Below are 72,089 nucleotides of genomic sequence, written 5' to 3' on the forward strand. Positions count from 1 at the left end.
TAATAAATTTCACATACACTGACCAAATTAAAGTATGGAACTATCACACAAGCATTTACGCACATCATAAACACAGAATATAACCTTTAATTATTATAAGACTCGGTTTCGTGGTCCCGAAACCACTTTTCGACTAGGGTCAATTTAGGGCTGTCACAACTCTCCCCCACTTAAGAAATTTTCGTCCCCAAAAATCTTATCGGTAAATAGGTTTGGGTATCATTCCTTCATAGAGTTCTCGGTTTCCCAAGTAGCTTCTTCGATTCCGTGTTTGAGCCATAACACTTTTACTAACGGAACCCTTTGTTTCGCAACTCTTTCACTTCACGAGCTAGGATACGAATTGGTTCTTCTTCATAACTCATATCGGATTGAATTTCAACCTCTGATGGATTAATTATGTGTGACAGATCAGATCTATAACGTCGAAGCATCGAAACATGAAAGACGTCGTGAATCTTTTCAAGTTCAGGGGGCAAAATCAATCTATACGCAACTGGACCAACTCGTTCGGAGATTTCGTACGGCCCAATGAATCTCGGACTCAACTTGCCTTTATGGCCAAATCTGAGTATCTTTTCCAAGGCAAAACTTTAAGAAACACTTTATCTCCCACCTGATATTCAATGTCTTTTCATTTCAAGTCCGCATACGATTCTGACGATCTGTGGCTGCCTTTAGACTTTCACGGATTACTTTTACTTTCTGTTCAGCATCTTTAATCAAATCAACTTCGAAAATTTACTTTCACCGAGCTCGGTCCAAAACAATGGTGTACGGCATTTTCGACCGTACAAAGCCTCGTAAGGCACCATCTTAATGCTTGACTGAAAACTATTGTTGTAAGCGAATTCAATCAAAGGTAAATACCGCTCCCATGAACCACTAAACTCGAGGATGCAACATCTCAACATATCCTCAAGTATCTGAATTATCCGCTCGGTTTGACCATCGGTTTGTGGATGAAAAGCGGTGCTAAAATGCAGCTTGGTACCTAAAGCTTCTTGCATTTCTTCCAAAATCGCGAGGTGAATCTCGGATCTCTATCCGACACAATAGAAATCGGTACCCGTGTAATCTCACAATCTGAGAAACATACAACTCAGCTAGTTTTCCAATGAAAAATCCGTGCGTACAGGGATAAAGTGAGCCGACTTAGTCAGTCTATCCACAACAACCCAAATCGCATCTTTCTTACTTGCCGATACTGGCAACCCAGATACGAAATCCATCGTGACACGATCCCATTTCCATTCAGGTATCATGATCGGCTGGAGTAAACCCGTAGGCACTTGATGTTCCGCCTTCACTTGTTGACATATTAAACACTTCGATACGAAATAGGAAATGTCTCGTTCCATACCACGCCACCAAAACTAGCATCTCAGATCGTTGTACATTTTCGTACTCCCCGGGTGAATTGATATTCGGCTACAATGAGCTTCGTTCAGAATCATCGAAATGAGTTCTGAATTTCTTGGAACACACAAACGACTTCTGAACCTCAAACAATCATCATCATCAATTTGAAACTCTGATTCTATATTCGGAACACATTCAGCCCGTTTTGCAACCAATTCATCATCGACTTTCTGAGCTTCACGAATTTGATGAATCAACAATGGTTTGGCCTTTAATTCCGCCACTAACACATTGTCGGATAGAACAGACAAGTGTACATTCATCGCTCGTAAAGAAAACAGTGATTTACGACTTAAGGCATCCGTAACCACATTAGCCTTTCCCGGGTGATAGTCAATGACAAGTTCATAATCTTTCAACAACTCAAGCCAACGCCTTTGTCGCAGATTCAAGTCTCTTTGAGTCATCAAATATTTGAGACTTTTGTGATCCGAATATACATGGCACTTCTCCCCAAATAAGTACTGTCGCCATATTTTCAAAGCGAATACGATGGCAGCTAGTTCGAGATCATGGGTCGGATAATTTTTCTCATGTGGCTTCAGTTGTCTCGACGCATAGGCCACAACTCGACCTTCTTGCATCAATACGCAACCCAACCCAAGTAGGGAGGCATCACTATAAATGACAAACTCTTTGCCTGATTCGGCCTGCACTAGAATTAGAGCTTCAGTCAAATAAGTTTTCAGTTGATCAAAACTTTTCAGACATTTTTCCGTCCATTCGAACTTAACATCTTTTTGAAGTAGCTTCGTCATTGGTGTGGCTATCATCGAGAAACCTTTTACAAACCGTCGGTAGTAACCGACAAGTCCCAAAAAGCTTCGAACCTCAGTAATATTTCTCGGAGGCTTCCAGTTAAGTATGGCTAAAATTTTGCTCGGGTCAACTCGAATACCAGATGCGGATACCACATGACCCAAGAAGCTAACCTCTCTTAACCAGAACTCACACTTACTGAACTTAGCATATACCTGCTTATCCCGTAAAATTTTCAACACTAATCTCAGGTGCTCAGCATGTTCGGTCTCATCTCTTGAATAGACCAAGATGTCATCAATGAACACAACTACGAGCCGATCCAAATACTGTCTGAAGATACGATTCATCAAATCCATAAATACCGCCGAGGCATTAGTGAGCCCAAACGGCATCACTAAGAACTCGTAGTGGCCGTATCTCGTTCTGAACGTAGTTTTGGGTATATCTGAATCTCGAATTCGCAACTGGTAATAACCCAATCTCAAATCTATCTTTGAAAACACTGAGGCTCCTTTTAGTTGATCAAACAAATCATCAATACGCGGTAACGGATATTTATTCTTTATCGTCACTTTATTCAGCTGACGATAGTCAATGCACAACCTCATGGTTCCGTCCTTCTTTTTCACAAACAATACTGGTGCACCCCAAGGTGAGAAACTTGGTCGAGCGAAACCTCTACCGTCAATTCTTGCAACTGAGCTTTCAACTCTTTTAACTCGGTTGGTTCCATACGATACGGAGCTATCGAAATCGGCGTAGTCCCAGGTACAAGCTCAATACCAAACTCTACCTCCCGAACAGGTGGTAAACCCGGTAATTCTACGGGAAAAACATCCGGGTATTCACAAACCACCGGCACAGATTCGGGTTTCTTTTCTAACACTTTGTCATCAAGTACATACGCAAGGTATGCTTCGCACCCCTTTCTTACATATTTCTGGGCCAACATTGATGATATTACAGCTGGCAACCCCTTTAAGTCCGTAGACTCAACTCGGATTATCTCGTTATTTGTGCACCTCAAATCAATAGTCTTGCTTTTGCAATTCACAACTGCATCATGCACGGTTAACCAATCTAAACCGAGGATAACATCAAATTCATCAAACGACAAAAGCATCAAGTCCGCCGAAAATAGGAACCTCGAATTACTAGGGGACATTTCTTACACACTTTGTCGACAAGCACGTAACGACCCAAGGGATTTGGCACCCGAATTACGAACTCAGTAGACTCAATAGGTAAAGTCTTACTAAATGCTAAGGTTTCACATATATAAGAATGAGTAGAACCAGGGTCAATCAAAGCAATCACATTAGTATCAAAGAGAGTAAAAGTACCGGTAATAACATCTGGCGAGGAAGCATCCTCGCGTGCGCGTATCGCATAAGCCCTAGCAGGAGCACGAGCCTCAGATCTGGTCGTAGCATCCCTAGATCCTCTCTGACCACCACTAGCATTGCCCGTATTTCTAGATGGTCTACCTCGAGCAGTAGTAGTACCCAGTTTCCCACTCTGATTTGCATTCTATTCAGACAACCTCGGGCAATCTTTAATGAAGTGGTCAACTGACCCGCACTTGTAACAGGAGCGGTCATGGAATCTACAACTCCCCGAGTGCCATTTACCACAATACTGACACTCCATTTGTCTCGACGATCATTTCCAACACTGGCGACCGAAGTGACTCGTGCACTCACAGGGGGTCGATCGCGATCTCGTCTAGATAAGCCCGAAGTGTCTCTAGATCAGCCTAAGCCATCTCTAAATTTCTTCGATGACTGTGGGAAGGGCTTCCCCGAAGACCTCTTACGAAACTCCTTTGCTTCCACCTCAGCTTTTCTTTTCTCCATACTGAGCTCCTCGGCTTTGCAAGCCCGCTCGACAAGTGACAAAAATCCTCGGATTTCCAAAATGCCAACATACAACTTTATATCATCATTCAGCCCATCCTCGAAACGTTTACACATCACGGCTTCTGAAGAAATGCATTTCCGCGCGTACCGTCTAAGCCTTACAAATTTTCGTTCATAGTCGGTAACCGACATGGAACCTTGTTTAAGTTCAAGAAATTCCTTTCGTTTTTGATCAATGAATCTCTGACTGATATACTTCTTTCGAAACTCGGTTTGGAAAAACTCCCAAGTTACTTGCTCTCTGGGCACAACAGAAGTCAACGTATTTCACCAATAGTAGGCAAAATCACGTAGCAAGGAGATAGTACACTTTAGGCACTCATCGGGTGTGCAAGATAGCTCATGGAGTACCCGGATAGTGTTGTCCAACTAAAATTCCGCTTGCTCGGCATCATCGCTGTCCGTAGCATTAAATTCAGTAGCCCCGTGTTTTTAGATTCTGTCAATTGGGGGCTTATTCGACCTTATTTGGTCAGTTACCGGAGGTATTGTAGGTGCGGGGGTGGTATTAGTCGGGAATGGAGGTTGTGGAACAGTCGTATTAGTTCTAATGTATTGGTTGAACCAATCATTCATCACGCTATAAAAAGCTTGTCTAGCTTCATCATTCGGATTACTAGCATTAGGTTGAGAGTCAGCTGGCGCTGTCCCTTGTGCGGGAGCAGGCGTTACACTCTCAAGATCATCAGCTACCACTCGGTTGGGATCGGGATCCATTACTATAAATAAACAAATTTGCAATGTCAGAAATCACCACACTGTCAAATAATCACATAAAATGGCATGTATAGCTAGACCCAAACGCATTACAGTAGTCCTAGAATCAACTAAACCGTAGCTCTAATACCAATAAAATTGTAACACCCCGTACCCGAGACCGTTACCGGAGTCGAACACGAGGGGTTCACAGACTAAATTCACTTATTCTCACAGTCCATTTTGAAAATTTCCAGACAGCTGACTAACTGCGTCACTGTCACCCTAAAAAAATCATATCTTGAGTTCCAAAACTCAAAAATCAGTTTCGCAAATTTTTCCTGAAACTAGACTATATATCCATCTACAAATTTTTTTCTAGAATTTTTGGTGGGGCCAATTAGTATAGTTTATTAGTTAAAGTCTCCCCTGTTTCAGGGTTTGACTACTCTGACCTACACGCACTACAACTTGGATATCTCCCTATACAGGGATTCAATACTGATGCCGTTTGTTTCTAATGAAACTATGCTCAAAAGGAATCTATACATATAAGGCATGACTTCTAATTATCTCTGGTTAATTTATAATGAATTTCCAAAGTCGGAACAGGGAATCCAGAAACCGTTCTGCCCCTATTTTACGAAAACCTAAATATCTCTTAACATACTGTTCATATGATCATTTCGTTACTTTCCTATGAAAATAGATTCATCAAGGTTCGATTACATAATTTATTAACTATTTAATTCCATTCCTACTATTTTTAGTGATTTTTCACATTCACGTCGCTGCTGCTATCAGCATCTATTTTTAAGGTAGACTTTACCTATTACATAGTTTCCATGATTCAACTAGCCCTTTTGCATAAATAGCACAAAATATGATCATGATTAACCATTCCAATGGCTAATCGTTCCCAAACATTTCCATACCTCTTAATGAACATAATACAAGACGATTATAAAATTAAGCTCAAAGTGTATATAAGCCATTTTCGCATGGCTATCCAAATTTATACAAAACCAAAGGGTCCATGACCAACAACAAAAAGGGTAGTCCTATACATGCCATTTCAAAGCTTAACCAAAAGTGTACCAAAAGGGGCTTTGATAGTGTGGGCGACTTCGACTTCGACACTCCCGAGTCTGATAGCTGACGAACCAAAATCTATAAAACAGAGATTCAAAGAAACGGAGTAAGCATTTAATGCTTAGTAAGTTTTGAGCAATGGAATTAGGCTCAACTGAAGTATAGCATTCATATAACTAAACAGATAATTTCATATACACATATATTCTCAAAAAATCAGCCCTACTGCACATTTCCAACCCTTATATTCATACATAAGGGATCAACTTAACCAAAAACCGGAAGCTCCTTAATCGACTGAGCGAATGCTATTTAAGAGGAATCAATTAATCCAATGCATGTACAACACATACCTCGTTGTTGAGATTTTACGAGCGTATTAATTGAAATTATTACAGCAGATCGCTCATTCCCAAACTCAAGTAATCTTCAGGATTTAGCCGGATATAACTACTTGCGCAAGGCCTTCGGGTCTTAGCCCGGATGTGGTCACTAGCATAAATGCCTTCAGGACTTAGCCCGGATATAGTCGCTAGCACAAATGCCTTCGGGTTTTAGCCCGGATATAATCGCTAGCACAAATGCCTTCGGGTCTTAGCCCGGATATAGCAACTCGCACGAATGCCTTCGGATCTTAGTCCGGTTATAGTCACCTAGCACAAAAGCCTTCGGGACTTAGCCCGGATATCATTCGAATAACCATGCACATATATCAATAAATCATGACACATCCATATTTTATTTTCATTACCAAAGCTCAAACACAAAACACTTATCACACTTACAAATTTCGGCTCAATAGCCACATACAAAGAGCATGATTTTGATTTACTCAAGACATAATCTAATTGAATCATAATCTAAGCTCCATTACTCGAAAACTTACCTCGGATGTTGTCGAAAGATTTCGGCGGCTATTCGATCACTTTTTCCTTTCCCTTATCCAACTTTGGTCCTCTAAGCTCTTGAGCTAATTCAAACAAATTTAACTTATTAAAGTCTCATTATGCTAGCTTATGGCCGAACATGACAATGAATTTGATGGGTCATATGGCCACCTTTAGCTCAAATACAAAATGGTCATACGCATTTTTAATCACATTAAGCAATTTAATACAATTCATTCGAACATCAAAAGAGAAGCTCAAGGTACTTAGCCCATATATACATTAGACATTAGAGTCACATATGTACGAAATCACGAATCGAATTCAACATATTAGCTAATATTTCCCCTTAGCCGAATTTCTAAGTCAAGGTAAAGCCATCAATATGCTTACCTATGGCCGAACATACACATCAACTTATGTACTCATTCATGTGGCCGAACATACATGTCTATGCTGAGGCCGATTGCAACACTTAATACATTCTACAAGTATGGTCACTTGTATTGACTAAACCCCATTTTGTTTCAAGTTCAAAACTTGGCTAATACACATATATACACTATTAAAGCATCCTCTCCCTTTCCATCAATTCAACACATGCATTACTCATTAATATACAAAATTATATTCGGCCTTAGCACACAACTTGCTAGCCGATTCTTCTCCATCTAGCATCTAATGCACATATGTGCTCATTTGTTAGACCCTACTTCATCCAACAACAACCATATTTCCCCTCTACTTACTTCCATGGCCGAATGCTCAAGATACCTCAATACCGAAACTTTTAGCTTGGATTGCTTAAAGAACTTGGTGATGAGTTCAAATTTACCTAACACCTCAAGCATCATAACACATCCATATAGCTAACATGCTAATAGTCTCAAGGCTTCAACTAAAACTTTTGAAGCCTCTTAGTCGAATACTAACTCTCTAATAATCCCAAATCCATCCATGAGATAGTTAGAATTTAGACCAATCATCCAAGGGATGTATGAACTTTCAAAGCAACATTAAACATACCTTAATCTAGTGAGCCTCCATAGCCGATTTTCTCCAAGCTCATTCCCTTCCTTTCTTTCTTCTATTAGGCCAAAGATGTTCAAGGATGAACACTTTTTTTTTGTTTTCTTTCTTCCATTCAAGGCAAAAGGGGGGGGAAACAATCACACACATTCTTTCTTTTTTTTTTCATCATATTCCCTTTCATTATTTTATTACCATGCTCCTTATTTTATTTTTCCTAACATACATCACTAACATAACATGTTTGTGACATGTTTCCACCCATAGCATGGCCGGCCACTATGCTTTAATTTGGCTAATTTGACATGCAAGGACAAGCACTTTCCCACATATATTAATACGCCACTTGAACACTTGCCTAGCATATTTCTAAATTGTCTCACATAAGTCCCTGCTAATAAATTTCACATACACTAACCAAATTAAAGTATGGAACTATAACACAAGCATTTACGCACATCATAAACACAGAATATAACCTTTAATTATTTATAAGACTCGATTTTGTGGTCCCGAAACCACTTTCCGACTAGGGTCAATTTAGGGCTGTCACAGGTTCACCCAGTAATGCAGTGCGAAGTAAGTGGAGGTGGAACAAGCCATTCGGAGTACCAACCTTTTGGCTACAACATGGATAACGAGTAATTAAACTACATGGGTAATAATCCTCGACCTCAAAACAATCCATATAGTAACACTTACAATGCAGGTTGGAAGAACCACCCCAATTTCTCGTGGAGCGGTCAAGGAAATCAAATACCACAACCACCTCTAGGCTACCAACAACCACCCTACCAACAAGAAGAAAAGCCGAACCTTGAAGAGATGCTCTCAAAGTTTATTTCGGTGTCAGAAATGCGTTTCCAGAACACCGAGACAACACTTAAAAATCAACAAGCGTCGATCCGAGGGCTCGAAACTCAGATAGGCTAGCTTTCCAAACTAATTTCCGAATGACCTCAAAGTAGCTTGCCAAGTAATACTAAACCCAACCCAAGGGAACAACTAAACGCAATTAATATTCAAGATGAAGAATGAGTTGTTGAGCCTGAACTAGAACCGAGGGAAGAAACTGTGGTAAGCAAAGATCAAGGTAAGGTAGATAACAATAAAAATAAAATGGTGAATGTCGAATATAAACCTTGTGTGCTATACCCCAACGCGACAAGGAAAGATCGCTCAAATGAACAATTTGGTAAATTCCTTAAACTCTTAAAAAAATTACATATTAACTTACCATTTATTGAAGCCCTATCGCAAATGCCAAATGTAATGAATTTTTTAAAGGAACTTTTAGCAAATAAGCGGAAGTTGGAAGAGGCATCGCACGTGGAGCTAAATGCAGTTTGCTTAGCTATTCTCCAAAATAGACTACCGAACAAACTAAAAGATCCAGGGAGTTTTACGATTCCTTGCTTAATTGGTAGTTTAGATGTTAATAATGCATTAGCTGATTTAGGGGCTAGTATTAACGTCATACCCTATAAATTTTTAAGCAATTAGGTCTCGGGAAACCCAAACAAACTAGGATGAGATTCAATTAGCAGATAAAACTATAAGGTTCCCTAGGGGTATTATTGAAGATGTACTAGTTAAAATCGATACATTTATATTTCCCATTGACTTTATTATTCTAGATATAGAGGAGGATAGCAACACTCCTTCAATTCTGGGAAGGCCCTTTTTAGCAACTGCTAAAACAATTATTGATGTTGGCACAGGTGAACTCACACTACGTGTAGGAGACGAAACAATCACCCTTCAAGTTCACAATTCTGGCAACACATCGAGAATTGAAGGTGATCGTTTAACCCATTCTCCTAGAACTGACAATATGGTACAACCTACTCTACAGGAAATGAGTTTGAAGGAAGCACACGAGTCATTATCAAGCAATAGTAGAGGACCTGTTCATGAAGATCAGAGATTACATATCGAGGAACTCGATGAATGGCGGACGCATAAACCAAGAACAGCCGACAAACCGAATCTACGACAGAACGAGCTCAATACCTTTCCAAATCAACTTAAGATTGGAGATAGGGTCTTATTAGATGTCGCAGATCCCCACATTATTGCTACCACACCAAATGAAGAAATCCCTCTTACGGTACTTAGTATCTTCTAATTAGGTACGGTCGAGGTAAGGCACCCCAAGTTCAGCACTTTTAAGGTAAACAACACCCGTTTAAAACCTTATTTTAATGAGATTGATGACAGGAATGAGGAGTATAAACTCCTCAAAACCACCATGATTATTCAACGGAAAGGTAAGTCAAACTTAGACTATAAGTAAGTGCTTCTCGGGAGGCAACCCGAGCACTAACTATATTAACTTCTTTAAAAATTTAGTCTTCAACATCTAAATGAAGCTCTCGAATACAGGTTTTCCACAGAGACACGGCCAAGCACACGGGCGTGCTTATGGTCGTCTGAATACAGGGTAAGGATTTGCCCAAACACGGGCTACGATAAAACGTCATAGCCGTGTGACATGGCTGTGGTTGACCCTGCCAAAATAACACGGGCATACGACACGCCCGTGTGGAAGACCCATGGTTGAAACTAAGAAACTAGCACGGGCGTGCGACATGCCCATGTCTAACACCAGTGGTCGAACCTAATAGATTGACACGGGCGTGGGAGAAGTGAACAACACCAGACACGACCATGCGACATAGCCATGTGCACCTACACGCCCAATGAAAACGGGCGTGTACTAAATGTCAGACGTGCCCAAATTTGAAATTCGCGAATCACACGGGCTAAAATTGGGGAACACGGGCGTGTGCCCTAGCCGTGTGGCCTAAAGTCTATAATTACCCTGCACTATTCACTTTCTTCCCCATTCAAAAACCCTAACCATAGCCCCTGCAACTCCACAGGACCTCCCTGCCACACCCGTGTGCCGCTTCCCACTTCATTTTTGACGCTCAATCTCTTTCTCTTAGCGTTTATTTACTCATTTCACTTCTATTTTACTTATTTCTAATGCTTATTATCAACATAATCTTCATATCTTTTGAACTATTTTTCATTTTTCTATCATTTAATTTGCATTCTTAGGTTAGTTATCATACATTTCGTGTTAAATCAAGTTATTAGGAACACCTCATACCCATGACATTACTGTGCTTATTCTCATGCTATTACCATGCTAATATCTATCATTTAATTTGCATTCCTAGGTTAGTTATCATACATTACGTGTTAAATTGAGATTAAGAAAACCTCATACCCATTACATTTCTATTCTCATTCTCATTGTTATTGTGGTTGAGTTTGCTTCATATTAGTAGTCTTGGCTGAAATAATTAGTTCAAATTCATGCCTTTTACTTCTTCGGATTCATTTACCTATTATTATTCTTTATATTACAGGATTTTAATGTCGTCTTCACGAGGAAAGAAAACCATCGTACCTTCCTCGAAGAAGAGGAAGGGAGCGTCATCTTCTGCGGGTCCAACCACGGAAATTCGTCACCCTCTCCTGCAGTTCCCCTGAGGGCCTCAAGAATAGCTTTTCCAAATACTTCAGGCCTGACCCTTAATTGCGGGCCGCTGCATCGACTGGGCTACTGTAGAACAAGTTCAGATGGCTGATGCGATTCAGGCCCTCCTAACCACTGACCCTTGGGAGCTGTTCTTTGGGATCATTGAACCAACATACCTCAAGCTCACGATGGAACTATGCTCAACGTTCCATCTTCAGACTGTAATGACGAATTACGATAATCCCGGCACGGTCCAGTTTTGCCTAGGCGGGTTAGTCCGCCAGCTAAGCGTCCCAGAGTTTGGTGCTACACTAGGCTTATATACGGAGGAGTTCAAGGAGGAAAATGAACTACATGCTCTCACTCGCCAGATACATTTTCACCCTCGAAGTGCTGGCACACTTTGGCCCCTGGCGTAGCCTCCTAAAATCCTAGTCGCTCCAAGGCATCAGTTCTCCCACCATCCCTGAGGTACCTACATGTCATTTTAGCTCACACGATTATAGGGAGGCAAGAGAGCACTCACGTCGTCAACACTCACGATGCCTACTTCTTATGGTGTATGTCGTACGGGCACGTCATCGACCTTTCCTATTTCATCGTCCTCGCGATTCAGCACCAGACGGAGCGGCATAGGAAGGTGGTCATCTCCATTGGCCCCGATAAGACTCAAATGGAGTGACACTTCGGGCTCCTCAACACCGCGGCCCAAGAATCATCCCTCACCCTCATCGACCAGATGTCTCCACAAGGTATCTCGAGCATGCTTAGCATGAAGATGATCGAGAGGCGCCGAAGAACCTACCCTCCCCAATTCGTCTCACCCAATCTACCGAAGAGGAGGCCTACGAGGACATTCATGATGATGTTCCCCCACAGCATGAGGACCCACTGACTCAGCCACCACCACCCTCTCGTCCAGTTCATGCGGTGGCTTCATATGCTGACATCTCTGAGCGTCTCACTCGATTCGAGCAGCAGTGTTTTCAATGATTTGACAACATTGATGCTACTCTATAGCAGTTTTGTCAGCACCTCCACATCTCATCGCCAGTCCCACCTCACGAACCATCCAGCGATGAAGATGTTTAAAAACATTTATTTATTATTTTATGTTTTTAATTTTTATTAAAACTACTTTTAATTTTTATTAGATTTTAGAAATTATATTTTTAATTAATAATTTTGGTTATTTCTTTTTGAGTAATTATTCTTCCTAATATCCCCTAAAAAGTTCCTGATTTTATCACAATTATATAGAGCTCTTAAGCTCATCATCACATAGGAACTAAAACTCCACCGGGAAAGGTTCTCCACGACTGCCGTGTCCTGCTCGCCCATGACCATAGCTACCACTAGAGATAATATCCTTCTGGCGCAAGACTTATGGCCTAATGAACCTCTATGACCGCCGGAGTATCCTCATCCATTCTCGAACCGATTACTCTCCAGAACTCCAGTTCGAGGAATTCATCATACAGGAAGTTTCACTTCTCTCCCTATCTTAATTTTATACTCTAATATCTATCTTTGTACATTGAGGGCAATGTATATCTTAAGTGTGGGGGGTATTTATTTCATTATCAGAAAATCCCTGAATGACTGCCTTGTTCTCTTAAAAAGCTCTCATATCATATTTAGGATAAATTTTGATTCATTTATGATTTTGATTGATATATCTTGAATTAAAACATAGACATTTATGCATTGATTGTTTAAACTTTAAGACATAAGAGAATCAAGCATGATAAATTGATTTTTAAGAATTTAAAATTTTAGGTTGTTTCCTCAAAATTTAGGTATTACTTTGAGTTGGGATTCACAAGTTTTAAACATCAAAAAGCCATAATTTTTGTGAGATTTTTGAGCCTTTTGAGCATCATTAATTCTTTCGTGCTCACTTTTATTATTGCTTTGAGTGCGTCAAGAGTGAACTATTATTCTAGAACTTGCTTGATTATTCATATTGAGACCGCACCATTTGATTTGATATGTCAAAATGATTAAGGCACTTAGGATTAACCCACTCATGCCATGAAAAGCCTACCTCCACAATTAACCCCTAGTGAACCCCCTTGAGCCTAACAAGCCATTTCTTGTATTACCCTTGATATTAACCTTTAACCCATTATTTTTGAAATCCCCTAAATTAATTTAAGCCCCATTTTTGTCAAGATTTAAATTGAAATAGTTACTTAGCTATGTTTTATTCTACTCTGTAATTTAATGTGTTCTTAAAAAAACATGTATACATATTATTAGTGATCTTCTGTTTGTAAGCTTCAGAAGTTAAATTCCTTAGTCTGAGAAGAAGCTCTATTGTACGCAAGTGATGATTAACTCTTTTTCTAGTTAGGTAATTTTTCAATTCAATCTCGATTCTAACCCTTTCTTTCAGCTTGTGACCACACCCCCTAACCAAACCTCATTACAACCCTCTAAAGACCTTTTTGATTGATGTATCATCTTAAATTATAGTGGTGGAGATCTAATTTTCATGCAAGCCTATGGTAATGACTTTTCATTATTGACTATTGAGTGCTTCATTTATTGTCCTTAAACACCTCGAGTGATTTGAGTGAATCTGTAGTGAGGATGTGAAACTCTGTGATATTCTAAATCAAAGGTAATTACTTAAATGAGGAGAGACACCTATGTTTGCATGATTAAATACTCAACTTGGAATGTTTGAAACTTTTATATTCTTTTAGTTGAATTCTCAATGTATGATTACCTATGGATTATTCTGAGATATTATCGATAGAAATTATAAGTTGAGAAGAATTTATTTTGATTATGAGTTGAGAATTTTGCTTGAGGACAAGCAAATTCTTAAGTGTGGGGGTATTTGATAAACTGTAAATTATACATATTTTTACCCCATGTTTAACGCATTTTATGGATGATTATCCTTTAGAACTGGTGAATTCGATGCTCCTAATGCTTTAATTTCATGTTTTACACTTAGGAGAGCATAGGAGAGCGAAAGGAACGAGAAACGGGCCAAAAACGAAGAAAATGGGCCAAAGTACGAAATCAACACGGCCTGGACCTCCTCACATGGGTAGACCACACGACCGTGTCAATTTGGCTAGAAGTAATCACACAAGGGTGTGTTCCTGCCAAGCCCAAGTTGAGTCCAATTCGAAAAAGGCTAATTTTGAGGGCTTTTAGGCATTCCAAAGCCTATAAATACACCCTAGAGGAGGAAGAAAAGACACACAGAGTAGGGGTAAGGAATTACTCCAAGAAAGCCGACTGATTCATCTCAGAAGCTTGATTCATCATCAAGACTGAAGATCTCTCCTCAATTCCCCTTCAAGAGATTTGGGTTTTCTTTATGTTTTGTATTCTTTATTATTCTGAGATGTTTTCTTATTTAGTTATGAACTAAATCCCCTAAATACCTAAGGAGAATGAAACCTAAAATGAATCTTGTTATTATTTTCTAAATTGTATGATAAATATTTGACTTGTTCTTAATTATGTGTTCTTAATTCTTGTTTTGATATCCCAGGATATCGATTCAAGATAAGCTCTTATTCAGAGGAGGAATAGACCCTGTTTAAGAGTACATTTGTCATAATTAAACGGAGTTGATTGCGCGCCTAGACATAGGGTGACAAGATTTTGCCAGAATAGGGTGAAACCTAATACGGGGATCCATAGATCGAGTTAATGCAACCCTAGAGTGTTAATTAGAGAAAAGTCTCGGTTATTCAATCTAGAGATTAGACGTTATTAGTCTTGAATAGGGATAATAACATAACTTAGGGATCTCTACGAAACAAGTTAAATGAATAAATCGTCCGATTCAGAGCCAGAATAACAAGTACAGTCTAGGTGGATTTTTCTTTCGGTATTGTCTTCATTCAATCGATTTTTCCAAAAGCAATTCCCTAATTCCATTCTCTGTGCGTTCTTGGTTTAGACAATTAGTTAGTTGAAACAAAAACCTCTTTATTCTTAGGCTAGATAATAAAAAGATAGTCATTACTAGTACTTTTAGTTCCTTTGGGTTCGACAATCTGGTCTTGCTAAAACTATACTACTATTCGATAGGTACACTTGTCTACATCGTGATAATAGTTAGTTCAAGAACGAGTAATTATAAATATTTAAAACCTATCACGAAATCATGCGATCAACAGGCTTGCAATGAAATTTTACTTTTCAGTCTTGAATTCGGCTAAGACCGATCTTGTCAACAAACAAATTCAACCGTGTAACCATCTTTCTCAAAGTAAACGGGGTTTTCTTAACCAAACACTTGTAACTACTTTTAACCTTTCTCAAAGATCAACAATGACTAACTTGAAATCTTTCAATAGCTCAAGTCACTTATGCTACCTCAGACTCAGATCTCTATACATGACATTGGATATTTTAATCTATCACATTGTCTTATAGTCTCAAAACACATTATAATCTACTTAATGAAACATCATTGAAAAATTGAGAACTCTCTGCCTGAGTTAAGCTGAACTAAATTTAATACCTCGGTTAACAACACTTCCAACCATTTAAAACTATGCTATCATATAATAGACCTTTTTAATTTCTGATGAAAGCGATAAATTTTCAATTCAAACAATTTTAACTCATGTCATGGTCTTCTAAAATATGCATTTTTTTATTCAGACTACCCGTCTTTTTACCATGAAGAAAAGAAATTTTGTTTCCAAACCTGAAAATAGACTCGGACATAAATATCTCATTTAACCTTTCAAGCAAGTAATCCACACAGATTGAATAATCGAATCACCCTCAATCAGAAATCACTAATAGTTCGAGAAATCCCTTCATGCTAATAACAGAATAAGTCGAACATACAGCCCATTTATGATTCTTTTATAGCACAAATCAAAATTCACTATGAACTGGTTTCGTTTAACCAGACCATATGGTCTCTTGCTAATCCCAATAGAAATCAAGATTACCAGTAAATGAAATTCATTACACAATCTGGACTTAAGCTACCACAATCTATACGCTGGCAAATTTCAACCCTTTCTTTGTATTTTTTCTTTAAAAAACTATAAAATGTCACATCAATATCATCTTATTTTCGTGATCAGGCTAAAGACATAATCATAATAAACACTTTTAACTCTGACCCAAGAATATCCCATACAATGAACCATGTTCGACACATATTAACGATAGACATTTACTTCCAAGATATGAAGACATACATAATTTATGAAATCATAGTCCAAATGAAATAAATGACAAAGATCTTAACGATCCCCTAGAGAAAAGAAATCCAAAAGAGGATACTACACCAACTCACTGGAATCAAATGCAACAAGGACCACATCCTATTCATACATATGTACCAAAACAGAGTACCATCCAGAAGAAACAGGATCATAGCTTCACGTACATTTCCCTCATTAACTATTTCTGTCATCAAAAATCTCATATTATTCTTTTCACTAAAGAAGATTAGTTCTGAAAAGATCTCAATCATTACATTTTCTCGACCTTATACCTGAGTAATTCGATTTACCAAAGTAAATTTCTTCTCTAGCTGTGACAGTGCAATACTCAAATAATCTTTTTGTCAACCTAACACTTTTCTAGCTCTTGCTTACTTATCAACCATTCTCAATCTCTAATCATATTTATAGTTATTCCTCCACTGAACTCTTTGGTTTCACGCTTGTGAGTTTATTCAACACAAATTTCATGAAATTCTATTACAAAACACCACACTAATAAGGGGGTGAGGTCGTAGGGCCTCTGACTCAACTCTTATACACATATGTATATAACACAACTTTCATCATCATAGCAACATCACCAAAATCATATCATTCATTTCAGAAAAACTGAGATTCATATTTGTTTTACGCCAACTTCCTAGTTATCTCATTTAAACAAGTACACTTATGCATGCACTCTATGAATTCTGAGTAACTTTACTTATCCCATTCATTTCATCAAACAAGTCATGTACATAACATCATATGAGAGCCAACAAACATGGATAAGTATATTCCAATCTATACTTTCATCTCGCACATCATCGTATGCATATCATTACAAACATGTAAATCAATGCAAGCAATTTAACACTTATACTCAGACTATGTGAACTTGCCAACCATATTCATTCAAATAAGTATACATGAACATTCATTCTACCTGCATTTTTAGTAAGTTATCTAAACACATGCATTCACTTGAACAAAACAATCATATACACCATGGGATTGTCAATTAACCATAGATAAGCTCATTATGCCATGTACACATTCTATTTCATGTTTCTCACATCATAATCATATACATATACATTTCACGAATTCTTGCTCGTACCTTTCTGAGTTTTAACTCTTCATAACTGCAGTTTATTGAATACTTTAGTATTATTATCTACATGATTGGGTGTAGCTCGGTTGGAGAGTACCTTGCCCACACAAGATAGTTCTCATTCGCGTCAGAAGACATAACACTATCACAAACTTGTGGCATGTATAACTAGACTCTTATATGTGCTAGGTTAGTCCGAGAACCGAGTAAACCATAGCTCTGATGCCACTAAATGTAACACCCCTTACCTGTGTCTAACGCTAGAATAGGGTATGATGCAGTACCGGACTTAATCATTCACAAACATGCAAAAACCATGCTACAAAATTTTTTTAATTCAAAACTTTTCATACACATGCATCATGTCCCATACACAGGCCTACGAAGCCCTAAACATAGATTGAAAGTAGTTAGGGACTAAACTGAGAACCTTAAAAGGTTTTGGGAAAGCTTAGAAATGTTTTCCATGACACAAGCTCACACGCCCGTATGGACATAGGGACATGCCCGTGTGCCTTCGACATGCCCGTGTCCTCAGGCTGTGTAACTCTCTTACTATGACGTCAGTGAATAATTTGAACCACACGGCCAAGCCACACGCATGTGTGCTAAGGCCGTGTCCCTTACACGGTTGAGACATACGGTCGTGTCTCAGCCCGTATGGCCAACACTTAGGATATTTTCAAAGCCTTTATGTTACCTTTAATCTTTCACATCTTTATACACACCGAGGACACATATCATGACACCATTTAATGGTTTAGCATCTCATATTACACACATTCGTAACATGAACACCAACCATATAAGGCCAACAAGCATAACTACATTATCTTATCACAAGCATTAGAACATAACATAGATAGATAGGTTCACAAACCATAATCAATATGAGACACACCTCTTGGCAATATACCAATAAATCAATATAGACAAATACATTAGACTAATCATAATAACACATGTCATAAAAACCTAGTCCCTATACATGCCACTCACTTAAAATGCTTAACAAATATCAATATGCCAAAGGTGATGGCTTAATAGTGTGATGCTGCCTCTGACGACCTCCAATCCCAAGCTAACTTGAAAACACTAAAGAAAAGAAAGGAAGGGAGTACACTTTATATCTTAGTAAGACCGTATGAAAATAATAAGCAATTTATCAACTTGCTTCTCAAGGTAATACAACCATATTTGTACTTTTATTTAAGTTCAGGTCAAGCTCTTTTCTCAAGTCATAGTCATTAAATTATTTATATCTGGAGCTATGGAACTCCAAATTAAGTTCTGCTAATTTTTCATAAAATTAAACTCATATATCTTCTTACCGTAAAATTTTGAGAATTTTTTATCTAGCCAATAAGTACAATTTATTCTTTAAAGTCACCCCTATTTTGCAGTCCAACAGTTCCGACTCCTATTCACTAAAAACTAATTATCTCACTATACGAGATTCGGATGATGTTTTTGTTTATTTATTTTGAAAATAAACTCATTAAGGATTCTAAGAATATAAATTATGATCCATAACTATTTATTTATAATTTTTAATGATTTTCCCAAATTGGAACAAGGGATTTCAAAATCATTCTAACTCTGTCTTACAAAATTTCAAATATCTCATAATATGAAATTCTCTTTCATGCACCATTTCTTCTATGTAAAACTAGACTTATTAAGATTTAATTTCATATTTTATTCAGGCTCTAACTCAATTTCCAAAATTTATGGTGGATTTTCATAGTCGGACTGCTGTTGTTGTCCAAAACTGTTTTAGTGTAAATTAATGATACTAAGTTTATCACACCTTATTAATTCATTTTCACCACATTGGGAAAAATACATATTTATACATCATATGTATAGACCTATAATCAAAAGGTCATCACAAAATCATTCTCCTAAGCATGAATTTCCTATATACATCTTCAACAAATGTGCATCATAAATCGAAATCATTTCTCATGAGCTTGGCATACATACCTGTGTTACTGAACATGATCATATTCATTCCTTACTAATCATACAACATGAATTGAGTTCACATCTCATCAATTTCATGTAAGTACCTGTACCACTCACCACATGGTCATAAGTTTTCCCATTTCAATATGAATCATACATCTTCCATTAAACAATTTTGAATACTACAGGATATTCATTAGCTCCAGACATGGGATACAATGCCGATGCCATGTCCCAGACATGGGCTTACGCTAGCTAGCACATCAAAGTCGATGCCATGTCCTAGACAGGTCTTACACTGACTTTCATATCTCGAGGCCGACACCTGTCCCAGACAAGTCTTACACTGGCTCTCATCTATCAGTGTCAATGCCATGTCCCAGATAGGTCTTACACTGACACACAACAAGCTGACGTCATGTCCCAGACAGGTCTTACACTAGCTTGTGTATCTCGAGGCCGATGCTTGTCTCAAACATGTCTTACACTGGCTTGTATATCTCGAGGCCGATGCATGTCCCAGACATGTCTTATTGTAACACCCCTCGCCCGCATCCGACGCCTGGACGGGGTTCGAGGTGCTACCTAACTTTTACTAACACTTCCATCCTAAACAGGGCCATGAAATCTCAAATAATTAAAAACTTTTCTTTTCTCATGCAATCTGTCCTTTATGCGAGCTTACGAGGCCCAATACATGCATTCGAGGTGGTTCGGGACCCAACCGAGAACTCATGAAAAACTTAGGAAATCTCTTGTATCAAGGCTCCACACGCCTGTGTAGGTATAGAACACACGCCCGGGTGCTAAGAACACGCCCGTGTCCCGAACCCATGTCCAAAACCTGGACAAATACAAGGCTATTTTCCAAGCCATTTTGTCACACTCACAACACATGCACGCGTACTTATACAATAGCATACAACATGGCAAAATTAGGCACTTAAACCTTCCTAACATGACATGACCATGGTAATTTCACATGCAACCATTACAAAAAGTTTTTCTTTCATCTTTACCATATTAATGCTATAGCTATCAACATGTCATCAAACCTCATCTCCATCACAAAGCATGCATAATCATATCCATAAACCATTCATGAAGCATTATTAACTATTTACCAATCACTTAATCCTGCATTAGTTATTAGCTCATCAATGAATCTTAATTCAATCTCTAGGCATACATGTTGTAAGCCACATCACAAGAGATAATAACATACATACATAAGAATAATCATATGGGCCCATAACGATATTAGTCGGCATAGGCCAATTTACATGACTAATACTACCTTAATAACAAGCCAATGCCTTTGGCTAAATCATAATATTACATACTCACATTAAAACCCTATACATGTCATAGACTAGAATCACTTGAGTTTACTTACGCCGATAGCGTTAACTCAACAGTGTGATAATATCTCTGACGGCCTCCAACTCGAGCTAACCTAGAAACTCTAGAAAACATGGGAAAGAAGGGGGGGTAAGATTTCGCTTAGTAAGTTCATATGAAAATAATAAGCAACTCATTAACTTGTTTTATCAATGTTTACAACATATTCTCAAGTTCACTGCAAGCTGTCTTCCTGAGCAATAGTCACTAAATTATTTATATCTAGAGATACGAAACTCCAAATTAAGTTCTGTTAATTTTTCCTGAAACTAGACTCATTTATCTTTCTTTCATAAAATTTCCAGAATTTTTGACTTAGCCAATTAGTACAGTTTATTCCTCAAGTTTGCTCCTGATTCACTATCTGACAGTTTCAACCCTTCTGTACTAAAGTTCAATTACCTCATAGTACAGGATTCGAATAATGTTCTTGTCTATTTATCTTGAAACTATACTCATATGTATACTTACTAATTTTTTTCTAGAATTTTTGGTCAAGCCATTTAGTACAGTTTATTAGTTAAAGTCTCCCTTGTTTCAGGGTATGACCACTCTGACCCTTGTGCACTACGAACTGAATTTCTCCCTGTACAGAATTCCAATGACCATGTCGTTTGTTTTCCTTAAAAATAGACTCAATAAGGAATCCATGCAAGTAAGTTATGACTCTTAATAATTTTTTTAAAATTTATGATGAATTTCTAAAGTTAGAATAGGGGATCTCGAATTCATTCAGACCCTGTTTTACAAGAATTCAAATATCACACAATATAGAATTCTTTTTATTCCCTTGTTTCTTTCATGTGAAGATAGACTCATTAAACTTTAATCTCATATTTTATTTTGCCTCTAACTAATTTTCCACTATTTTTAGTGTATTTTCAAAGTTACACTACTGCAGTAACTCAAATCTGTCAAGGCTAAGTTACTCATTCATGATCATTGTTCACAAAATTAATACAACATCATTTCATCCATCATGGTAAGAACACATATTATGCATCATAGACCATCACATATCAAGGCATTATCATACGCTTAATATACATACTTGCACAACTCGTAACATAACTCAAGTGTATACTCACCAATGACTTACCTCATTGGGACCATCATCAACTGTTTCCTTGGATTACCCGTTGAACACTTGGAATACTAATTGGATACTCGGAAAAGCCTTTGCACATAAGTGCCTCAATTGTAGCTAAAGCTACCTCATATCTCATGACATTTCAATGCTCACTCTCGAGCTAGTCATCTAGACTCATAATTCCTAGTGACATGTCACTCGTATCCTATTCTATTCCTAAGGTTCAAACGGGATTTTTCCTCGTCTATTAAGGCTTTGTCTTATCATATTTCTATTAATCACATACACTTAATATCTATACAATTCATGTAATGATAACATTTAAATACATGTATAGCATGGTATTGTTTACATACAAACTTACCTCGATACCACAAAGGTGAAAAGGACATAATCATCCCTTAATCGATTTCTTTCCGTTCTAGGTCCAAATCTCGATTTCCTTGATCTATAATATCACATTTAGCCTACCAATCAGTCACAATATTCATATGGGTCTAAAAATCATATTTTTACAAATTTTCATTTTGACCCCTAAACTTTTGCATATTTGCACTTTTTTCCCAATACTCGTAAAATAATTTTTATCACATTTCTTTACTCCTTGAGTCTAGATGAACCATTTTCATAACTATAGCAACTCATAATTTCAACTATTTTACACATTACAACTCATTTTACAACTTAGCAATCTAACCCTTTTTTCAGGTGTTTTCATGCAATTTCTTTCACAAAAGTTGTTTATTAGACAACTAGGACTCATAATCTTCCATAAAAACACAGCAAACAACACATTTACTCTCATGGCAAAACCCTAGACTCTTCATCATTTTGCAAAACAGTCCCCTCTTATGAAAGCTCATGCTTTAGGGGTTCCAAAAATGTAAAAATCATCAAGCAAAGACATTAAAATCACTTACAAGCAAGGGAAATATGTTGCTGAAATTTTTTAGCTTCAAAACCCTTTCTTTGCTGCATATTTCGGTGAAGGAGAAGAGAAAAATGATAGCTTTTTCTTTTTGATTTGTTAATCATAAAACTAGTCAAAATTGGTGACCAAATTTCACCTAATTTTGACTTTTCAACAATTTTGTCTCCCATGGCCAGCCATCACACTTTCAATGGCCTAATTTCACTTTAAAGACCCCCAATTTAAGATACAAGGCAATTTAACACACCTTTAGGTATTAAACACAACTTTTACCTTTTACGCGATTTAGTCCTTTTCCGAAATTGGACTAGAAATTGCTAAAATTAACTTACCAAAATTTACATGCACTTATAAAATTATATTATAACACATAAAATAATACTAAAATAATTTTATCTAGCCTCAAAATAGTGGTTCCGAAACCACTGTTCCCACTAGGCCCAAAATCGAGCTATTACACTTACACTAGCCCTCATAATGTGGCTGATGCATGTCTCAGACATGTCTTACACTAGCACACATATCACCCAATGTCATGGCATGAATGTCCCAAATCTATTCCTAATGTTCAACCGAAAGTCTTTATTACATTAATTCTCATATTTCACATTCCCAAGACAACTCAACAATTCATGCCAAACAAATTGTATAATACATAATAACAGTTAATTTGCATTATTTACGTACAACTTACTTGTTTCAATGGAATGTCATATTCCATCAAATTTCCAATGGATTTAATCATCACAAAAATGTTATTAATGTTTGGCATCACTTTCTCATACATAACCCCATCCACATATAATTAAATGCAATCATAGCAAAATAGATTTCAAGTATATTACAATAACATGGATAACATGTTTATTTAGTCACACGGACTTACCTCGAATGCAATTTCAGCTAATTACACCATTTTAGTCCATAACCTCGTACTTTTCGATTTAAGCCCGAATCTTGATTTTCTTGATCTATATAAAATTCACTACTTTAATCATCATATTAACCAATACATTCTATAATTTATACTTTGGAAAAATGATCATTTTTCCCCTAGACTTTCACAAAAAGTACGATTTTACCCCTAGGCTCGTAAATCGATTTTTATCGAATTTCCTCCCTTACCAAGCCTAGCCAAATTCTCTTTATAACTATAACAACTCACAATTTCAATTATTTCACACATTTACAACTTATTTTACAAACTTTACAAAATAGCCCTTTTTAGGTGTTTTCATGCAAACTCCTTTCACAAAAGTTGTTTATTACACAACCATGAATCATTTTCTTCCATAAAAATTCAACAAACAACATGAGTATTCACATGGAAAAGCCCTAGACTTTCATCCATTTTGCAAAATAGTCCCCTCATTAGCTATATTATGCTACAAGGGTCTTAAAAGTACAAAAATTATCAAGAAAGGCCATCAAAATCACTTACTTGCAAGGGTGAAGAGTGGCTGATATTTTTTAGCTTTCAAAACCCCCTTTTTACCGGTATTTTTGGTGGGGAAGAAGAAAGATGAAAAGATGATAGCTTTTATTTTATTTTATTTTATTTCTAGTCAAAATTAAGTTACCAACTTCAGCTAATTTTGACTTTTCTACTTTCTTTCTCTCTATGGCCGGCCAAGCACCTTTTTAGGGTCTATTTACACTTTAAACATCCCAAATTTTGGTTCTCTAGCTATTTAACATATTTAGCTAACAAAACATAACTTTTTCCGTTCATGTGATTTAGTCTTTTTTCGCAATTAAGCTCACAAACGCTAAAATTAATTCACCAAAATTTTCATGCACTCATATAATCATGCTATAACACAAGAAATAATATTAAAATAATTTCTCAACCTTGAATTTGTGGTTCCGAAACCACTGTTCCTACTAAGCCTTATTTCGGGATGTTACATATGCAATGACCTAAAACATATGTCTATGATGTTTGATGACATTGTAATGAATGGTAACTTGGTGTTAAAGAGTGATATAATCAAAACAGAATAAACCATTACCAAACATAACCATATCCAAACTTGGAAGTTAAGCAATATTCGTATGGCTCAAATTATACATACCAATGTTGAAAAAAATACATATTAGCCTATACATGCCATAAGTTCAAAAATAGACTTTTAAAAGTACCGAAGGTTGACGATAGTGTGGATAACTTCGATAACGATCCCTGAGCTCGTAACTTACAACCAAAATCTATAAAACAGAGTAAGCTAACTAAACTTAGTAAGCCTTAAGGAAATTAAACAACTCAAATGATTAAATCAAACATTTCAAACAAGCCGAATTGTATCATTAATGTTATACTATAACACAAAGAAGTTACCTTGGCCGAATGTTCAAGGTCAATTATAACACCATGTAAATACTTACCTATATAACTGAATATACAAGGTCCAATATATCATCTCATAAAGACTTACATGTATGGCTGAATACATAAGGTTCATTATATCATCACATATGGCCGAATATACAAGTTAGATAGAACATCACATGTAGCCAAATTTACAAATTCAATACATCATCACATATGGCCAAATATACAAGTTAGATATAACATCACATATGTACATACCTATGTGGCCGAATATATATACAAGGTTATTTAGCTCAATTTTACTTGTTCACTTTCCATAACAACTTGAAATCTTATAAGCATAGACCTAAAAATAATTCACCGGTATAAAACCTGCTAGGCATAAGCCTGAATCACACACCGGCACAAGGCCTGCTAGACCCAAGGTCTGATATTTATTCACCAACACTAAGGCTGCTAGGCACAAAGCCCGATCAAATTCACCGGCACAAGGCTTGCTAGGCTTAAAGCCCAAATATCATAATTATAAAATCATTTCATAACAGTTCATATAGTGAATCGTCCAAATATTCCATGTAATTCATACAACTTTCAGAGGTTTTAACTCAGTCGAATAAAACTCAACCATATTAATTCATTGTTAAACCACATTTAGCTATTGTACTATACAACTATAAAATTTGAATCATCATAGTAAACCATTATATATTTGAATTAAACTATGTTTAATTACTTAAAGACTTACCTCGGATATCGACAAACGTTAAAAATCAGCTATTCAATTATTTTTGCTTTTCCCCGATCCAAGTCTGATTTTTTTGTTCTTGATCTATATAATTCCAAAATAAACTCAATTAAACACAATTTCATTCAATTTAACCCAACAACACATAAATGGGTAAATTATCATTTTACCCGTGATATTACATACTTTTACAAATTAATCCTAATTACACAAAACACAAAATACACAAAATCTCACCACATTATAGTTAGGCCGAATCTTCCTTATGCTCATACTAATCCATATATTTCATTTATTTTGCATTTTAGTTCTTCAATTTATCATTTTTGCAATTTAGTCCTAATAATTCAAAATCATCAAAAACTCCAACACAAAACATATTAATCCAAAACATATCTTTCATAATTTATCATCAAACATCACAAAACACAATTATTCATCAATGGCATAACTCAAAATGTTCACCAAAATAAAAAATTCAAGCATGGGTCGGGTAGTACTCGAAGCAACGATCTCAAAAACGCAAAAATTATCAAAAACTGAGCTAGATACATACCTTAATCAAGCTTGTTAATGGCCGAACATCACAAAACTATATTTTCTTTCTTTCTTTCTTTCTCAAGTTTCGGCAAAAACAAGAATTATGCATGCTTATTTAATTTTTATGTTTTATTATAACTTATTATAATAACCATTTAACTTAAATAACCTTTGTAATAAAATAAAAAACCATGATTTTTTATAAGGCTACTACCGTCCAATGCATATTATCATGGGCAATTTGCAACATAAATACTCCATATTAAAAAGCCACTAACAATTCAGCCTTTATGATTTAAACTATCAAGTTTTCATTTTACACGATTAAGCCCTTTTATTTAATTAAGCACGCAAACAATCAAATTTTTATACGAAACTTTCACACATGCTAATTCACATATAATAAATACAGAAAATAATATTTAAATATTTTTTTGAATCAGATTCGTGGTCCCGAAATCACCGTTCCGATTAGGGTCTAAATCGGATTGTTACATACTGCTCACTAAGTTCATGCACATATATGAATGCATTGATCCTGGATCTATTAATGTAATCACAGAAGTATCATAAAGAGTGAAAGTACTAGTAATAACATCTGGAGACAAAGCTTCTTCCCGTTCACGAATAGCACAGGCTCTGGTAGGTACGCGAGCCTCAGATCTAATAGTTGTATCTTTAGTTCCCTTTTGGCTACCACTCATACTACCTACATTTCTGGGTGCTCTACCTCGAGCTATATTGCCACTCAGCCTCAGATCTTGCACATTCTCTTGTTCTACAGACTCAAGACATTCACGGATAAAGTGATCTAAGGATCCACATCTAAAGCAAGCTCGGTCATTCAATCTACAACTTCCCGAAAGTCTTTTACCACAGTGTCTGCACTCAGGTCGATCAGATCAGACATTCCCACACTTGCAGCAGAAGTAGCTGGAGCTCTGAAACTTGAATGTGATCTAGTACGATCTCTGCTCGAATATCCCAAATTACCCTTTGAGTGGCTAAAATCATCTCAAAATTTCTTTGATGCCGAATGAAATGACTTGCTCGATGATCTTATTCGCACCTCTCTAGCTACTAAGTCAGTTTTTCTTTTCTCTTTCTCGAGTTCTTTAGCTTTACATGCTCGTTCAAAAAACACAACAAAATCTTTTATTTCCAAAATTTTGACTAATAAGCGGATATCTTCATTTAAGCTGTCTTCAAACCTTTTACACATTATTTCTTCGATCAAGACACATTCTCGAGCATACTGGCTCAATCTCACGAATTCTCACTCGTATTCTGTAACAGACATACGGCCCTGTTTCAACTCAAGAAACTCTTTGCGTTTCTGATCGATGAATCTCTGACTGATGTATTTTTTTCGGAATTCAGCTTGAAAGAAATCCCAGGTGACTCATTCTCTCGGAACCACTGATATCAACGTCTTCCACCAATGATACACCCTATGTCTCAGAAGTGAAATGGCACATTTAAGACATTCGTCTGGAGTACATGAGGATACATCGAACACTCGTATCGTATTCTCTAACCACAATTCAACTCTCTCAGCATCATCATTAGTAGTAGCACGAAACTCTTCGACCCCATATTTTCTAATTTTATCAATAGGTGGATTATACAACTGAATCGAATTAGCTTGTGGTATGATAGGGACTTGCGGAGGATTTAGCGGGGGTAAAGGTTGTGGAACATCCAAATTAGTTCTCATATACTGAGTGAACCAATCATTCATCATTTGGTAAAAGGCTTGCTTAGCCCCTCCCTTGTGGCTACTAGTAGCAGGTCTAGAATCAGATGACGCTGTCCCTTAAGCGGGAGCAGGCGCATTACTTTCAACATCATCAGATACAGCTCGTTCGGGATTCATTTACTATATAAAAACATATTTTCATTGTCAGGAATCATCATACTATCACAGTTTACAAATATGGCATGTATAGCTAGTCTCACATACGTTACATTAGTCCTAGAATCGACTAAATCGTAGCTCTGATACCAACCAAAAGTAACACCCATAACCCGTATTCATCGCCGGACTAGGATTAAGAGGCATTACCAGATATATTGGAATATTTCGCAATCATTTCACAATCAAAAGTCATACATCATCATATTATAGTCAAATATCAACATAAAGTCCCTTTCTTAGGTCAACGAGACCTTAAACATACTTCGGAAAAGGTTCAGGACTAAACCGATCTCTTATAAAATTTCCAAAAACTTATAAAAATTTCACGGAATCACAGGTCACATGCCCGTGTGAATAGGCCATGTGCCTCACACGACCACCAAACACGCCCGTGGCATAGGCCGTGTGAAAACAAAGCATACATACTAACTTATACCACACGGCCGGATACATGCCCGTGTGTCTTAGCCATGGTCAAAACTAACTTGGGTCACACGGCCGACCACACGCCTGTGTGTCTAGCCCGTGTACCCTTTGAAATGGCCACACACGCTCATGTGCCAAGGCTGTGTGCCTCACACGGCCATCAGACACACCCGTGTGTCTAGGCCGTGCTCGAGACTAACTTTAAATTGTAGGACTACCCCAGGAGACACACGGCTGTGTAACATGACCATGTGTCACACACGACTGAGACACACTCCCGTGTCTCTGCCCGTATGGATAAAATTAGGCTGCTAGAAAAGCCATTTTGCCATCCTATATACATAAGCTTTTAAGACCACATTTCATAACCCAAAATGCAACCAAAACATTTCCAAAACAAGCATCACTCATACTTTAATATCATTAATCATTTCCATACGTAATACCAACTCAAACATACTAATTCCATGTAACTAATTCATACCTTGAACACATGATTCAGATCACATTTATAACCATTTCAACCACAAAACTAACTTACCAAAAAGACCATTTCACTAGGCCATATATATACACCAAATTTACCATTTTTGCATCACATATATGTACCAAAATCAAACAATAAGTTCAACCATAATCAAGCCATATCTCATGGCATGATATACACATCTCAAAACATACCACATTAATTCTAGCCTATACATGCCATACAATGATATATATACATCTTCGAAAGGTACCAAAATAATATTTGATAGTGTGGTGATGATCCTCGATAATCCTCGAGCTTCCAGTAGCTTCGATATCTATAACACAATGCAAACACACACAAAGTAAGCTTTTAAAAGCTTAGTAAGCCATATACAAATAAGCTTATCATTTTAAGCATATAAGCATCATAAAATACATATACTCCATAGCCAAATACTATCACAAATCACATAGTTCATATACATTTCACATATTCCCAATTCATTTGCACTATAGTTCATATACATTTCCCATATTCCCAATTCATTTGCACATATAGCATATTTTCTCATACTTATATCACATATCATCTCTTCCACATAAACTTACTTCTCATTAACAAATGTTGAACACATCTCCATGTACCTGAATCGGTTCTTCATTCATTCAATCACGTATTTCTCAAATAGGATACACGGATAACTTGAAAAACCCGTACAATGCCAACGTCCCAGACGTGGTCTTACATGTAATCAAATATCGATGCCACCGTCCCAGGTAGAGTCTTACACAAAATCAAATACGGTGCGGATGTCCCAGACATGGTCTTACACGTAAATCTCAAATCGATGCCAACATCCCAGACATGGTTTTACATGAAATCACATATCAAAATCCTATGTCATGACATATGTATTCCAACTATTCCTATGGTTCATACGGGGCTTTCAGACGTCGTTACATTATCAAAATATTCTCAATTTCACATACACAAATTCTATAATCATTCATCACAATTCAATATCATATAAGCATAAAAAATAATTTCAAACACATTTATTTGTATATAGACTTACCTCGTACGAAAATGAATGGAAACGAACGGCTATTCAACGACTTTCGACTTTCCCGATCTAATTCCGTTTTCTTTGGTTCTTGATCTATACAAATTCAAATTTAAATCTTTTATTCAAAAAATCATTCAATTTAATCCATATAGACATATTTAGGGCATTTTACAAAATAGCCCTCACATTTTCACATTTTAACACTTTAGTCCCTATTTCATAAAATCACAAAATATGCATAATTTCATCTCACACTTGCCTAGCCGAATTTTCCTTTAGCTCATATAAGCCCATAGATTTCATTTATTTCACATTTTATCCCCTCAATTTCTCATTTTCACAATTTAGTCCAAATACTCAAATTCATCAAAAATCCCAATACAAAACATAGTAATTGATCGCGAGGTTTCGTGATAGGTTTTAAATATCTATAATTACTCATTCTTGAAATAACTATTATTGCGATGTAGGCAAGCGTACCTATCGAACAGTAGTATAGTTTTAGCAAGACTAGATTGTCGAACCCAAAGGAACTAAAAGTACTAGTAATGATTGTATTTTTATTATCTAGCCTAAGAATAAAGAGGTTTTATTTTAATTAACTAATTATCTAAACTAAGAACTCACAGAGAAAAGAATTGGGGAATTGCTTTTGGGAAAATCTATTGAATAAAGACAATACCTAAGGAAAAATCCACCTAGACTTTACTTGTTATTCTGGCTCCAAATCGGACGATTTATTCATTCAACTTATTCCGTAGATATCCCTAAGTTATGTTACTATCCCTATTCAAGACTAATAATGTCTAATCCCTAGATTGAATAACTGAGACTTTTCTCTAATTAACACTCTAGGGTTGCATTAACTCGATCTATGGATCCCCTTATTAGGTTTCACCCTAATCTGGCAAAATCCTGTCATCCTATTTCTAGGCGCGCAACCAACTCCGCTTAATTATGACAAAAGTACTCTTAGACAGGGTCTATTCCTCCTCTGAATAAAAGTATGTCTTGAATCAGTATCCTGGGATATCAATACAAGAATTAAAAACACATAATTAAGAACAAGTTAAATATTTATCATACGATTCAAAAAATAATAACAAGATTCGTCTTAGGTTTCATTCCCCTTAGGTATTTAAGGGTTTTAGTTCATAACTAAATAAGAAAACATCTCATAAGAATAAAGAATACAAAACATAAAGAAAACCCAAAACTCTTAAAGGGAAATTGAGGAGAGATCTTAAGTCTTGATGATGAATCCGGCTTCTGAGATGGATCAATCGACTTCCTTGGAGTAATTCCTTACCCCCTCTTCCCCGTCTCCCTTTTTCTCCTCTTCTAGGGTGTATTTATAGGCTTTGGAATGCCTAGAAGCCCTCAAAAGTGGCCTTTTCCGAATTGGACTTAACTTAGGCTTGACAGGGACACGCCCGTGTGACACACCCGTGTGCGATTACTTCTGGCCATCTTCGAGCCTATTAGAATGGCACGGGCGTGTGCTATACCCGTGTGAATCGTGCTCCAATTCTACCAGATTGACACGGCCGTGTGGTCTGTGCTTGTGACGAGGTCTAGCCCGTATTGATTTCGTACTTTGGCCCATTTTTTCCGTTTTTGGCCCGTTTCTCGTTCCTTTCGCTCTCCTATGCTCTCCTAAGTATAAAACATGAAATTAAAGCATTAGGAGCATCGAATTCACCAACTCTAATGAGAAATCATCCATAAAATGCATTAAATATGGGGTAAAAATATGTATAATTTATGGTTTATCAAATACCCCCACACTTAAGCATTTGCTTATCCTCAAGCAAAATTCTCAACTCATAATCAAAATAAATTCTCCTCAACTTACAATTCCTATTGATAATATCTCAGAATAATTCATAGGTAATCATACATTGAGAATTCAACTAAGAAGAACACAAAAATTTTAAACATTCCAAGTTGAGTATTTAATTATGCAAACATAGGTGTTTCTCCGCATCTAAGTAATTACCTTTGATTCAGATTATCACAGAGTTTCACATCCTCACTAAAGATTCAATCAAATCACTCGAGGTGTTTAAGGACAATAAATGAAGCACTCAATAGTCAATAATGAAAAGTAATTACCATAGGCTTGCATGAAAATCAAATCTCCACCACTATAATTTAAGATGATACATCAATCAAAAGGTCTTTATAGGGTTGTAACGAGGCTTGGTTAAAGGGTGTGGTCACAAGTTAAAAGAAATGGTTAGAATTGAGATTGAATTGAAAAATTACCTAACTAGAAAAAGAGTTAATCTTTACTTACATACAACAGAGCTTCTTCTCAGAAAATGAAATTACAGATATGTATACATAGTTTTGTTTTTTTTAAGAACAAGTTAAAATACTATAGACTAACTATCAAGAACAAAACATAGCTAGACAATCCATTCAACTCAAATCTCAACAAAAAATAGGGATTAATTTAAGGGATTTCAACACTAATAGGTTAAAGGTTAATATTAAGGGTAACACAAGAAATGACTTGTTAGGCTCAAGGGGGTTTACTAGGGGTTAATCGTGGAGGTAGGCTTTTCATGGCATGATTAGGTTAATCCTAAGTGCCTTAATCATTTTGATATATCAAATAAATGGTGTGGTCTCAACATGCATAATCAAGCAAGTTCTAGAATAACAGTTCAATACTGACACACTCAAAGCAATGATAAAAGTGAGCATGAAAGAATTAATAGATGCTCAAAAGGCTCAAAAATCTCATAAAAATCATGGCTTTTTAATGTTTAGACTCGTGAATTCTAATTCAAAGTAATACCTAGACTTGGGGAAACAACCTATAATTTTAAATTCTTAAAAATCAACTTATCATGCTTGATTCTCTAATATCTTAAAGTCTAACTAGTCAATGCATAAGTCCCTATGTTTTAATTCAAGATATATCAATCAAAATCATAAACCAGTCAAAATTTATCCTAAATATGATATGAGAGCTTTTCAAGAGAACAAGGCAGTAATTCAGGGATTTTTCTGAAAATGAAATGAATGCCTCCCCCCACATTTAAGATGTACATTGCCCTCAATGAACAAAGAGAGGTATTGTAAAATAAAAATAAGATAGGGAGAGAAGTGAAACTTCCTGTATGATGAATTCCTCGAACTAGAGTTTTGGAGAGTAATTGGTTCAAGAGTGGAGGAGGATACTCCGGTTGTCATAGAGGTTCATTAGTCCATAAGTCCTGCATCAAAAGAATATTATATCTAGTGGTAGCTATGGTCGTGGTCGAGCGGAACATGGCAGTTGTGGAGAACCTTCCCGGTGGAGTTTTAGTTCCTATGTGATGATGAGCTTAAGAGCTCTATATAACTGTGATAAAATTAGGAACTTTTTAGGGGATATTAGGAAGAATAAGTACTCGAAAAGAAATAATCGAAATTAATAATTAAAAATAAAATTCTAAAATCTAACAAAAATAAAAAGTAGTTTCAATAAAAATTAAAAACATAAAATAACAAATAAATATTTCTAAACATCTTCATCGCTGGATGGTTCACGAGGTGGGACTGGCGATGAGATGTGGAGGTGCTGAAAAATCTGCTATAGAGTAGCATTAATGTTGTCAAATCGTTGAAAACACTGTTGCTCGAATTGGGTGAGGCGTTCAGAGATGTCAGCATATGAAGCCACCGCATGAACTGGACGAGAGGGTGGTGGTGGCTGAGTCGGTGGGTCCTCGTGCTGTGGGGGGACATCATCAGGAATGTCCTCGTAGGCCTCCTCCTCGATAGATTGGGCGAGACGATACTTGGGAAGGTAGGTTCCTCGGTGCCTCTCAATCATCCTCATGCTAAGCATGCTCGAGATGCCTTGTGGAGACATCTGGCCGATGAGAGTGAAGGATGATTCTTGGGCCGCGGTGTTAAGGAGCCCAAAGTGCCGTGCCAGCCTAGTCAAGTAGGGACCAATGGAGATGACCCCCCTCCGATGCCGCTCTATCTGGTGTTAGATCGCAAGGGCGATTAAATAGGCAAGGTCGATGATGTGCCCTTACGACATGCACCATAAGAAGTAGACGTCGTGGGTGTTGACAATGCCAGTGCTCTCTCGCCTCCCTGTATCGTGTGAGCTAAAATAGTGTGTAAGTACCTTAGGGATGGTGGGAGAACTGATGCCTTGGAGCGACTAGGATTGTACGAGGCTGTGCTAGGGGCCAAAGTGTGCTAGCACTTCGGGGGAGAGAAATGTTTGTGGCGACTGAGAGCATGTAGTTCATTCTCCTCTCGAAACTCCTCCGTATATAGGCCTAGAGCAGCACCGAACTCTTGGACGCTTAGCTGGTGGATTAATCTACATAGGCAAAACTGGATCGTACCAGGATCATCATACCTTGTCATTACGGTCTGGAGATGGAATGTTGAGCATAGTTCCATCGTGAGCTCGAGGTATGTCAGCTCGATAATCCTGAAGAACAGCTCCCAAGGGTCGGTGGTTAGGAGAGCCCGAATCACGTCAGCCATCTAGACTTGTTCTACGGCAGGCCAGTCGATGCAGCGGCCTGCAATTAAGGGTCGGCCCGAAGTATTTGGAACAGTTCTTCCTGGGGCCCTCGAGGAAATTATAGGAGAGGGTGACAGATTTTTGCAGTTGGGCCCGTGGAAGAGGACGCTCCCTTCCTCTTCTTCGAAGCAGGTACAATGGTTTTCTTTCCTCTTGAGGATGACATAGTACCTGCAATTATAATCATCAAGTCATCTTAATAAGCGGTCGAAGTAAAAGGAATACAATTTCCAACTAAAAAGCAGACTTTCAGCCACAACCAAACATAACTAATATAATAATTTCGTGACTTTCCCATTGTGTGTAGTAATGGCATGTGTAAAAGAATGAAGCTTTCCTAACAACATGAAATGTATGAGAAATAATTGAACAATGCAAATTACATGAGAGATATTGGCATGGGAATATCATGAGAATGAGCATGGTAAAATCATGGGTATGAAGTTTCCTAATCACTTGATTTAACATGCAATGTATAGTAACTAACTAAAACTGCAAACTAAATGATAAAGTAATGAACAGAAATGGAAGATAGTTCAAAAGAAATGGAAATTATTGTAATAATAAGCATTAGTAATAAGTAAAATAGAAGTGAAGAGAGTAAACAAACACTAAGGGGGAGAGATTGGGCGTAAAAAATTAAGTTGAAGGTGGCGCAGGGGTGTGGCAAGGAGCCGTGTGGAGTTGCAGCGGCTAGGGTTAAGGTTTTTGAATGGGGAAGAAAGTGAATAGTGCAGTGTATTTATAGATTTTGGGGCACACGGCCATGGCACACGCCCGTAACCCCCAATTTCAGCCCGTGTGATTCGCGAATTTCAAATTTGGGTGCGTCTGACATTTAGTACACACCCGTGTTCCTCGAGCGTGTGGGTTCACACGACCATGTCGCATGAACGTGCCTAGCTTCATTCGCTTCTCCCATGCCCGTGTGTTCAATCCCCACGCCCGTGTTAATTTAACAGGTTCAACCACAGGTGTTAGACACGGGCGTGTCGCACGCCCGTGCTAGTTTCTTAGTTTCAACCACGGCTCTTCCACACAGGCGGGTCACACGCCCGTGTTGTTTTGGCAGGCTCGACCACGGCTATGTTGCACGGCCGTGGCTTTTTATCGTAGCCCGTGTTGGTGAAATCTTTTGCCCTATTTTCAGACGGCCTTAAGCACGCCCGTGTGCTTGGCCGTGTCTCTATAGAAACACCTGTATTCATGATCTCTACTAGTAGGTTAGGAGTTAAATACCAAAATTTAAAGAAATTAATAATGTTAGTGCTCGGGTTACCTCCCGAGAAGCGCTTATTTATAGTCTAAGCTCGACTTACCTCTTCAGTGAATGGTCATGGTGGTTTGAGAAGTTTATACTCGTCATTCCTACTATCAACTCATCAAAATAAGGTTTTAATCGGGTGTTGTTTACCTTAAAAGTGCTGAACTTGGGATGACTCACCTCCACTGTACCGAATGGAAAAATACTGAGAACTGTAAGAGGGATTTCCTCATTCGGTGTGGTAGTGACAATGTGGGGATCTACGACATCTAGTAAGACTTTATCACCAACCTTAAGTTGACTTGGAGAGGTATCGGGCTCGTTTTGGCGTAGCTTTAGTTTATCATGTGTTCTCAATTTATGTGCTCGCCATTCGTCTAGCTCCTCTATCAGTAGCCTTCGTTCTTCATGAATGTGTCCTCTATCATTTCTGGAACATGGCTTGTGAACTTCTTTGAAGCTCAATTTCTGCAAAGTCATATTGTTAGTTTTAGTAGATTGGTGTGGACTATTACCTTCAATGTTTGATGTGATGCCAGAATTACGAGCTTAAAAAGTGATCGTTTCATCTCCCACACGAAGTGTAGGCTCACCTGTGTCAACATCAATAATTGTTTTAGCAGTTGCTAAAAAGGGCCTCCCTAAAATCAAAGGGGTGTTATTATCCTCCTCTATGTCTAGAACAACAAAATCAACGGGAAATATGAACTTATCTACTTTCACTAGTACATCTTCAATAATACCCCTAGGAAATCTTATAGTTTTATCTGCCAATTGAATGCTCATCCTAGTTTGTTTAGGTTTCCCAAGACCTAGTTGTTTAAACATTTTGTAAGGCATGATGTTAATACTAGCCCCTAAATCAGCTAATGCATGACTTATATCTAAACTACCAATTAAGCAAGGAATTGTAAAACTCCCTGGATCTTTCAATTTGTGGGGTAGCTTAATTTGTAAATAGCTTATCAGATTGCGTTTAGCTCTACATGCGATGCTTCATCCAACTTCCTCTTATTTACTAAAAGCTCTTTTAAAAATTTCATTGCATTTAGCATCTGCAACAAAGCTTCAATAAACGGTAAGTTAATATGTAATTTTTTCAAAAGTTTGAGGAATTTATCGAATTGATTCTTTGAGCGGTCTTTCCTTGTCGCGTTAGGGTATGGGACACAAGGTCTATATTCTTCATTCACCATTTTTTTATGACTTACCTTACTTTTACCTTTGCTCACCACAGTTGCTTGCATCAATTTTGGCTCAGGCGCAATGAATCCTTCCTTATCTTGACTACTAAATGTGTTGAGGTGTTCCCTTGGATTAGGTTCAGTATTACTTGGTAAGCTACCTTGTGGTCGTTCGGAGATTATTTTGGATAGCTAGCCTATCTGAGTTTCGAGCCCTTGGATCGATGCTTGTTGATTCTTAAGTGTTGTCTCGGTATTTTGGAAACGGGTTTCTAATACCGACATGAATTTTGAGAGCATCTCCTCAAGGTTCGGTTTCTTCTCTTGTTGATAAGGTGGCTGTTGAAAACCATGAGGATTTTGTGGCTTTTGATTCCCTTGACCACCCCAGGAGAAATTTGGGTGGTTCCTCCAATCTGTATTATAAGTATTATTGTATGGGTTATTTTGAGATCTAAAGTTATTGTTACCCATATAGTTAACTTGTTCCTCTTCAGTTGTAGGATTGAAGGATTGATATTCTGTATGCACACCTCCTCCACTTGAGTCACACCTCATTACTGGATGTACCTACGTAAAACCAAATAAACCATTAATCTTTTTATTGAGAAGTTCTACCTGATTTGACAGCATAGTAACTGAGTCGACGTTATAAACGCCGGCTGTTTTTGTTGGCTTAGTCCTCATGACTTGCCACTAATAATTATTCAGTGACATTTCTTCAATGAATTCATAAGCCTCTTCAAGTGTTTTGTTGTTGATGGTTCCTCCAGCAGCTGCGTCAATCATCTGTCTTGTCGAGGGATTCACACCATTGTAAAACGTTTGAACTTGCAGCCATAGAGGTAACCCATGGTGAAGGCACCTTTGCAATAGATCCTAGTATCTCTCCCATGCATCGTAAAGTGTTTCTAAGTCCATCTGCATAAAAGAAGAGATATCATTACGTAACTTAGCCATTTTAGCCAGCAAAAAATATTTTAGTAGAAATTTTTCAGTCATTTGTTCCAAAGTAGTGATAGACCCTCATGGTAATGAGTTTAACCACTGTTTAGCTTTGTTTCTCATTGAAAAAGGGAATAACTGAAGGCGAATGGCATCATCAGAAATGCCATTAATTTTGAAAATGTCGCAAAATTCCAGAAAATTTGCCAAGTGAGTGTTGGGATCCTCATCTTGCAAACCATCAAACTGAACAAACTGCTGCCTCATCTAAATTGTGTTAGGTTTTAGTTCGAAATTATTTGCAGCAATAGCAGGTCTAACTATACTTCACTCAGTTCCTGTTAAAGAAGGTTTAGCATAGTCATACATAGTGCGTGGAGCAAGATTTTGATTAACCGCAATTGCAGGAGGTAGCTGATTGCTTGGTTTTCAGCCATCTCTTCAATTGGGGGTTGAGTATCATCTTCTTGCTCGTTCTCTGTGTATCTTAAGCTTCGCTTTATTTCTCTTTAGTTTCTATGAACTGTGCGATCGATTTCTTCGTCAAATAGTAATGGTCCCGATGGGTTTCTTCTAGTCATAAACTATGAAAACCTGCCAAGAGAAGGAAAAGGGAAGTTAATAAATAATAATAAAATTAAATTAAATTGAAAGAAAAATAAATGGATAAAGTAATAAAAATTGAGTGTTCCTAATATTTCAGCTCCCCGGCAATGGCGCCAAAAACTTGATCGCGAGGTTTCGTGATAGGTTTTAAATATTTATAATTACTCATTCTTGAACTAACTATTATCGCGATGTAGGCAAGTGTACCTATCGAACAGTAGTATAGTTTTAGCAAAACCGGATTGTCGAACCCAAAGGAACTTAAAGTACTAATAATGATTGTCTTTTTATTATCTAGCCTAAGAATAAAGAGGTTTTATTTTAATTAACTAATTATCTAAACTAAGAACTCACAGAGAAAAGAATTGGGGAATTGCTTTTGGTAAAATCGATTGAATGAAGACAATACCTAAGGAAAAATCCACCTAGACTTTACTTGTTATTCTGTCTCTGAATCGGACGATTTATTCATTCAACTTGTTCCGTAAAGATCCCTAAGTTATGTTATTATACCTATTCAAGACTAATAATGTCTAATCCCTAGATTGAATAACCGAGACTTTTCTCTAATTAACACTCTAGGGTTACATTAACTCGATCTATGGATCCCCTTATTAGGTTTCACCCTAATTCGGCAAAATCTTGTTACCCTATTTCTAGGCACGTAACCAGCTCCTCTTAATTATGACTAAAGTACTCTTAGACAGGGTCTATTCCTCCTGTGAACAAGGGCATGTCTTGAATCAGTATCCTGGGATACCAACACAAAAGTTAAGAACACATAATTAAGAACAAGTTAAATATTTATCAGACGATTTAGAAAATAATAACAAGATTCGTCTTAGGTTTCATTCCCCTTAGGTATTTAGGGGTTTTAGTTCATAACTAAATAAGAAAACATCTCAGAAGAATAAAGAATACAAAATATAAAGAAAACCCAAAACTCCTGAAGGGAAATTGAGAAGAGATCTTCAGTATTGATGATGAATCCGACTTCTGAGATGGATCAATCAGCTTCCTTGGAGTAATTTCTTACCCCCTCTTATCCGTCTCCCTTTTTCTCCTCTTCTAGGGTGTATTTATAGGCTTTGGAATACCTAGAAGCCCTCAAAAGTGGCCTTTTCCGAATTGGACATCACTTGGGCTCGACAGGGACGCACCCGTGTGACACGCCCGTGTGCGATTACTTTAGGCTGTGTTCGAGCCTATTAGAATGGCACGGGCGTGTGCTATACCTATGTGAGTCGTGCTCCAATTCTGCCAGATTGACACGACCGTGTGGTCTGCCCATGTGAGGAGGTCCAGGCCGTGTTGATTTCGTACTTTGGCCCATTTTCTCCATTTTTGGCCCGTTTCTCGTTCCTTTTGCTCTCCTATGCTCTCCTAAGTATAAAACATGAAATTAAAGCATTAGAAGCATCGAATTCACCAACTCTAATGAGAAATTATCCATAAATGCATTAAACATGGGGTAAAAATATGTATAATTCACGGTTTATCAGTAATCTAACACATACCTTTCATTCTTTATCATCAAACTTCATAAAACTCACATTATCAACAATGGCACATCTAAAAATCATAATCAAATTCAGAAATTGAGGCTTGGGCTTGAAAGATTACTAAGCAACTCAAAAACTGAGTCAAAACCATAGTTAATCAAGTAATCAAAGTACCGAACCCTAGCAAGCTTATTTTCCTTTCTTTTTCTTTGTATTTTTGGCAAGGATGAGTGAAAATAAAGCTTGAATTTGATTATGTTTTATTATAAACATTATAATAGCCACTTTACCAATTTAACCTTATTATAATAAACATTTACACTTATAATGGATGTCCAACAATGTCATTTAATATCTTAAAGGTCTAATAACATAATAAGGACCTCACATCGGCACTTTAGTAAATAGAACACATCTTTTGCATTTTCTACGATACGGTCCTTTTATCGAATTAAGCAGACAAACAATCAAAATTCACATGAAATTTTCACAGATATAAATTCACATATTATAAGTACGAAAAATAATATTAAAATATTTTTTGACTCGGATTTGTGGTCCCAAAACCACTATTCTGACTAGGGTCTAAGCCGGGATATTACATTAATTTGAGAAGTTATCAAAGTAACAAAGTTTTGTCATGGATAAATATGCTGAAAATTTAAAATTTATGGTAGAAAATGAAAGGTTGTTGATAAATAAAAAAAACTTTTACAAAGAGAATTTTTATGAAATCATGATTTAGGGACTAAATTAAAAAGTGGTTAAACCCATGGAAAAATTTTGAATTTTATGAAATACAAGTGCTGCAAATGTTATATGAAAATTTTGGTTAGGCTTGGAGTAAGGATTAAATTGCATGAATTTCATTTTTCGAGCCTAAGGACGAAATTGAAATTTATGAAAAATTTAGGGACAAAATGGTAATTTTTCCTAGAGTGTAAATTGAATTAAATTGAATATGAAATGTGATATATTGATCATTAAATTCATTTATATAGATCCGGATAACTCAAATTCGAAGCTAGATCGAGGAAAAGAAAAAGTTTTGGATTAGTAGATTTTCATACACAAACAAGTGTCAAGGTAAGTTCGTGGAACTAAATTTTGTTCATTTTCATACTTGAATTGAATCTGGTATGTGATTTTATGGATTATATAAATGTTATAAATAAATGAAATAATCGCATATTCAATCAAGTTTAGAAAATGTTAAGTTCTATTTGAATTATGAATTTCGATGGATAAATATGATTTCCCATATTGAATATGGTCCTGCATATGTTGCGGACAGAATATAGCTCGGATGAGTAATCCTGTTAAAGCCCTCTCAAGCATTCTGTTAAATAGTTCTTGCGAGCATCCTGATTGGTAGTGATTATGCATGCGTTGCACACTACCGCAACTCTGTGTAAGCGTCCTGTTACATGATTCAACCGGTTGTGATCTAGCATATAATGCGGACACAAACGCAGCTCTACGTGAGCATCTTGATATAGGCTCTTATGAGCTTCCTGATATGGCTCGCTTGAACTCCCTGTTACCTTATCTAGTGCTCCCTGATATTAACTCTTTGAAGTTATCTACTAAGCTCTATGAGCTCCCTGAATAAAACTCTTATGAGTTTCCTGTTTAGCCCATATAAGCGTCATGTTACATGGCTCAATTGAGTATCCTGATATGTGGCTCGAGAGTGTGCTTCATGATTAAGTGCCCTAAAGGGTACCCCTAATTATGAATTGACAGTTTACTATTCTGTACACCTTATGTGTACTACCTGAGTATCCATCGATATTTCAATAATTCAACGGAAAAAACTTCTGACATGAGAAATTATAAGATTAAAAGAGATATATCTCGAATGTTTCTAAAATAATTGAAAGTTTGTAACATGATGAGCTCATCCATGCTTACTTGATGTACATGTGAATTATGTGACTGACTTGCTTATTTGAGTGTATGTGATTAGGCACATTTGCTAATTTGTTGGAAAGCATGATCTTGTTATACTTATTTAAATGAATATGATTGGTAAGTTTACTTCCCATTATACAAACTTACTAAGCAATAAATGCTTACTAGGTTTTATTCTCTCTATTTTATAGTGCTCAGAAACTCGCAAAGGTTGGAGATTGGTCGGAGTATTATCACACTATCTACCAGCTTATTTTGGTAAAAATAGTAAACTTATTTTGGTATAATGGCATGTATAGGTTAACTTGGCCTATGTTGGCATGTAAATAGTTTTGTAACTTAGCCATTGGAATGGCAAAAAATGGATTGTTTTGGTATGTTATTATAAGTTCATATATCATGTTTAGCTTATATGTATGTGGTTTGGTTTAATTGTATTAGGGTAAAATATAAATCATCACAAGAAGGTAAGTTTGATCATATGAATATGTGATACTATTTCATACATGTTAATGATGTTTGCTTGATTTATATGACTTGAAATGGTTGGCAAATATATACAGATGTTGTTGTAGGTTGAAAGTTAAATTTTTGGTGAGAAATAAAGTTAACAAATGGTTTTATTTTTCCCACACAGGTAGACACACGGGCATATGCCTTGACCGTGTGTGACACACAGCTTGGCACATGGGCATGTGGTTTGGTCGTGTGTCCCTTGCATCTTAAAATTGAGAAAAAGAATTCTCAGAATTGGGCACATGGGTAGAGACACGGGTGTGTGTGTCAACCGTGTGTGTTACATGGCCTAGAACATAGGCGTGTTTCTTGGTCGTGTGAAACCTGCACCTAATTTGTAGAAATTAAATTGACCACACGGCTTGGCACACAGGATTATGGCAAGCCGTGTGGCACAAGTCAGAGAGTTACACAGGTAAGGACACGGGCTGGGACACAGTCGTGCTCCTCACATCGAATACCCACACGGCCTGAGACATGGGCATATCACTTAGCCATGTGAGCCACACAGCCTACTCACACGGGCATGTGACCCCTGTATATAAGAAAAGTTTTGAAATTTTGCAAAAAAAAAAATTGAGCTCCCGAATTAGTTTTGACTTGATTCAAATGTTTAAATTGGGCCTCGAGGGTCTATTCTGTAACAGTTCGATTTTAGGCCTAGTCAGAATAGTGGTTTCGGGGCCACAACTCCAACGAGAAAAAATTTATTTTTATTATATATTTATGTTCTACAATTTCACAGAATGATTTCATGAAAATTACGTTCGAAAATTTTGACGTTTGGGCACTCAATTTAGTTAAAAGGACTAAATTGTAAAAATTGTAAAAGTTGAGTTCTACATGTTAGAGGTGTCCAATTGTTATGAAATTTTAAATTGGAGGTACTTAAATGATAATTAGACCATTGGTTAATTTTTTGGACAAAAATGGACATGAAATAGGTGAAATAAAATATTTTTAAGTTAGGGGCATTTTGGTCATTTAGAAATAAATGATTAAATAAACAAAATAAAAGCCAAAATTTTGTCATCTTCAACCCCTTGGCTGAAATTTTGAAGACCACCATGGCTAGGGTTTTATTCAAGCTTTCCAAGCTCTATAGTAAGTCCGTTCTTGCCCCGTTTTTAAGGATTTTTACGTTTTTAAAATCCTTGTAACAAGATCTACCTATTTCTACCATTTATTTGAGTTATGATGAAGGTTTAGGGTTTGAAGCATGTTATAAATTTTTTCATTTTGATGTTTAATGGTAGATTATGCATGTTTATGGTTGGAGAAACAACTTTTGCTAAGTGATTTCGGTGAAAATGCTTAAAAGGACTAAATTGTAAAAGTTATAAAATATGTAGTAAAAGTGAGTTCTAGTGGAAATTGTGGGCTCTTATAGTTATGAAAATGATTCGACTAGGCTTGCATGTTAAATAAATAGAATGAAAATCATTTTACGAGCCTAGGGGAAAAAGTGTAAATATGACAAAGTTTAGGGGCAAAAATGTAATTTTTCCATAGTATAATTTTTAAATCACATTGACTAATGTGACTAATAAATAGACTAAATATGATATTATAGATCAAAGAAAACGAGGTTCGGACCTAGAACAGGAGAAAAACGAGAAATTGATGTTAGGTCCCTTTTTGCAATCTTGGTGTCGAGGTAAGTTCATTTGCAAATAATGCAACATGTACCATACTTTAAATGCTTTAATATTGCATGTATGATAAGTACTTACATATTTGATATGTTGTTGTATCATGTGTTTCATGAATTATACTTTGATTATCTTATGAATATGTGATTGGTGCTATGAGCATTGAAATTGACATTACGAGCAAGTTCGATAGAAATATGGTATCGAAGAATCCCGTTTGAACCTTAGGAATATTTTAGGATAAAAGTGACATGTCACTAGAAACCATGTGATCTGAACTCATTGAGTTGTGGTCTGAGTTCTTGATATATGTGACATCTAAACTCATTGAGTTGTGGTCTGAGTTCATGATGTATGTGGCACATGTTTTGGCATCCCAGTACTGGTCTCGTATATTCTACCGGTGGCTGGGTAGTCCAGCATATGTTGTAGATACCCAATAGCCTATGTGAGCAGACTCGTAAGTAGCTCCAAAATGAGCAACAAGTGATATGTGATATGAGGTAGCATTGGCTACATATGAGGCACTTAGGTGCAAGATTCCATTGTATCCGATAGTATTTCAAGTGTTCAACAAGTAGTTCGAATAGAAGTTCAATGGTAATCTTGATGAATACATCAAAGACGAGAAAGTAAGTTATTATGTGCAAGTGGCACAAGTATGTACATCGAACTCATGAGAATGACATGAGATATGACGAACTTGTGGTAATAATATATATATAAAGAATAAGTTTAAGTGATTTGATAATAAAGTGCAAGTTTATGTTCATTAAGTTAAATGTATGATTAATGCTTGTTTAAATTGCATTATATTTGCATGTGAACATACTAAACTATGAAGCTTACCCCCTTCCTTTCCCACCTCTTATAGGTTTATTCAACTAGCTCGGGTTAGAGATCATCGGAGATTTTATCACACTAGCAAGCTATCATTTGGGGTATAAGTGAATGTAAGTATGTTAAGTCTATGGCACGTATAGGGACTTAGTCATTTTGTGTATGTGTTATGATATGGCCAAATGTATTGGCTTGTAATGAATAAGGATTTGACTAGGTATGTAGCCATATAAATTGGCTTATATTGGCTAATGGGTTGCAAGTATATTAATTACTCATATGCCTATGCCAATGTCATTGTGTGGTGTGGTTTATAATGGTATGTTAATGAAATTTAGTACAAGGGAATCATGAAGGAGTAAAATTAGCATTAAAACAGTTTTGGATAGCAGCAATAGTAGTATAACTTTGAAAAATCAACAAAAATTGTGAAAATCAAATTAGAATTGAATTAAATATGAAATTAAAGCCTATTGAGTCTAGTTTTACATAGAAGAAACGATGTAATCAAAACAATTTCATTTTATAAGATATTTGAATTTTTATGAGACAAGGTTAGAATGATTTCGGGTTCCCCTATTCTGAATTTGGAAAATCATTAAAAATTGTATAAAAATATTTTGGGGTTAAAATTTATATTTTTAAATTTTTAATGAGTCTATTTTTAATAGAAATAAACAGGAACATCATCCAAATCCCGTACTAAAAGATAATTAATTTTTAGTGAAGAAAGATCAAAAATGTCAAATAGCAAAACAGGGATGAATTTGAAGAACTAACCATACTTATTGGCTAAACCATAAATTCTGGAAATTTTATGGCAGGGAGATATTTGAGTCTAGTTTTGGAAAAATCAAGCAGATCTTAATTTAGAGTTTTGTATCTCAAGATATAATAATTTATTGACTATGACCTAAGTGGACAGTTTCGTTATGAACAGTAAATAATTGTTTTGATATGTTTAAGCCTTGATTATGGTTGTGTTGGTAGCTTAATTGTGCCATGTTAAGTGCCATTGAAATTATGTATGTGAGTGTGCAAATGGGGGTGGAAAATGTCTTGGTAAATAGCCATTTTCTTGGCCACACGGGCAAAGACACGGCCGTGTATCTCAGCCATGTGAAGGACACGGCCCCGTGACACGGGCGTGTGACTTGGCCGTGTGACCTCAAATTGTGCATGACGTCATAAACAGAGAGTTACACAAGCTGAGGACATGGGCATGTCCCAAGCCACACAGGCGTGTGTATGACCACACGGCCTACCCACACGGGCGTGTGACTCTTCAAAGTATGAAAATTTTCTAATTGTAGTAAAAGTTCTAAAACTTTTCGGTTTAGTCCCGAACCACCCCCAATGTATGTTTTGGGCCTCGTAAGCTCGTAATAGGGACGATATGCATCTGCATGAATGGTTTTAAGTTGATGAAATTTTATGGCCTGGTTTTGTATGATTGGTTATGTTTAAGTCCGATAATGCCTCATACCCTGTCCCGACATCGGATACGGGTAAGGGGTGTTACACATTCAAGGGACGATATGATTAGTTTCAGATATAAATAATAAATAATAAATGACATAATTATTTGTAATTGCTTTGTAAACTCCGATAATGCTCCGTAACCCTGTTATGATGATGGATACGAGTCAAGGGTGTTACAGGTGAGCCAACGTGAAGACTGATGCCGATCCACTCCTGAAGAGGAAATCTAAGTGCAGAACAAGGGGAAATGGAGAGATCCAGTCGAGTAGCCTAGAAATAGTATTCTCTATTTGATTCTTTCTTATTTCATTGAAAACGCTGGTGATTACTCTATGTTTTCTACTGTATAGAAGTACAATGAATGCTTTGTTAAATGTTATCTTATTGAATCTTGTTTTTTTTCTTTAATCTTGGGGTTTGAATGTTCTAAACACAAAAGTGTTATTGCAATCATTAACACTGGAACGTGTAGTGACAGTCCGAGCTAATAAGCATTAGCGAAAGTTGAGTAAGGACTAAAAGAATTTAGTCCACTTGTTTTTAATAGTGCCATATTGCCATCATTGGAAGGTGAGGTTAACGTGCATGGTTAAGTCCTAGATTAAATAAAAGAGTGATGTTTGGTAAGATATACATTAATTTTTATTACGTCGACAATCACCTATCTTTATACCTTGTGAGTACTTAGTATACTACTAAAGATTCAAGTTGGGGATCCCAGTTTATCATTACCATATTTTATTTCATTATTTTTAGGATATTGCTCTGACAATTACCCACACAATTTAATTCAATTTCTTTTAGCTATTGCATCGACATTAATAGACAAAGAACTACCATCCCTATGGATCGATATCTGACAGACTCATATTTGTCTACTATACTTGAACAGTTTTACAACCTAGCTCTGATACCACTGAATGTAACACTTTAAACCCGACCTAGACATTATGGAAAAATCTAGAGAGTTACAATAACCTTTTCTGAAAATGTCGTTTTAGAGTTACTTAGAAACCAAACAGTTCAAAGTTATTAAAATAAATATAAGTAAAACATGTAAATCCAATCTCTAAAACAACAATATGAAGAATTTGTAACAATATAAGTCTAGATAAACTAGTAAAATAACCAAGCAGAAAGTGACCGAGCTCCAGCTACGTCCACCTGACTAAGTTTGAGGGTTACCTGACATCCAAACATACAGATCAAGTGAGTTTACAACTCAATGTGTAACATACATAAACAATTAAGTGAAACAATATTAAACATAGTTTCTATCAACTTTCAAGATCAGAAATAGAAAAAAAAACAGGTAGGGATGCAGAGCATATCAGGTTGAGCCTTAACCCCCATCCGCTACACACAATCTTCGTCTATTCCTACACACCATATAGGGTATCAAGTACACTTTCATCCCTACACACTGCATGGTGACTGTATGTCACGTTTCAGAATAATTTGAAACTAGCTACCAGATCAGAGTGCGATAATTCCCAGAATCAGATATATATATGTATATATGTGTGTGTGTGTGTGTGTGTGTGTGTGTGTGTGTGTGTGGCTTAGCCACCAAAATCGATAGATAATTAAATTGCATACACTTCCTCCTTTAAACAACTCATCCCAATGCAAATGCAGAGCTAACAGATATTAGAGTCATATATGTAGTGATACAGATTCAGAACATATCTATTTAACAGATATCGCATCTACTTAACAGATATCACATCAAATATATGTACAAATAACATATTATACAATATTATATCATCAGATATTAAGTTTTATACCTTATTTCAGATCATACGGGCCCTATGGAAGGCCTACTTTAGACTCGAACGATGTTTACAGTCCTAGGAAAAATTTTAGAATTTTGGCCCACACGCCTGTATGGGTTCACACGGCCTACATGGTTGGCCCATGTGGCTCACAGGGCATGGCACATAGTAGTGTGGCTAATATCAATGCCTCACACAGACTGTCACACGACCTGACACATGCCCGTGTAACTCAAGTCAAAGAGTCACACAGTCTAAACACACACCCGTGTCATTCGTCCGTGTGACTCAAAATCAAAACAATCTCTAACACGGTCTAAGCATACAACTGTGTCACACGCTCGTGTGACCCAATTAATGTCTTAAGCAGCCTACCACATGGCCTGGTACACAGTTGTGTGGCTCACACAGCCATGTGGCATCGATAGCCATGGATTCCAGCTTTCGTCATTCGCAAAATTCTTGAGTTTTCGTTACACACTTGATACGAGTTTGACATAAAAGCAATAAAAATGATCCCGAAACCTAAAAACATCATTACACTGACCAATTAGGAAAATTAATCGAACACCTTCATTGACCTAATAATCAAAACCAAAACTATGTCGAAACACTTCAACTCAAATACTCGAAATGAAAACTAATGCTTACCCTTACACGAAAACAACAACACAAGACTTAAACACTGCAGGATCTTGATTTGCAGCCTTTTGCCTAAGAAAGAGAACCAATTGAACACTTAAACAAAGAAATTGAACGAAATAATAGAAAAACTTAGTTTTGACAAATAACGAGCAAAAACGAACATTATCAAAAATTCACATAAGAACTTACGCTATTAACCCTTCAATCTCACAAAAACAACAAATTTCCTTGTCAAATCAGCAACAAGATCAATATAGGAAGAAAAGTAAAATACCAAAAAAGAAAAAAAAAACTATGAAAAGGAAGAAGAAAGGAAGAAAAAAATGTGAAAGGAAATTTAATTATCTTAAAATAGACTAGTTTTTATAAAAATAGCATAAAATATTTTCTCTTAACTTTTGCAGAGACTCGACACAAGACCAAAGAGTATATAACCACTGAAACAAATTCTTAATTAAGATAAAATTTGACGAACTAAGGTTAAATTTTGGGGGCATTACATCCGCAAACTCATTACTTGATATAAATATAAGTCAAAGAATATCAAGATATAGGATATGAACATTCAAGCTTAAAGATCAAAAGAAAAACCTTCAAATATTTATTTCTTTCATTTTCTCTTGTACATATCTATTAGAAGCTTATTGTTAGATCTTTTATCATTTTCATTTTTATTTATTTAGTGAGCCAAACTTGAAAACACCTACCTTTCTAGAGGTTTATTTGTTTAATTCTTTATTTTTCCAATTGTATATTGGGAGGGTTTTGAATTGAGCCATAAAAAACTAGTGTGGTTCTAGATTAATCTTGAAAATCTTGAAGTTTTAGTTTAACCACAAAAAACTAAGGGGAAGAGGTTCTAACTTAGTCTTTGAAAAATTAGAAACTATAAAGGTTATACATTACTCTTGAAATGTATTAATTCTCATAGTAAATTGGGAAATCCTTAGTGGTAGAAAGCTATGTAGGGGGAAATAGACAATTAGGACCAAACCACTATAAATTATTTATACAAACTTGTCCTCTATTACCTTTTCGTTTTAAAAAAGTTTGTAAAAATTCTTAAAATATCAAGTAACCCTCTCTTAATATTTAAAAACCTAACATTTTAAAAATCAATACACTTACCTAGGGTTGAATAAAAATACCATGAATTTTTAACCTTTAATTTTACCTTTTCATCCAATGTCTTATTTTTTAATAAATACATTTATCACATTGAGTATTGCATAATTAAAAATACGTCGCCTTAGAAACAGGATGGGATGTCATCTCGATGAAATTTGGATTGTATTTAAAGAGTAATTTAAATTTTAAACAAGTAATCTTAATTCTAAATCAAGCTGAAGATACGGAACATTTAAGAAAACTATGCTTTTTACTCGAATTTGTTTGATGATCAAGTCTCATAAAATAAAATAATTTTTCATAAAATTTTTAAAAATAAGCCAAAATTCAGTTTTATTTTATTTTATGTCTTTTACCAGTTTTTGCGATTCAACTGACTATTAATTGATTCAAATAGTTCCCAATTAAATGTATATATACTAGAACATATGAGCCGGTCCAGATTTTACAATATATATCGGAAGGAAAAATGACAAGTCATATTTCATCACGCACAATTACCTCCAAATACCAAAGCGTTGGAAGCACTGGTTTGTCGTTTGTATATTCTACGATTTCACATTATTGAGACACCAAATTTACACACCAATATTACATTCGCCGTAAGTTACAGGTCGAAGTGTGATACGTCTGCATCGGGACTAAAGCTCTGCAAGTTTGATGACTGCAGGGATGCTTCACCAAAATATCTTGACAATATGAGCCTTGCTACATTCTCAGCTGCAACCGCACCCGTCTCCATGGTGCTGGCCGCATTCTCGAATGCGTTTACATAATACAAATGTTGACCATCCAAAATGAATGGTGCAAACAGTTCCGGAGCTTTATAATGCGGATAGGCTCCCCAGTTTATTCTGTTTGTCTGCAGCCTTGCACTAATAATACCAGCAGCAAATAAAAGTCATCAGCAACTAATAACGTAAAGCCCTGTAATCGATCTTTAAAGTTAAAGAACAAGGTCTTGTCATCAGACAAGGTAGAGTATAACTCCTAAAACATTCAATTTTTATGAGTCCAATTTGGAGACAGGAACTGGGGGCAACAGTGTCAAATAACGGATTGTTTCCCTCATGCAAGAGAAACCTGCACGGCTATGATATCGATATCCGTGGTGTAATTATGGTCCAAATTTTCATAAAGTATCTAAAAAGCAGTCCTTTATAGTTTCTGCAATACCACTAACAGGAAGAGCAAGCCATAAAATAGAGAATAGCCCAAGCCAATAGTTATGCTGCAAAAAGAAGTCTAGGCACAATAGTTTAAAGGACAATATGAACTTTTTTTCCAAGCCCTTATGCATAGGTAAAAAGTTAAAAATTAATTAAAAATGTTACCTAAAAATGCTATCCAGTAATGCATCTGACATTGGTTCTCGAGAAAATATTTTGTAAATTATATCATTTTCATCATGTTGCTTGAGAACTGAAATGCATGTGAATGGAAGGTCAGGATCCTCTAATGTGCCAACCAGTTCTGGAACCTCAGCAACAGTGCGCAGACCAAAATAGGCCTTGCCAAGAGAAACGAAAACAGCAGGTTGAAAGAATTAGATATCAAACATTTAGTAAAGAGATTCACTAGAAAAGCCATTAGCAACTCCCAGAGTACTTACTGGATTCAAGAGGCCTCTCACAAAGGTTGCATGTGTATGCTGCAATTTCCTCTCACGAATTGAAACAGCAGGTGAAAATTGGATGTTTACTTCATCAAGGGGTGTAGCAACCACTGCAACTTCACATGAATAACTGTTTCCTTTTGTGGAGTTAAGTTCATAATATTCTCCAAGATAAGAGATGGATTCTATTTCTTCATTAAGGTGCAAAAAAACATCAGAACTATTAATTAGTCCAGAAGCCATCTGCCAGTTCCCTCCATCAACGGCCCATAATCCTCCCCCAGATCCTGCCAATGAAACTGCTCCAGCAAGTCCACTAATATACACACTTTGTCCATAATTGATTCTTGTTATGACCTTCACAATGCAACATAATAATGGCTTGTTAGCCACTCCAGAAGTAGAACCTTAACTAGAATTAGAAGTCCATTTTCCAAAGACACTGGAAAAGGCCTCCCTTGTAATGGATCAAACTAAAGGAACTCTAATTTACAGAATAAGTTAAATTTTGTAGGGGAATGAATATAATGAACTCCCTCCAACTAAAAACAACAGTTTGCATATGTCTTGTTTCTATCTTTAGGCAAATTTCATGCAAAGAAATTTTAAAGCAATGACTTTAACATACTAAACTAAGCCATTCCAATAAGTGAGGCAGCTGCCAAGGGTTCATACTATATGTGCTCAAGGATTCTACTAAACTAAAGTTGCACGATTTTATTTATTTCTATTACATTGAATCTAAATTGCACCAAAAACTGCAACACTAAATAACTAGGTAAAGAAACCACAACCATTAGAATTACCAACATAGCACAACAGTTTGATATAAATCTACATGTGCTTCCATTAAGCTTAAAACAATAAAGGCAAAGGTAGCTTGTAATACTTACAGTAACAAGCTCTTCTATCAATAAGGGAGACAACTTGATGCCAATGAGTTCATCTTGCAAAGTTTGAGTTGTGAGATTATATAAACCAGCCCATTTAAGCATCTCATCCACTGTTTCAAAGATGGGTCTTCTTTCAGGGCTTTCATAGTACTTCAAGAAGCTATCCACAGTACTCTGTAGTGCACAACATCATCACATTTCAGATCACTCTATAGAAAATATAATCAGGTTAGGCTTCTGGTTTCATTGCAGGTATTACTATTTACTCTCTGTTTTCTCAAAAGAGAATGCTAATATGATGCAAAACCAGAATTGTTTCGTAGTATAAAAGTACAATTAAAGATTCAGCTATCAAATAATAATGTCGAAAGATGAGAAATTTGATCTTTACACTTGAAAAATAAAAAAATTAAAAAATAAAAATGCACCTTTTTAGGTAAAAAGAAAAAGGCAATAAAAAGAACAAAAACCTCAACGAAGCTGCCCATCTTTAGAAGAGAGAAGCCATAGCGGAAAAAGATGCGAAAAGAATTAACATAGGAAACAATCTTCTGCACCAATGGAAACTTGGAATCCACTTGAAGGGTTTTGAAAACAAATTTCTTCCCATCCCAGATCCCAAGTGACATCGAATCATCATCCTCCGAGGCAGGCGGCGGTTTGACCTTCAAACCAAGAAGATTCGAGTAGTTAAGAGCGTGGTAGTTCTTGGGGTGAAGAATTGAAGCACCAGCCTCAAAAGTTTCACCGCCAATGGAGACAGTGGCCATGCGACCACCGACGACGTAGCTACGCTCGAAGATCTTGATGTTGGGAGGTCTGGGTTGGGAAGGGGAGGGATGGAAGTAGTGGCGTAGGAAGTGGGCGACGGAGGAACCGCCGATGCCGCTGCCGACGATGCAGACAGTAGGCGGAGGTAAGGCATCGGTAGATAGTGAGAAGATGAGAGGTTGTAAACGAAGGAAGAGGAGGATAAGAAAACTAAAACTAGGTTTGGGATCGGAATACATTTTTGTTCCTTCGGGTTTCAGCAGAGGAAATCTCAGTCCATTTCCACGGCGAAAATACAGGTATTTATATACTGCAAGCGTGATCAAACAGCCAAGTAGCACTATTTTATAATGGTTGACTAGGCGGGAGCTCTAAGATGAGGATATGTGGGGACAGACTGGTTTAGCAAATTACTTTAATTTCATCAACGTTACTACCCCCGGAGTAATCCAAACTTTCTCGGTCGTGTGCTTATAGATGACTTATCAAAGATTTCGCTCACATATGATAACCAATATGATAACCATTGAGTCAATTATTGCAAAAAGACACAGGATACAATTAGTTGACTGTAACGTAATAGAGTTATAATAGAATAGAGTTGCAATCAGTAATTTAACTATTTGGTTGAATAGAATAGAACTATAATAATATTTTTGTGTTTAATTGAATAGAATGATGTTGTAATAGTATTTTTTTAGGTAGATGATTATTGATATTGTTATTAAATTTTAATAGGATTATTATTAAAAATAATTTAATAAAAATAATAAATAATTTAATCATATTTTAACATAATTATTATTAAATATAATTTAATAAAATAATATATAATTTAATAAAATTCTTAATATAATTATTATTATATTAATTAAAAAATTATAATATATAATACTATAAAAATAATATATAATCTACTTTATTAATTTTAAACTGCACTACATATTTAATGTGTTAAAATATCATTAGTGAAATAAATAATTTAATTATTCTACAATAAAAAAATATTAGAAGTAATAAATAACTTAAAAATTATATTTAACATCCAAACATAATATTCATATATTAACAAAAAGTTACATAATTTCATTAGTTTATATGTCATAATCCATATCTTATAAAATTTTTCAACCTCAAAAAGTTACAACATTGTAATGACATTCTATCATGTCATTATACCATCCAAAGATTACAAACACAAAAAGTTATCAAAATATCATCAACACAACCATGACTTTTAATGGTCAGCAAGAAATCTTCTGACCATTCCAATCGCACAGAAGAAGGTAAACTAAAGAAAATGAGCATTTGCGTTAGATGATTTGGAATTTTGCTTAATGCGCGATAGCGCTCATCCTCGGTTAAACCTTCTACTTCACATAATGTTGGATATAATTTTAGAGCACTTTCTTGAATGGTCATTTCTGACTTTTGTTGAATTAGCACCTTGGAGGCAATACTCCTACTGATTTCAACGCCAATGGCCCATATGTTTTCCGCCAATAAAGTGGCAGCATCATTAAATAAAGTAGAAGAAATATGATCACTTGCATAAAAAATCTTTCTTTTCTTCTTTGAAAATGTGGAATCACCTTGGTTTATAGCTGGTTGCTGTTGTGTGCCTAAAAGGTCTATGTCATCCAAAGAAACATCAGCTTCGCATCCATGGAAATCGTTTCTCTCTTCATGAGTATTTGTAGTAGATACATCCTCAACATCTATTTCTTCAATAATATCAACAGTTGTTTGAGCATCTTTCCCAGTGGCTCGATCTTTTGTGTAGATGGCAGTAAGTTAGTCATAATAAAGGAAACTACGATGTTTGAATTGAGCCGCTTCTTTATGACTCTGTAAAAATGAGGAATTCATATTAGATATAAGTTTAGTCAAAATAAGATAAGAAAGACTTGAAATAATTCTTACATTTATATATGAGTTCCACACCGCATCTTCAGCAACAACAAGCTGCCTATGCTCATCCCAACCAAAACCACTATTGTTTTTTCCACTGAGCATGTCATAAACGATTGATCAAACCCTTTTCAATGTCCTAATCCTCGATTCAAGATTAGGTTTAGCCTTCAACTTGGCATTGGGTAAAACTTTTTCTAACTTTTTTCCAACTCATTTAAATAACCGACTTTAAATCCCGTATCAGCATTAAAGATTCCAACATTGTGCTAGTCGACCATACAGGCAACCAACGGAGCAACTTCTTCTGGAAGCCATTTCCTTTTGGTTCCTCGAGAATTTTGGGAAGGAACACTTGCTTGTGAAAAACTTGACATAACTATCTTAAGAGAAAAAATTTAAACATAAGTTCAATATTATGAATAAAAAAGTCAACACTTTATAAAATTATAACACATGATGAATCAATAAAAAATAAATTATAATTCAACAAGTCTAGTTCAATACAAAAAATAATTCAAACACCGCCAAAGTCTCAAAAAGTCAACACTTTATTGAAATCTTGTTGTCATTCACGTGCTTGCCCACATTACATTACATTATAGAGTGAATAAGATTGGGGAAAAATTTCAACACTCCCTAGATATATCTCTTGGGCTGGGGAAAAAATTAGAAATACATCTTAGTAACAAATTAGCCTCTCAGCCTTACCAATTGCTTGTTAAATTTAATCATGACTGGATGAGTAGATTCTAACTGCAGTAGGTCTAGACTAATATCATCACCTGCTCATGATAGCAAAAAGGAATCGAGCCTATTAAAAATTTGAAAATAATTATTTAACAAAGTGGTAAACATCTAAAATAAAAATAAATGAATTTAAATAACTAAGATGCATCATCAAACTACAGGTCAAAACCTACAGCTAAAAATGCCAAAAAATATAGCACATAAACAACATTTTGCAAGAGAATAGAAAAAGATACATGACAAATGCACTTAAATAGGGGCATGCATACCCATGTTACGCCAGCTCATGAAAACTATCCTAAACAATGCCCAGAACATCAATAAGCCTACACCTTGCAGAGGAAAAAAAATGCAAAGAAAGATTATAGCACTACAATGGAATTTTCTCCACCTATGAAGATGGCTATTTCAAGTAAAGAAGAAGAGCACATATGAATTTCTCAATGGACATCTCCCCTGCAAAGAGTCACAATGAGTTACATATCAAGAATCTACCATTATAGAGAAATGCCAGTACAGAGATATAAGCAAACTCTGACACCCAATAATACTCAAAATGAAATATTTTATATCAAATGTATGCCTCACTAGCTTTGCTGGTGAAGAATTGAATAAATATATAATCTTCGGAAAAAAAGTAGTCTGGAAAAGAGACTCTCGCCAGATTAATTTTGTAGTATAACCTACTTTAGCATTTACTAAATCCAAACCGAAGATTTTCATAATATTTTTACTGGTTTAATACGGATAGAAATGAGCCACTTAAGACTGCAAAATTTAGGTTAGAGAAAATGAATAAACCAACAGCTGACTTTGTCAATATTGTATGAACATAGATCTCATACGATGATGACTATTTAGACCTAATAAAATCTGGAATGTAACAGTCCAGTTTCGACCCTAGTTAGAATAGTGGTTTTGGGACAACAAATTTGAGTCAAAAAAATATTTTAATCTTATTTTATGTGCTTATAATATGTGAATTGACATGTGTGAAAGTGTAACGCCCCAATTTTCGGGAATTCTGTGAATGTTGGCAAAATTTCATGCTTTGATTTTGTCATTTGTGAGTGAAATTATGAAATAGGACCTATGTGAAAATGTTTGAAAATGCTATAGGCTAATTTGTAGTGGCCAAACAAATAGTAGTGCAAAATAGGAGGATTTGCATGTCAAACCTCCCATTTTACAAGAAGTGGCCGGCCATCATGTTGTTGAAGACAATATGTGCACTTGATATCCATAATTTATGGTACAAATTGATAAAAAAATTATAATGGGTTAGGTAAATGTTCCATGATGGGCATGATAAACATTATGGGCATTTTTTTATTGACATTATGGCATAGGTATGGCACAAATAATATAGGTTATTTTGTGTCATAAAATGCTGGGTAATAAAATAAAAAAAGGATGAAAAGAACAAAGTTTTGTCCATCTTTGTTCATCATAGCCGAAAGTTAGAGAAGAGAAAGGAGAGAAGAAAGCTGTTGAGTATTCGGTCACTAGGAGGAGGAAAATTGAAGGTAAGTTCTTGGTACCTTGCTTCTATTTTGAGGTTCATGAGTTCTTCTTGATTCTACCTTTAAACTCTTGAAGCATATTTTGGTTTTTAGTTGTGTTGTGGGCATTTAGTCATGAATTAAAATGAAGGAAATGGTTGTTGTTTCATGTTCTTTAGATGAAAAATGGAAGATAGGTGAAGTTGAGCCAAACAAATGAGCATGCATGTGCCTTAGATGCTAAAGGGAAAAATCGGCTAACATGTTGTGCTTTAAAATGATGAAACAGAGATTATACTTAAGTAAAATCATAGATATGTGATGATTGATTGGTGATATACATGTTTAAATAACATGCATGCAAGGTATGTGTGAAAGAGTGATTTGGTAATAAATCTGCTTGGGATAGCAGCAGTAATGTGACTTTGGAAAATCACCATAAATTGTGGGAGATGAATTAGAAGCTGAATAAATTATGTAATTAAAGCTTATTGAGTCTAGTTTCAAATGAAATAAACAAGAACATATTTTGAATTCTGTACAATGAGGAATTTGATTCATAATGAAGAGTGGTCAGATTAGTCAAACAGTGAAACATGGGAAACTTTGAGAAAAATCTGGTATTGATTGACTAAACCAAAAATTCTGAAAATTTTATGGATAGAAGATATATGAGTCTATTTTTAGGGAAAATTAACAGTACTTGATTTTGAGTTTCGTAGCTCCAGTTATAAATGATTTAGTAACTGTTGCTCAGGAAGACAGCTTGCAGTGAAATTATGATTATGTGGTAAACACTGACAAAAAATTGTTAATGAGTTGCTTATTGATTTCTTATAAGCTTACTCTGATCTGTAGGTGTGGTTGGCCGAATATTGTAAGGGGTTAATACGTAGTTCATATTTGAATAGTTAGATTAACGTGTTAGTAATCCAATTGTAGGCGGTTCGTGTGTGGATCTCGTCAGCATATCGTCGCAAACAGGTGTGTAACTAACACCCTCTTATAGACTAGATCGGCACAAGCTGAAAAGCCAAAATGCCGAAAAGCCGGTATTTTGAGATCTTGCGAGTGTGTGAATGCTCATGAGATTAATAGTTTGATGTATATGGTAAATTAAAGTGATAAGACTGCAGAGTGCGCGATTCTGTGCATTTCGATATTTTTGGGCTTAATGGGCCAAAAACGGGATAATGGGCCAATGGGCCCAAATTGGTAAGAAAACGCGGTAAGTGTTTCTGATCGTACATAAATGGCTATGTTATGTATGAAAACCTTAAGAATAGTTAAATTACTTGAATACCCCTATGTATGCAAAATTACCATTATACCCCTAGGGTTACTTTTGACTGAAAAGCATGACGATCTGATTCCGTATGATGTATGCCATGATTATATATCTGTTGCATGGGGATTTGGGTTATACTATGGAGGAAGCATCCTGGTGGCTATGCCACAATTATCTGATCTGGTGGCTCTGCCACAATATCTGTATCTGGTGACTTCGCCACAATATCTGGCAGCCTCGCTGCGATTTCTGTGGTGTGTAGCGGTTGGGTGGATCAAGTAGTCTCCCCACATGGTGTAAGGCTGGTACGGGGGTGTTATGGATGAATCTGGGTTAGGTTTCTGCATAAACATGTAACATCTGTTCTGTTCTGTTATGGGCCTATGGGCTTTATTCTGAATTCTGTTCTGGGCTAAGGCCAACTTATTCTATTTCTGTGGTTTGAGCTGATATAGGCTATGGTTGGGTTAATTTACACACTGAGTTTCCCCAAACTCAACCCTTTTATTTTCATCCACGCAGGTAATCCCAACCATAGTGGGCTTGGAGCTGTGAGGGAATTCGGAGTGGCCACCTGTTCTGAAAGTTTGATTTTCTTCTGGTGAACTGGACATCCTTTTATTTACGTTTGAAGTTTTGGGCTTTTTAAATGTAATAAGGCCGCTTAATTATTTTTGATGGTTTTAATATGTATTACTAAGATAAGTATTACTTATTTTAACTATTGAAATTGGATAGCTTTAGGGCGCGTTTTCAAAAACAACAATTGATTTCAAAATAACACAACAACAAGCAAAGCTTCGGCAATGAAAGTATTTTCCAAAATTAATCACTTCTCCTAAAAATGAGTTAATCAAATCGGTTTCCTAGAAATATCCATGACGTTAAGGTGTGGCAATGGTGGTATGCATGTCTAGGATTGGATCCGAAGGGAGCTTGGTACTTAAGCAGTCCGATGGACTCACCACCTCTTTTCCGGTTTCCTACCTGGTGCACAGCTTCCATTCACTTTAACCTATAATGAAATTATCTTTTAAAAAACTAAGTAAGTTTTTCTGGATCAACAATATAAAATGTTTTGAACGCTTCGATGTGGCATGTCAGATCCGGTCATAACGTCTGGGCCGGGTTTGGGGTGTTACAGAAAGTTTCGTATGAAAATTTAATCGTTTGTGTGCTCAATTTGATAATAGGACTTAATCATGTAAAATGTAAAAGTGACCTTCCATTTGTTAAAGTGCTTATTTGCTATGTCTTCTTAATTGAGAGGTCCTTATGTTGCAATTAGACCATTAAAAGGGTTAATGGACATTAATGATGATTTATTATGTGTTTATTAAATGTTATAATAAACCTATTCGCGAAGTTCGCGAAGTTCAGCAGACAATATTGAAGGAAGCTCAGGGGGACTATGTGCCATGCATCCTGGAGGGAATAAGTTGTATCACGACTTGCGAGAATTGTACTGGTGGCCTGGACTTAAGCGAGAAGTAACGGAGTTTGTAGGAAAATGTCTGACATGCCAACAAGTGAAAGCTGAACATCAATTACCTTCTGGACTGTTACAGCCGGTGAAGATACCACTTTGGAAGTGGGAGAGGGTAACCATGGACTTTGTGAGTGGGTTGCCTTTGACATCATCAAAGAAAGACTCATTGTGGGTGATTGTGGATAGGTTGACCAAATCAGCCCATTTCATACCTGTACGTACTGACTTTTCACTTCAAATGTTAGCCAAGCTGTATGTGGCAGAGATTGTACGACTTCATGAAGTCTCAGTTTCGATTGTGTCTGACCGGGATCCCAGATTCACATCTCGATTTTGGAAAAGGTTGCATGAGGCGTTGGGGACCGATTGAACTTTAGTACGGCTTTTCGTCCCCAAACTGATGGTCAGTCAAAGAGGGTTATTCAGATTCTGGAGGACATGTTGAGGGGATGCGTGATTGACTTTCGAGGTAGTTGGGAGGATTACTTGCCGTTGGCAGAATTTACGTACAATAACAGTTACCAGGCGAGTATTCGAATGGCACCGTATGAAGCACTATATGGACGAAGGTGTCGTACACCTAGTTGTTGGACTGAACTAGGAGAGTGAAAAATTCTTGGACCAGAGTTGGTAGCTGATACTGAGGATAAGGTCAGAATAATTAGGGACCGGTTAAAAGAAGCATCTGATAGGAAAAAGTCGTATGCAGATTTGAAGCGTAAGGAGATTGAGTACCCAGTAGGTGATATGGTCTTCTTAAAGGTTTCTCCTTGGAAGAAGATATTAAGGTTCAGTAAGAAGGGCAAGTTGAGTCCGCAGTTCATTGGGCCTTATCGGGTTTTAAAGCGAGGAGGCCCAGTAGCTTATCAGTTGGAATTGCCTCCAGAGTTAGACAGGATTCACGATGTTTTTCACGTCTCCATGTTAAGGCGTTATCGTTCTGACCCTGCTCATGTCCTGCCAGTTGCAGAAATTGAAGTTCAGACTGATTTGACCTTTGAGGAGGAGCCTGTCCAAATATTGGCTCGAGATGTTAAGGTTCTCAGAAAGAAATCTGTCCCTTTAGTGAAAGTGCTTTGGCGTAATCATGGAAGGGAAGAAGCTACTTGGGAATCAGAAGAGACTATGCGTCAACAATACCCTCAACTATCTGGATTAGGTAAATTTCGAGGCCGAAATTTCTTTAAGGGGGTAGAGTTGTAACGCCCCAATTTTCGGGAATTTTGTGAATGTTGGCAAATTTTCATGCTTTGATTTTGTCATTTGTGAGTGAAATTATGAAATAGGACCTATGTGAAAATGTTTGAAAATGCTATAGGCTAATTTGTAGTGGCCAAACAAATAGTAGTGCAAAATAGGAGGATTTGCATGTCAAACCTCCCATTTTACAAGAAGTGGCCGGCCATCATGTTGTTGAAGACAATATGTGCACTTGATATCCATAATTTATGGTACAAATTGATAAAAAAATTTATAATGGGTTAGGTAAATGTTCCATGATGGGCATGATAAACATTATGGGCATTTTTTTTATTGACATTATGGCATAGGTATGGCACAAATAATATAGGTTATTTTGTGTCATAAAATGTTGGGTAATAAAATAACAAAAAGATGAAAAGAACAAAGTTTTGTCCATCTTTGTTCATCATAGCCGAAAGTTAGAGAAGAGAAAGGAGAGGAGAAAGCTGTTGAGTATTCGGTCACTAGGAGGAGGAAAATTGAAGGTAAGTTCTTGGTACCTTGCTTCTATTTTGAGGTTCATGAGTTCTTCTTGATTCTACCTTAACTCTTGAAGCATATTTTGGTTTTTAGTTGTGTTGTGAGCATTTAGTCATGAATTAAAATGAAGGAAATGGTTGTTATTTCATGTTCTTTTGATGAAAAATGGAAGATAGGTGAAGTTGAGCCAAACAAATGAGCATGCATGTGCCTTAGATGCTAAAAGGAAAAATCGGCTAACATTTTGTGCTTTAAAATGATGAAATGGAGATTATACTTAAGTAAAATCATAGATATGTGATGATTGATTGGTGATATACATGTTTAAATAACATGCATGCAAGGTATGTGTGAAAGAGTGATTTGGTAATAAATCTGCTTGGGACAGCAGCAGTAACGTGATTTTGGAAAATCACCATAAATTGTGGGAGATGAATTAGAAGCTGAATAAATTATGTAATTAAATCTTATTGAGTCTAGTTTCAAATGAAATAAACAAGAACATATTTTGAATTCTTTACAATGAGAAATTTGATTCGTAATGAAGAGTGGTCAGATTAGTCAAATAGTGAAACATGGGAAACTTTGAGAAAAATCTGGTATTGATTGACTAAACTAAAAATTATGAAAATTTTATGGATAGAAGATATATGAGTCTATTTTCAGGGAAAATTAATGGCACTTGATTTGGAGTTTTGTAGCTCCAGTTATAAATTATTTAGTGACTGTTGCTCAGGAAGATAGCTTGCAGTGAAATTATGATTATGTGGTAAACACTGATACAAATTTGTTAATGAGTTGCTTATTGATTTCTTATAAGTTTACTTTGATCTGTAGGTGTGGTTGGCCGAATATTGTAAGGGGTTAATACATAGTTCATATTTGAATAGTTAGATTAACGTGTTAGTAATCCAATTGTAGGCGGTTCGTGTGTGGATCTCGTCAGCATATCGTCGCAAACAGGTATGTAACTAACACCCTCTTATAGACTAGATCGGCACAAGTCGAAAAGCCAAAATGCCGAAATGCCGGTATTTTGAGATCTTGCGAGTGTGTGAATGCTCATGAGATTAATAGTTTGATGTATATGGTAAATTAAAGTGATAAGACTGCAGAGTGCGCGATTCTGTGCATTTCGATATTTTTGGGCTTAATGGGCCAAAAACGGGATAATGGGCCAACGGGCCCAAATTGGTAAGAAAACGCGGTAAGTGTTTCTGATCGTACGTAAATGGCTATGTTATGTATGAAAACCTTAAATAATAGTTAAATTACTTGAATACCCCTATGTATGCAAAATTACCATTATACCCCTAGGGTTACTTTTGACTGAAAAGCATGACGATCTGATTCCGTATGATGTATGCCATGATTATATATCTGTTGCATGGGGACTTGGGTTATACTATGGAGGAAGCGTCCTGGTGGCTATGCCACAATTATTTGATCTGGTGGCTCTGCCAAATATATCTGTTTTGGTGGCTCTGCCACAATATTTGTATCTGGTGACTTCGTCACAATATCTGGCAGCCTCGCTACGATTTCTGTGGTGTGTAGCGGTTGGGTGGGTCGAGTAGTCTCCTCACATGGTGTAAGGCTGGTACGGGGGTGTTATGGATGAATCTGGGTTAGGTTTCTGCATAAACATGTAACATCTGTTCTGTTCTGTTATGGGCCTATAGGCTTTATTCTGAATTCTATTTTGGGCTAAGGCCAACTTATTCTATTTCTGTGGTTTGAGCTGATATAGGCTATGGTTGGGTTAATTTACACACTGAGTTTTCCCAAACTCAACCCTTTTATTTTCATCCACGCAGGTAATCCCAACCATAGTGGGCTTGGAGCTGTGAGGGAATTCGGAGTGGCCACCCGTTCTGAAAGTTTGATTTTCTTCTGGTGTACTGGACATCCTTTTATTTACGTTTGAAGTTTTGGGTTTTTTAAATGTAATAAGGCCGCTTAATTATTTTTGATGGTTTTAATATGTATTATTAAGATAGGTATTACTTATTTTAACTGTTGAAATTGGATAGCTTTAGGGCGCATTTTCAAAAACAACAATTGATTTCAAAATAACACAACAACAAGCAAAGCTTCGGCAATGAAAGTATTTTCCAAAATTAATCACTTCTCCTAAAAATGAGTTAATCAAATCGGTTTCCTAGAAATATCCATGATGTTAAGGTGTGGCAATGGTGGTATGCATGTCTAGGATTGGATCCGAAGGGAGCTTGGTACTTAAGCAGTCCGATGGACTCACCACCTCTTTTCCGGTTTCCTACCTGGTGCACAGCTTCCATTCACTTTAACCTATAATGAAATTATCTTTTAAAAAACTAAGTAAGTTTTTCTGGATCAACAATATAAAATGTTTTGAACGCTTCGATGTGGCATGTCGGATCCGGTCATAATGTCTGGGCCGGGTTTGGGGTGTTACAGAAAGTTTCGTATGAAAATTTAATCCTTTTTGTGCTCAATTTGATAATAGGACTTAATCATGTAAAATGTAAAAGTGACCTTCCATTTGTTAAAGTGCTTATTTGCTATGTCTTCTTAATTGAGAGGTCCTTATGTTGCAATTAGACCATTGAAAGGGTTAATGGACATTAATGACGATTTATTATGTGTTTATTAAATGTTATAATAAACCTATTATAATAAAAGAAAACATAATTTTGCTTCATATGTTCATCACTTTTCTGAAAAACATAAAGAAAATAAGAAGCTAAACGCAAGTTAGGGTTCAGAAAAGACCTTGCTTGATTAAGATCAAGAATTAAAGAAAACAGAATTAGATTGGGGAAAGTCAAAAGTCGTCGAGTAGTCGATTCCATCTATCTGAATCCGTACAAGGTAAGTCCATATACAAATAAATGTATTGAAAATGGTTTTTTTATGCTTATATGTTATTGAACAATAATGAATGGCTTTATGCTTTGAATATGAGACATCCAAGAAAGTATCGACAGAGTTCCGACGTCTAAAAAGCCCTGTACGAACCTTAGGAATAGTTAGGATACATATGTCATGACATAGGATCCGATATGTGTTATCGTGTAAGACCACGTCTGGGACGTTGGCATCGACTTATGATTTACGTGTAAGACCACCTTTGGGATGTTGGCATCATACTTGATTTAGTGTAAGACCCTGTCTGGGACAGTGGCACTGATATTTGATTACATGTAAGACCACATATAGGACATTGCCATTGTACGAGCTTTTTGAGTTATCCGCGTATCCTTATGATTCTAAACAATTCAACGGGCATTTCAAGATACGAATGATTATATGAAATGCGTATTCGATTCAAGTATGCTTGAATTGTACACTATATTGAGAATGAAAGGTAAGTACATGTACCTTTGTGAACATATGATATAATTATGAGAAAATATGTTATATGAGCAAATGGATTGGAAATATGTGAATTATATATGAACTATGTGGTATATGTTAGTATCTTGGCCATGAAGTATATGTATTTTATGATGTTTATATGCTTAAGTTGATAAGTTTATTTGTGTATGGCTTGCTAAGCTTTTGAAAGCTTACTTTGTGTGTGTTTGCATTGTTTTATAGATATCGTAGCTATTGGGATCTCGGGGATCATCGAGGATCGTCACCACACTATCGAACTATATTTTGGTACCTTTTGAAAATGTATATATTGAAGTATGGCATGTATAGGCTAGAGGTAATTGAATATGTTTTGTGAAGTGTATATTTAGCCATGTGATATAGCTTAATTATGGTTGAACTTATGGTTAGATTTTAGTATATGATATGTGATGCAATAGTGGTATGTTTGATGTGTTCATGAATGGCCAAAGAAATTGGTGAAATTGGTAAGTTTTTGAATTGTGCTTATTTGGAGAAAAGGTAAGATTATGGCATGAGATTGAATGATGGATATTAAGGTTATAAATCATATGTTTTGGTAGGTATTTCGCTTATGGAATGATATGATTTGATATGTGTTTCAAACATGAAATATGTGGATAATGAATTGGTATAAATGGTTGTGAAATAATTGAAATTTGATGTGCAATTTATGCCTATTTGATGATTGCAGGGAGGACCCTTAATGGGTGGCAAGTTGGCCTTGTAAAGAGCCTATTTTTGCCCACATGGGCAAGGACATGGGTGTGTGTCTTAGCCTTGTTACTTGAGGTCCATTTCGAAATGAGCCTGAGCAGACCATACGGTCGCACACACGGGCACACCCTAGGCCGTGTGGCCAAGTCAATTTGGACCACGGGCTAGACACACAGGCGTGTGACTGGCTGAGTGATCCAAAAGTTAGTAGCCTCCCTAATTTACACACGGCCTGGCACACGGGCGTGTCTTGTGGCCATGTGGACAAGTCAGTATGTATGCCTTGTTTTGACACGGCCTAGACACACAGGCGTGTCTAAACTCGTGTGAGGCACACGGGCATGTGACCTGTACAACTTTGTAAAATGTTTAAGTTTTGAAAAAAATTTGTATGAGCTTGGTCTAGTCCCCACCCCTTTCAAAGCATGTGTAACAACCCAAATTAGGGCCTAGTCGAAACGGTGGTCTCGGTACCACAAATCTAAAGTTGGGGAAATTATTATTATTATTATTATTATTATGAGGTTATAATATGATTATATTAGAGCATGAAAAATTTGGGGAGGGAATTTTAATGTTTGTGAGCCCGATTGCGAAAAAGGACTAAATCGTATAAAAGATAAAACTTGCATTTTAGTACCCAAATGTGTCAATAAGCTAGAGAACTAAAATTGAGGGCTTTTAAAGGGAAATTATACCCTTTTTAATTCTGTTGGCCGGCCATGAGATGAATTTTAAACAAATAGTCAAGGTTTAGGTAAATGATGTCATGATTTGGTGATAAAATAATACCTAAAAGCCTAGCTTTTATCTTTCTTCTTCTCCATCAATTTCTCTCCACCGAAAATATCAGCAAATATGGAGGTTTGAAAGCTGAAAATTTGCAGCAACTTATTCCTCTCATAATGTAAGTGATCTTGATGATTTTTACATTTTTGGCATGCTTGTATCATGGGCTTTCAAATGAGAGGACTATTTTGAAAAATGGTGATAAGTCTAGGGATTTACCATGAGAGATTTTATGTTGTTTTCTAAAATTTTACGGAAGAAAATGAATCTTAGAAGAGTTCTAAACAACTTTTGTGAAAGGTGTTAGCATGAAAACACCTAAAGGGACTATTTTGCATAAGTTACAAAATAGGTGGTAAGTGTGTGAAATAGTGAGAATTTGGGGTTACTATAAGAGTAAAAAGGAGTCGGCTAGGCCTAAGATAAGAGGAAATTCGATAAAAAATTAAATTTCGTGCATAAGGGCAAAATGGTCAAATTGCTAAAGTTTAGGGGCAAAATAGTTATTTTACCAAAATATGAATTTATGAGTTCCTAATTGTAATTAGTGATTAAATGAGCTCATTTTTCTATTATAAATTAAGATTTACCGAATCTGAACCTAGACCGGGGGAAAGCCAAGCAAATCGACTAAACCGATTAGTCGAGTACATTTTGTAAATCGAGGTAAGTTGTATGTAAATGTTACAACTACATTATTAATGTATGTATTCAAATTGTTATTGAATTGATATAGTATGAATTGCTAGATTGTGAACTAAGAATGCATATTAATGATTGAGATAGTAACAAGATCTAGTTGGGACCCTAGGAAACAAACCGGATATTCATGCCATAACATTCGGATTACTTATGTGCCAGTGTAAGACATGTCTGGGACATGGCATCGGCCTCGATGATGATAGCAAGTGGAAGACCATGTCTGGGACATGGCATTGCCAACTTATCCCATGTTTGAGGCTTATAGAATATCCAGTATTATTCCGAAAGATTCAACTTTAAAGGTTACGAAAGTGATTTTGATAAGGAAAGTATAATAATGTTGTAAATGGTACAGGTACCTATTTGGTATGCATGAGTAATGCGCTCAAACTAGAGAATGTGACTTGAGTAGATGGTAATGAGTAATTCAAGTTTATGCTTATCTTTGAGTTATGAGCATGATGACTAATGGTAAAATTGTTGTTGTATGTTTATGTATATACAATTTACTAAGCTTTATGCTTTCTCTCTTTTTTTTTCCCTTTTCTTTCAGTGCGACTTAATTAGCTCAAGGATCCCTTGAAGTTAGAGATATCGATCACACTGTCAGCCTTAATACTCAGTATAGTTGGATTTATATTTTTGATTATGGCATGTATAGGGATAGACCTTATTAATTTGTGTCCTTAAGAATTGACCAAATGTGTTGGTCTAGAATAGATTCTACTCTTTACATTGAGCCTTGAATGAGGGCTTTCATTTTGAGTCTATAAAAGATGCATCTTCGTGGTTGAATGAATATCTATTATGCTTGTTTTGGTATTGGTTGGTTTTGACATGAAAATAGGTACACTAGGGTGGCAAGGAGGCTTGGTAGATAGCCTCATGTTGTCCACATGGGTAGACACACGGGCGTGTGTCTAAGCCGTGTGTGACACACGATCAGCCCCATGGGCATGTGAGAAGGCCGCGTGTCCCCTGCACCTAGAAATTTCAAGTCAGAATGCATGGTAAGGTTCACACGGGCAGAGACACGGCCGTGTGTCTCAGCCGTGTGGAGGGCCCGGCCTAGTACACAAGTGTGTACCATGGTCGTGTGATGCTAACGTCAGAAACAGAATACCCAGGTTTTTGCACATGGGCTGCCCCATGGGTGTGTTGAGGCTGTGTGAAAGGACACGAGCAAAGGACACGGGTGTTTGTCTAAGCCGTGTAAAGTCTGTACTTGTTTTATGAAAAATTGTAAAAAAAATTTAAATTGACCACACGGATGCAGGACATGGGCGTGTCCCAAGCAGAGGGGTGTGTGCCCTATACCCACACGGGCATGTGGAGCCTTAAGGCATGAAATTTTCTAAGTTTTTCTTGAGCCCTCGGGTTGATCCCGAATTACTTCTAATGTATGTTTTGGGCCTCATAAGCCCAATAAAGGGACAGATTGCTTATGAAATGAAAATTTCTAAATTGATTAAGATTTTATGGTCTGATTTCCTAAGATTGGTTGAGTTTATGTTCGGTAGCACCTCAAACCATGTTTCGGCATTGGATACGAGTGAGGGGTGTTACATTTTGTGGTATCAAAGCTATGGTTTAGTTGGTTCTAAGACTAACCTAGCTAGAGCACGAGTCTAGCTATACATGCCATAAAAATATATTGATAGTGTGACGATTCCTGACAATTATAAATTTTATTTACATATAGTAAATGGATCCTGATAGAACCACGACAGATGACGTGGAAAGTAATGCACCGACTCCAGTAGAGGGGACCGCGCCAGTAGAGAGTGAGCCCGTGAGTATTGGCCTAGGCAGAGGGGCTAGAGAAGCCTACCTCCAAATGATGGATGCTTCGTATTCGGAGTTCGTTCATGCGAATCTGAACACTCCACCTCCCCCACCTCCCCCACCTCCCCCAATTCCTCAGTATGCCCTGGTAGCTCCGCAAGGTGCGGACATGTTTAGAAGAAAAAAGCCTCCAGTGGACAAGATCCGAAAACAAGAGGTTGAAAAATTCTAGGCTAACTTAGATGATGATCCGGAGAAGGCAGAATTTTGGTTAGAGAATACCATAAGGGTATTCGATGAATTCTCATGCACACCTGAGGAATGCGTAAAGTGTGCAATGTCACTTTTACGAGATTCTGCCTATCAGTGGTGGAACACCCTTGTGTCAGTAGTGCTGAGAGAGAGAGAGTAACTTGGGAATTTTTCCAAGAAGAATTCAAAAAGAAGTACATTAGCCAGAGGTTCATGGACCAGAAAAGGAAAAAAAATTCGAGTTGAAATAGGGTAATAAGACTGCGACAGAGTATAAGCGTGAGTTCGTGAAACTGAGCAAGTATGCGCGAGAATGCGTATCCACTGAAGCTACCATGTGTAAGAGGTTTGAGGATGGCCTCAATGAAGATATCCGAGTGTTTATGGCATCCTGGAATTAAGAGAATTTGTGGTGCTTGTTGAGAGAGCGTGCAAGGTAGAGGAACTGGTGAAAGAGAGGAGGAAAGCGGCCATTGAGTCGTAGGATTTAAAGAAAAGATAGATGGAGAAAGCACATCAATCCTCATCCAAGAGATCAAACGAATTTACTACCCAATCGAATGCTTCGGTAGGGTATTCGAGGAGAAACAAGAATCAATAGAATATGGCATCTAAAGCCCAGGCTACTTCGTTTGCTAGTGTTGGTAGCACTCAGCCAAATAGGCAAGAGTGTCCACAATGTGGGAGACGTCACTTAGGCAAATGCCAAGTAAACGAGAGGGGTTGTTTCAAGTGTGGGTCACTTGACCACTTTATCCGTGATTGTCCTGAGATGGACGAGAGAGGAAGAAAAAAATATATGAAAGCAAGTAGTGCTCCCTTAAAGAGTAGGCCACAAAAGAACCTCGGGAGTGGGACTAGTGGTAGAGGCGCGTCAAGAGATGTTGCAGCGAGGTCTGAAGGCAGAGCGCCAGCGAGGACCTATGCAGAGTTTCCCGATGTGATCACGGGTACCTTTTGTATCTATGATATAACTGTTGTTGCTTTAATTGACCCAGGATCTACTCACTTTTACATTTTTATGGAATTGATACCTCATATGAATATGTTAGTAGAGTCCACTAAGTTTGTAATAAGAGTGTCCAACCCGTTAGGCAAGCATGTGTCAGTGGACCAAGTATGTAGAAATTGTCCTTTGATGATTAGAGGCCATTGTTTTCCAGCCAACTTGATGTTGTTGCTGTTTAATGAATTTGATGTAATTCTTGGGATGGATTCGCTGACCTCCCATGGTGTTGTAGTAGACCGTGGAAGAAAAGTAATTGAGCTAAGACATGAAAATAGGGATGTTCTTTGAGTTGGACTAGATGAGTCAGATAACCTGCCTATGGTAATATCGCCATTGACTGCTGAGAAATATTTGAAAAAGAAGTATGACGCTTATTTAGCTTTTGTGCTGAATACCCAAGAGTCAGAGTTAAAGACTGAATTAGTGCCGACAGTCTGCAAGTTCATAGACGTGTTTCTGGAGGAATTACCTGGATTACCTCCAGTGAGAGAAGTCGAGTTTGAAATTAAATTGGTTCCTGGTACGACACCTATCTCGATCGCTCCGTATAGGATGGCTCCAACGGAGCTAAAAGTGTTGAAACCACAGTTGCAAGATCTAACAGACAAGGGTTTTGCGAGATCAAGCTATTCTCTGTGGGGTGCTCCGGTACTCTTTGTGAAGAAGAAAGATGGGACGATGAGATTATGCATCGACTATAGGAAGTTCAACAAAGTAAAAGTGAAGAACAAATACCCTTTAGATCGATGATTTGTTTGATCAATTGAAGGGAGCTACCGTGTTTTCTAAGATTGATCTAAGGTCTGGTTATTATTAGTTAAGGGTTAAAGAGCGAGATGTGCCGAAGACTGCGTTTTAGACAAGATATGGGCATTATGAGTTTCTTGTCATGCCCTTTGGTTTGACTAATGCCCCGGCAGTATTTATGGATTTGGTGAACCGCATATTCAAACTGTATCTGGATAAGTTTGTTGTTGTCTTCATCGATGATATATTGATCTATT

At 36.6% G+C, this 72,089-nt stretch overlaps 1 protein-coding gene and 1 non-coding gene across 2 annotated transcripts; one reads left to right on the plus strand and one right to left on the minus strand.

Annotated features, from left to right (window-relative positions):
* Window positions 1–38,348: 38,348 nt before the first annotated feature.
* On the plus strand, window positions 38,349–38,455 carry LOC121211537 (small nucleolar RNA R71). The gene has a single exon (XR_005906761.1). It is a non-coding gene; the product is annotated as a small nucleolar RNA R71 (small nucleolar RNA).
* A 12,514-nt stretch (window positions 38,456–50,969) lies between these two features.
* Window positions 50,970–54,270, minus strand: LOC107925476 (farnesylcysteine lyase). Its single transcript, XM_016856189.2, has 5 exons — window positions 53,488–54,270; window positions 53,018–53,191; window positions 52,122–52,481; window positions 51,844–52,019; window positions 50,970–51,384 (listed from the first exon to the last, which is right to left on the minus strand). The coding sequence occupies exons 1-5, from the start codon at window positions 54,025–54,027 to the stop codon at window positions 51,117–51,119; spliced, it is 1,518 nt and encodes a 505-aa protein (XP_016711678.1). The 5' UTR covers window positions 54,028–54,270; the 3' UTR covers window positions 50,970–51,116.
* Window positions 54,271–72,089: the final 17,819 nt, after the last annotated feature.

Source organism: Gossypium hirsutum, chromosome A12 (assembly GCF_007990345.1).
Source record: "Gossypium hirsutum isolate 1008001.06 chromosome A12, Gossypium_hirsutum_v2.1, whole genome shotgun sequence".
NCBI lineage: Eukaryota > Viridiplantae > Streptophyta > Magnoliopsida > Malvales > Malvaceae > Gossypium > Gossypium hirsutum.

Coding starts and splice junctions, on each gene's coding strand:
- LOC107925476 (XM_016856189.2), bottom strand. CDS start 54,027: ATGTATTCCGATCCCAAACCTAGTTTTAGTTTTCTTATCCTCCTCTTC. Junction 52,482..53,017: donor TGATAGAAGAGCTTGTTACT/GTAAGTATTACA, acceptor TGCATTGTGAAG/GTCATAACAAGAATCAATTA. Junction 52,020..52,121: donor TGAGAGGCCTCTTGAATCCA/GTAAGTACTCTG, acceptor TCTCTTGGCAAG/GCCTATTTTGGTCTGCGCAC.